The sequence below is a fragment of the Vulpes vulpes genome, chromosome 3 (genome assembly GCF_048418805.1).
Source record: "Vulpes vulpes isolate BD-2025 chromosome 3, VulVul3, whole genome shotgun sequence".
In the NCBI taxonomy this organism is placed as follows: Eukaryota; Metazoa; Chordata; class Mammalia; order Carnivora; family Canidae; genus Vulpes; species Vulpes vulpes.
The window spans coordinates 21,315,943-21,388,031 of NC_132782.1; the positions used below are offsets into that span (position 1 = coordinate 21,315,943).

General features: G+C 41.2%; 1 long non-coding RNA gene across 1 annotated transcript; it reads right to left on the reverse strand.

The window, feature by feature from the left end:
- Positions 1–14,054: 14,054 nt before the first annotated feature.
- LOC140598109 (uncharacterized) lies at positions 14,055–53,693 on the reverse strand. Its single transcript, XR_012000238.1, has 4 exons — positions 53,577–53,693; positions 21,190–21,285; positions 14,412–14,500; positions 14,055–14,295 (listed from the first exon to the last, which is right to left on the reverse strand). It is a non-coding gene; the product is annotated as an uncharacterized lncRNA (long non-coding RNA).
- Between the last annotated feature and the right edge of the window lie 18,396 nt (positions 53,694–72,089).

The window sequence follows — 72,089 nt, forward strand, 5'->3', positions numbered from 1 at the left end:
CAAATACGATGTCTATTTTGGAAAAAAACAGTGTGGTTTTATGGCATCAGCTCTTCATTATCTAGTTATGCCTATGTAATAGACTACAGGGCAAACTGCTTTAATTCTACATAATTTGCTTGTAGAGCCACATAGAGCAAAAAATACTGTTTTCCTTTCTTTTCTTCTTGTGAACAAGCAAAAGAAATAATTTTGTGTGAAAAATCCTAAGGATTAGATCAGTTGATGTAGTTCATTGAGCACAAAGAAGAAACTAGAGCTTTAATAATAATAATAATAATAATCTAGGAAACAGGTATAGTTATAGCAAAATTATGTTTTGTAACCCAAATATAAACATAAATGTTGGTTACAGGCCTCCAGAGTAGTTGATAGAAATGGGCTTAGTCCACGGTGTGTGGAAACCAGAGTTAATCCTAGAGACAACTGAAAGCCATTTGGTCTATGGATTTCATGAAAATGTGCAAAAGGTGGATTGGATTGATAGACATTCCAAACTCAATTATTTTCAAAAGAAGGTTTTCTTCTATTATGTCTATTCTTTATAAAAGAAACTGATATCACTATATTTTCCTGTGTTCTAAACGTAACCCTTTGCCAAAACCCTGCAATTTAAAATACTCAGCCTACTGCATGTCATATGCCTCTTTTTTAAATTTATTTTTTATTGGAGTTCAATTTGCCAACATATAGAACAACACCCAGTGCTCATCCCATCAAGTGCCCTCCTCAGTGTCATATGCCTCTTCTTAACCTAGACAAATATAGCTGCTTCAGATTCCGTAGAAAGATTTATTAATACGTATTTTTTTGTATTTTCATTTGCTCATCATAATTAGCCCGTGTGTGTTCCTAATTCAATAGTCTTCACTGAACAGGGAATTTTTAGTGATGAAGAACTTCATCAAAACATCAATTCCACCACCTATGCTCCTGGGAGAAAGGAAGACTTTGGAGCTATAAAAATATGCTCTGTTGATGTTTGTTAATATCGCTGGAACATTATTATAGACTATAACCAGGCCAATGAACAACCTCACTGATTTGGAGTTAGAACAGTCTTACTCTAGAGTGTGAATACAATAGAGTATAGTGAAATACAAGCCTGTGTTTTCACAGAATGGTAGCCAATCAGAGCCAAAGTAACATACCGATACCTAAAGAAAGCATCTTCCCAAATAAGGAAATATAAATTTCTTATTCCCCCGTATCTCAAGGATATTGGCACAATGTTGGAAAGAAACCAGTTTAACTTTTTTGGGGGCTGATTTAAGCTTCTCTGGCTCCTTGAAATAAGAGTAAATACTTTTCTACATTCTATCTAGAGATGAAACCTTTAAGTGAAGCCCAAGAAGAGAATCATGCAAAGCCATGGTTCTCAGACTCTGATACCACTGAAACTCTAGGAGTTTGGCTAAGGTGCTTCAGAATTTCAGTATTTCTGCTTCACCCAGAACAGGCCTGCTTTTACCTGAGCTCTACCTTGGACGTCCTTCTCAGCAACCACTTAAAGGAAGGCTTCCTTAGCAATAATAACAGTGACAACAATGACAATCATAGAAAAGTACCAGTATCACTGTAAAACTGTGATTTACTTTTTTAAAAAACTTTATTTACTTATTTGACAGAGAGAGAGAGAGCATATGCAGAAGCAGAGGGTACAGGAGAGGGAGAAGCAGGCTCCTTGCTAAGCAGGGAGCAGGACGAGGGGCTTGATCCCAGGGCCCCCGGGTCACGACCTGAGCCGAAGGCAGACACTTGACCGACTGAGCCACCCAGGTGCCCCAAGTAAAACTGTGATTTAAATAATGATTAAATTATGACCAGAATCTTAACTCTGCCATCGATGCCAGCATTTAAAGATGGTCTAATACTTTTACAGACTACATTTTGAAAGAAAGATTACAGTAGCCTTGTGTCTAGCACATAACAGGTGCTCAGTAAGTATTTACAGAATGAATGAATCAGTGGGTAAAAGAGAGAAGAGAATTACACCAGTGGTATAAAGACCTGAATTCAAATCCTGATTCCTTAAGAGATTCTGGCTTCCTCTCTGGGCCTGTTTCTCAAACTGATCAGCTTCCAGATTAGTTTTGAGATCCCATCCAACTCTGCCTGGAATTATGATCAGAAAAATGTGTGTTGTGTTGGAAAGGAAGTCGTAAAGGGAAAGAGCAAGTTTCAAATGCTAAAGGTCAGGCAGGCCAATAAAGATCAAGCCCCCAACAGCATCTACAATATCCAGCACAGCCTGCGTAGAAAGCCGAATATGACTTGCTGGTCACAAGCAATTGCACAAACATCCTAGGAATACCTTCAGCCCCATTTTAAAAATAAGAAAATGGAAGTTTGGCAAGGCAGGTGATTTTCTTTATATCACCCAAGTGGCAGAGCTGATTTTGGAAACTGAGTCTTTGGACACCATCACTCCGTGGACTCAAATATTTAAAAGGCTTTAACAACCTATTCACTCATGTAAGAGATCACCCATGTGGCAGAAGGATGCGACAGAATTGGGGTGGCCTAGCTCCCGTCTTCCAAGAAGGAGGCTCATAACCTAAATCTCATAATTCCTGATCCAGAGTTTCATGCATGAAACTTTATGGCCTCTTGAAAGGTGAATGAGTAGATTTGATTCATTGGAAGTCAGAACAGCTTTTTGAAACATTTGGGAATCAAGATAGGTAGTTAGTCTGACTTATACAATTTTCTTATGGATGTCACCATCAGAAAAATTTATCTAAGCTTAGTATACTGCAAAGCTTATTCAAATCCATCACATCTTCAGATGCAGCCATTGTTAGCTGAGGGTTTTAGCATTAATCCCAGCTGCATCTTATTCATGTGATCTCGGAAAATAGCAATTTGTTTCCCTATCACCAAATTTCATCCATTTAAAATAGGTCACCATGACATCACATTTTTATGAGGTTATTTTTACCATCTCTCTCTTTTTGGGCTGTGGTTTTGCAGGTTATTTTTCTTCTGTGTATTAATGAGAGGAGTTCAGAGTACTGAACTTTGTTTTTTGTTTGTTTATTGAAGTACTGTCATCTTCGAATCTCAGGTAAATAAAAAAATAAAAAATACAAAATGTGAAATAATGAAATACCTTTTCTTGTCAAGAAAAGATAAATTCTAATTTTATAATAGTAATCAGGAAAGTTTTAAAATGAAAAAAGTTCTTCATTTCCTATGTTTGTAAATTGGTATGATCTATACAGTAACTTAAAAGTCACTCAATTATTATTATTATTATTATACCTTAATAGTCCTTTTTATATGAGTGTATCTCTGTGTGTATAAATATGCATACATATACCACACATACTCTAGGATAAAAATGAATCATTGAGGGCTTTTTTTAAAAAAAAAAAAAGATCTTGTCCAATAACTGCACTGTCTACATGCATTACCAAGATAATTTTCTGCAAATTAAATATAATAAAGGGGTGGTGGGGATTAAGGAGGGCACCTGTTGTGATGAGCACTGTTGTATGCAAGTGATGAATCACTAAATTCTACTTCTGAAACTATATTAAACTATATGTTAGCAACTAAAATTTTTAAATAAAAATGCGAAATTTTTAAATAAAATAAATTTAAAAAGTAAACAGCAACTATATTCCCATTAACAAACTACTAATTGTAAATTCTAACTTGTTCTAATTATTTCTAATAATCTCTGTAGAGACTAATATCTCAAATAGTGTGTATGTGTTGATGATAGAAAGCAGGTTGAAAGTACTGATTTATTACAACCCTTCATTAAGGTTAAAAGCATTCCAGTGAGATGAAGACATCTGCCTTGTATTTTCACATTGCAGAAGAAAAGTTAAGGACAGGAAGAACAAAAAAGAAAAAGAACAATGTGTCAAGTTGAATTCAAGCCAGGTTTGAAGAAAACAATGCTATCTTCATATCTGTAAAAGTTTTTAAGAAAGAAACTTCCCATGCCCATGACTACCATTTATTATTGTGCTATCAAATTATGTTTAATACTGTATAGTAACAACACAAAATATGCCATATGTCCCTAAATTATGTTTCAAATTTTTATGCAGTTAATCAACATATGTATCTTTCAATGTCTTTTATTTAAAAAAAATTAACAAAGAAAGCTACTACCAGAAAGAATCAAGGTAGGGTAATTACACAGTGTACTGGAAAAAGATTTTTTAAATGGATTGTTTCTTTCCTCTTCTTTCAGAGGTGGGACTGGCTAAGGTTGGCAATTATAGGGTTTAGTGAATAGTCACTTGATATCTTGGAAATCAAAGGAAAGGGCCACTGGAGAGGGGCTGAACTTAGCTGTTGCAGGATTTTTATCTCTCTGAATGAGTGCTACTGACAGGAACCATATGTGTTACATAATATAGCTGAGGAAGAGAACATGGGTGGTTTTCCAAGAAGCTGTGACCTGCCTGTGTACTCATGTCTATCTGTGCGCACATGTGCAAATCTGATGTATTTATGATATTTAATAAACACTTAGAGCCTCATGTGAGCTTGGGGACTATGTGTTTGTCTCGTTTAAAAGATTATATGTGAGTATTCAGACTGATTTTGCCTTAGAATTAAAACTGATCTTTGCACTTTGTGGTGCTTGTCACTACACAAAAAACATTTGTTAAAGTGTGAGGCTTCCTTTGAAATGACAGAAGAAAACTTAATTGGTTCCTAACTAAGCTTGTATTTAGCCCACTTAAAAATAAAAAAGAGGCTTAAGCAGAGCTGATGATCACTCAAAACAATCTCACTGAGGTAATCAAATGAGTTTACTTCATATTGTCATGTCAGGGCTCTTGAATGGCAGATATTTTCCCAGGAAGAGCAAATGGAAGTGGTATCTTAATTCATGTTTTTGTGGCATATCCTTTTTCATTTATTATTTTACTTTTCTCATTTATTATTTATACGCACATATCCCTTTACTTTTAACCTACCTATATTACTATATATGAAGTGTGTTTCTTATAGAAAGCACCTAGTGGGGAGCGTGATTTTTTTAATCCATTCTGGTAATCTCTATTTTTTGATTGATGTGTGTAGACCATTTACATTTAATGTAATTATTGAGATGTTCAGATTTAGGTCTATCCTTTTATTTTTTTTTCTTTTGGATTACTTGGACTATTTTTGACTATTCCATCTTAATTTATTGTTTTTTGTTTTTGTTTTTTACTATATATCTTTGTATAAATTTTTAGTGGATGCTCTAAGGATTATAATGTATACACTTAACTTTTTATAATCTGTTTAGACTCAGTACTTTACCATTTCAAATAGAATGTAGAAATCTTACCACCATATCGATCCTCTTATATTCCCCACCCTTATGTTGTAGTTGCCACATATTACATCTACACACATTGAAAATCCTATCAGACAATGCTATAATCTTTCCTTTTCAAGCATCAGTTTTTAAGAACTCAAGAGGAGAACAGTTTATTACATGTACCCAGATATTCACCATTTCTATTGTATTTCTCTTGTTCCTGAGGTTCCAAGTTTCCTTCTAATATGATTTCCTTTCTTTCTGAAAAAGTTCTTTAGCAGCAAATTATCTTAGTTTTCCTTCATCTAATAATGTTTTGTTTCACTTCATTCCTAAAGGATATTTTCTCTAGATAGAGAATTCTGTGTTGATAATTCTCTCCTTTCCGTACTTGAACACTATTATGCCACCTTCCACTGGTCTCCATGGTTTCTGATGAGAAATCTACAGTCACTTGAATAAAGCACCTAATCTTTATAGATCCTATAGATAATATCCTGGTTTTCTTGGCTGCTTACAAAATTTTTTCTTCACCTTTAGTTTTCAACAGTTTGGTTATGATGTGTCAAGGCATGGATTTCTTTGAGTTTATCCCATTGAGGTTCACTGAGATTCTTGAATCTTTAGGTTTATGTCTTACTAAATTTGGGAAATTTACAGGCATTATCTCTTCAAAATTTTTTAAGCATCACCCCCTTTTGCTTCTTCTGGGACTGAATTGACATGAATATTAGGCCTTTCATTGTCCCATGATACCAGAGTCTCTGTTAATTTTTTCAATCTTGGTTTCTCTGTGGTGTTTAATATGCATAATTTCTACTGATCAGTCTTTACATCAGACTGTACGTTATCATCTCCATTCTGCAACTGAACACATCCAGTGAGTTTTTTACTTCAGCTATTGTATTTTTAGTGCTAAAATTTCCATTAGGTTCTTCTTTATATTTTCTGTTTTTCTGTTCACAGTTTTTTCTCTTTGATTTAAGAGAGTTTATCATTGCTTGTTGGAATATTTTTATAATACCTACTTTAAATTTTATCAGATAATTTGAATTTACATGTCATCTTAGCATTGATGTTTATTGATTGCCCTTTCCCATATGAGTTGAATTATCCTGGTTGTTCATATGCCAAGTAATTTTTTAAAAATATTTTAAAAATGTATTTATTCATGAGAGACAGAGAGAGAGGGGCAGAGGCATAAGCAGAGGGAGAAGCAGGCTCCCCATGGGGAGCCTGAAGCCGGATTCAATCTGAGGACCCTGGGATCATGCTGAAGGCAGACACTCAGCTACTGAGCCACCCAGGCATCCCTGCCAAGTAATTTTTTATTGGAGTCTGGAAATTGTGACTATTATACTATGAAACTGGATCTTATTTAAAACTTATGAAGAATATTGATATTTTCATTTCAGTAGGCAATTGATCTGATTATTTTCAAGCCATAAGTTCCAACTTGCTTTCTATGGAATGTGGTCCCAATGTAAATTCAGGTTTTAAAGCCCATTACTATTCAGATCTGTGCCATGAGTGTACCACCCATGGTAAGTCTGAGACCTGGTTGAAAGTCTATTCACTTTTCAAAGTCTTGTATATACTGGCTAGGATGAGATTCACTCATGTGCAAATCTTGGAATTTCAGAGTTAGTAAATGACTTTATGAGGTTGCTTTCATGAACCCTTCCCTTTCCATAATCTCCCTAGCACTTTCTGTTTTCCAAGGACTCTTCTTTTTTATTTTTTAAAGATTTTATTTATTTATTCATAAGAGACACAGAGAGAGAGAGAGAGAGAGAGAGAGAGGCAGAGACACAGGCAAAGGGAGAAACAGGCTCTATGCAGGGAGCCCAACGTGGGACCCGATCCCAGGTCTCCAGGATAGGTCCTGGGCTGAAGGCAGGCGCTAAGCCGCTGAGCCACCCAGGCTGCTCTCCAGGGACTCTTCTTTTGAGGCTTTCAGTCAGAAAGCTGGGATTGTGCCAGGCATTTCTACAGCTGTGCCTGCTTCTGGGGCCATGTGGCAGGGAAACAATCATGGTAAACTCACACCAGTTCAGTGGCACTTTGAATCTGGGTCCTCCCCTGCAATTTTCTATTTACTGCTTACTTTTCAGAGTCCTCAACTGCTCCATACATCCTGTCCAGGTTTTACACCTGTATTCAATGGAGATCAGAGAAGAATGTGCTTTTTCCATTTTACCCAGAATCTAAATCTTGGGAGTGACATTTTAAAATGACACATTTTGTTACAATAAACTTGTCAATTAAAGTTTCAGGGATAGTGTCCTCCATAATGGAGGACATTCAGTTTAAAAAGAAGTTTTCAGATATTTAAGTCTTAAATCCCTTAATATTGTAAAGAAAGGCATGCTTAGGTAATGAACCAGGAAATAGTTGTGACAAAATCAATACAGTGTCATATAAAAAGATAGTTGTGACAGTATAGATTTATTCATATTCCTGCATAAGATACGCATGCAGCGCTAAACTTTGCTCATGCTGATTCTTGTGTCTTATCTATATGGTGGCTCCATAATGTATCATAATATGGTATAATGTGAGATATTTTTAGCTCACAAATAATCCTTTTGTTTGTGTGTATACATGTGCGCATGTCCAGCCACACACAGAGCTTTGTTCTCAAAAATAATTTGTTTGGAACTAAATTTTCTGAAACAGTGGTTCTCAAACTTTTAATATGCTCTATCTCCAGAGTTTTGGACTCAGTACTTTTGGAATTGGGTCCAAGAATTTGCATTTATAACAAGACAATGCCAGATGATGCCATTGCTGCTGATTTCAGGGCCACAATTTGAGAACTGCTACCATAAAGAATGAATGGAGCACACCAGAATTTTATGTGGCCCATCAAAAGGCACAAATTAATGATTAAATGTAAACTTGTGACTTTCTATTAACTTTGTGAGATTTTCCAAGAACAAATTCATTCCATCCTTAAGTAAAATCACAATTGCTTTAAATTGATGCAAATTTAAATATTTTCAGTCAGTTCAAGTGCTGTTATAAACATGTATCCACAAACAAATGCTTATGCAAATATTCATAATACTAACATTATGAATATACTAATACTAATATTACAAGCTGAAATAAGAATAATTCAATCAAATCAATTATTTGGCCTCACTAGTATCAAAAAAATGTTTAATTAATGATCTCATTTGCTACTCACACAATTAGGTTTTATTCACTTTTAATGTATAGCAGGGATTGGCTTATGGGCCAAATCTGCCCCATGGCCTGTTTTTGTACAGCCAGTAAGCTAAGAATGGGTTTTACGTTTTTTAAACGTGGTCTTAAAAAATGCCACAGAAACTGTATTTGGATCACAAATTCTAGAATATTTACTATTTGGCTCTTAACAGAGAAACTTCACTGACTCTGATCAAGGGCATTGTCTGGTTGAGTTGAGGTAGTGCCTCAAGAGATGACATAGTAGAATAATTAAAGACATAGTTTTTGTTGTTGGATTGCCCTTGTTCAAATGTTACCTCTGCCAACCACTTTATGTAGCCTTGGAGAAATTAATGCAATCTTTCTGTGTATCAGTATCCACACCTACAAAATGCAGATGATGAAAGTATTTGACTCATAGGGCTATTACTGATTTAATTAGTTAACACAAGCAAAGCCTGTAGAATAGCATCTGGCACATAGCACAAGATAGATACTAGCTCCTACTATTCGACTTGATAATATACCATGTAAACACTAAAGGTGAGATTTATCCTGAACATTTACGAATATTAAATTTTTAAAAGTTAAGGTACAAAATGGCCTGCAACGATTTGTAGAATAAGCAAAACACAGAAACGATACCGTGGAAATAATACACACAGAGACACACACACACACAGAGGAAGGAAATATTCCAACTTGTTAGCTGTGGTCCCAACTTATCACTCAACTTATTAGCAATGGTGCTCTGGATGATTTTCTCCCTTCTAGTCTTTTACATTTTCCGAATTTTCTAAAATTCACGGAGTCTCAGCTTAATGGCTGTACCTCAGAAGTAGCTTATGCCTCTGCCAAGATTCTTATCCCCAAGATAGGATAAAAAGATGAGCTAAGGCTGCAGTGGTCACCATAATTCTGCCAGTATTTATTTTGGTCTCTGTAAGTCAGGCTGTTCACATTCTTTGTACATAGTTGTATTTAATTAGGACTTAGAGCTAGCCATAAAATGCACATTAATTGTCTTTTATTTCATAAATGATGGCCAAAATAACAACCTTTGATAGGAACAGTTTGGGGGTAAGTACTATTTGGTCTGTTCATCTTCCAAGGCTCCCTGCCCCAAGCAAGAGATTTCTACTTGTTATCTCCTTTATCCTGGAGAATTACTAATCCTGTACTACCATATTAAGTACCAATTAAGCAGAGATTTGTCATTCCTGCTCGAGAACATTGAGCTGGGCTGTGGCTGCATATTTCACAGACTTCTGACAGAAATTATTTTAATTAGACTGCTGCTAGCAGCATTTAAAATAGTCTGTACGGCCAGAGAGAGGAAGAATGGCTCCTCAGCCAGATAATTTACTTATTTTTCTTTTTCACTCACCATAAATCTCAGGATTGTGGTTATTAAGCCTTTGGAGGGGGAAGGGGATAGTCAGGGAAAGAAATCAGCTAAACTTTATCTTACTTTAAATACCAGAAAAGAAAGATCCCCCACAGCTTTACTGAAAAAGACACTTTTAAAAGAAAAATATGTTCAAGCAAAAACTGACACCAATAGGATATTTTTACATTATGAATATCTAACATGTTTTAAAAGGACTTTAATGCATGAATATCTAACATGTTTTAAAAAGGACTTTTATATAAAACTAACACAGTGGGAACCTTTCCTTTTCCTCTTTATCATGCACCCAAAATTGAAGTTCTTATTTGGTAATTGTTAAGTTAATCTGCCACTGAAAAGCAAACTAAATAAATAACAACTAATCTGACCTCCACATTTAGTAGATCTTGATTAACTAGACAAAAGTTTTGCACTTGCAAAAGGATACATTCTATTTTATGAACCCCATTTGCCAAGATGACAAATTGAGTGAGTACAATTTTTTCCTCTTTTAAAAAATTTTAAATAAGGATTTCTCCACCACATCCTGCCCAATCCTTATCAATACTCAGCTAATTAGAATATTAATTGGAGTGTCTTATTCCAAACATTCTAATTTATTTAATCAGACCAAATATACTTTTTGTACATATTTTAAAAATAGGCTATAATATTTAACCATCAAAATGCATATTTTTCCTTTGTGTTCTTCACCCACACATATGGTTCAATCTTCTATGAAGCAGCCACAACCCCATCACTTTACGTCTGTGGAATTTTAATGCTATGTGGTCACTTTGACGGGTTTCCCACATGAAACCCAATAAACTTCCAAAACACAGGATGAATCCAAAGACCATCAGCCCTTGAAGAACAAGCTATAAGACCGTCTATATGCCCACCACTTACCATTAAAAATGAAAAACATAAGAATCACACGATCAGATTTTAATGGGAAGATTCAAAGAATAGAGAGAGTTGCTTGGATGTAACACTACCAGAGAGCTGCCCGTGAACAACCAAAAAACTCAATAAATCATGAATGCACTTAGAGTCCCTCTTCAGCCTGGCTGGCTACTACACTATTATCATTAATCATTAAAAAAATATTTTTGGAAGAGAAGACATGAAGATATGGCTGCGTTTCTTAATGTAGAACTTTAGAAATGGCAGCCTTTTGGAGAGCCTGGATGGTTCAGTCGACTAAGCACCTGCCTTCGGCTTAGGTCCTGATCCCAGGGTTCCGGGATCGAGCCCCACATTGGCCTCTCTGCTTAGTGGGAAGTTTGTTTCTTCCCTTTTCTCTCCCTCTGCAGCTCCCCCTGCTTGTGCTCTCTCACACATGCTCTCTCTTTCAAGTAAATAATAAATAAATTCTTTTTTAAAAATTAAAAACAAAAAGAAATGTTAGCCTTTGTAACTCTATTAGAAAATTTGTATTTTTAAAAAATTAGGTTGGGGCACTTGGATGGCTCAGTCAGTTATGTGTCCAATCTTGGTTTCGGATCAGATCCTGATCTTAGGGTTGTGAGATGGAGCCCAGCATTGGCTCTGCACTGAGTGTAGAGCCTGCTTAAGATTCTCTCTCTCTCTCTCTCTCTCTCTCTCTCCTTCTGCCTCTGCCCCTGCCCCTCTGCCCCTCTCTCTTTCAAAAAAAAAAAAAAAAAAAAAAGGTTAGAACTGCTATGGAATTGTGGGAACCCAAAGACAACTAGAGGTGAATGGAAAGTGTTAGGAAAGAAGGGATTGTGGCCATACCCACCGGAGGATCAGAGATTGTTACTCATGTCACAGCTGTGTGATGGTTCCATGAGCTACATTTGCATACGGTGGTAGTGAGAAGATGGGCATGTGGCCAGGGAGAGATGGGGAAACAGTTCTTCCTTGAAACAGTTGTTGGCTAGGAATTAACAGTAATTGGTACAGTAATTAATTCACAGTCCTTCTCTGACTTTCAAACTCTCCAAAGTCAAATTGTTAAAGTCCAGTTCTCCCTCACATAATTTTAAATGGTTTTAATTTATAATTTGCATGGTTTTCTGTTTATAGCGCTTATCACAATTTTAATATTACAGACATAATAGATATGCACTGGCTAACATGGAAGTTCCAGATGAGTGCTCAAAAGTTCATTTGTTGGTTAAATCCGATGGAGGAAAGGTATGAACTTGCAATTCCAAAATGAATTTCTGAGATGCTTTTTACCCCACCAGTCCCTTTTCCTTGGTGATATATGTTTTGTCTGGTGTCTTCTACGACAGACTAGTCTATCTGTATTGAGACAAGTCACATTCCTTGATGATCTACCCAAGTGTAGATGAAACAACTTCGCAGCTGCATTATCTCACACTCCGTTCTAGCACTTACTTTCATCATGTGTAGATGTATATGGCCCTTGAAACTGAAGAACCAACCATATGTGGTAGACAAAAACATGTCCTTAGGTGCACTGTCACCATAAAGTCAGGTATAAGCCGTTAGGTTTCTCTTGAATGAACATCAGGTTAAAGCAGCAGCAGCATCAACTAGAAACATGGGAGAAGGGGCGCCTGGGTGGCTCAGTCAATTAAGCATCTGCTTTCAGCTCAGATCATGATCTCAAGGTCTTGGGACAGAGTTCCATCTCGGGCTCCCTGCTCATCAGGGAGCTTGCTTCTCCCTCTCCCTCTGCTGTTCCCCCTGATTGTGCTCTCTTGCTCTATCAAATAAATAAATAATAAAATCTTTTTTAAAAAAACAACACAGTAGAAATACAAATTCCTACCTTTGCCCCAAACCTGGTGAACCAGAAACTTTGGGGATTGGGCCCAGAAAACTGTAGTTTCATAAGCCATCCAGGTGATTCTGATGCTAAAACCTGAGCACCACCACTGGGGCCCACTTTGATTGCACAGTGGAATCCCACGGGGAGCTTTGAAAAGTCATGATGCCTGTGCTCACCACTAGAGGTGCTGATGTCATTGGTCTATGGTATGGTACCAGAAAGCATTTTCTAGAAGCTTGCTTGTTGATTCGAATGTACAGTGAGGGTTGATAATGACTGGATTCACCCAGACAAGAATGTCTCCTCTTTCATCAATCTCTTGGCAACAACTGTCGATCACTGAGGCACACACCTTTCCACAAGTTGGAAAACTTCTTTGTCTTTCTGCATTATTCTTACTGTCAAATTTCCATTCTATATTGATAAGCAAGGTTTGGTTTTCCTCAGCACATTTACTGTTTTAGACCTTTTGCTTTTATAAAAACATTTATTGTTTCCATCACAGTCATATACTTGGCATCTTTAGGATTCTCAGTGCTTTCGTAGTTATCAACTGTGAAGGGACTGACATGTTTCTCAAATGCCTCAAAATGAAGTACAGACACACCAGACAGGACTTTTCCTGCCCCCTATTGGTGGCAGGTATCTTGACTGGCTTCTGCTTTGGAGGATCATTTTATTCTCATCTCTAACTTTTTTCTACTGGGTAAGCTATTTTACATGACTTTTTTTTTTTTAATTATTTATTTTTGATAGTCATACAGAGAGAGAGAGAGAGGCAGAGACACAGGCAGAGGGAGAAGCAGGCTCCATGCACCGGGAGCCCGACGTGGGATTCGATCCTGGGTCTCCAGGATCGCGCCCTGGGCCAAAGGCAGGCGCCAAACCGCTGCGCCACCCAGGGATCCCTTTACATGACTTTTTAAAAAGATTTTATTTATTCATTCATGAGAGACACACAGAGAGAGGCAGAGACACAGGCAGAGGGAGAAGCAGGCTCCCAAATGGGGAGCCCAATGCAGGACTCGATCCCAGGATCCCGGGATCATGCCCTGGGCTGAAGGCAGATGTTCAACCACTGAGCCACCCAGGCACCCCTACATGATTTATTTCTACATTTCCATAGGGAATTAAATCTAGGCAGGGCTATCCTGTCTTTAGGCACATCTACACACGTAGAGCGATTCTCACCATAAGGCCCCTCCCCACAAATGCCATTGGTGCTTACACAAGCATCACACTCGCTGATTGATCTATTTACCAAACATTCTGAGAAAATATACACACTGAATGAAACGTTTAAGTGATAGGCCTGTATTACCCATGCCACGGACGGTAGCTTATCAAATCTTAGATAACAACTACCCATTAGAGGACAATCTGGTAGAAACTTCATCAGGGAAAAGTTGCCCACAGAGCCGCATTCTAGAACTCTTACACTGTAGCTGTGGTGGTAGGGGGTGTCGATCCCCGAGAGAGTGGCAGTGTATCAGGGCGCTACAAGGAAGTACCTACTTTCCGTCGCCACAAAATGGGGTGGTGGCTTAGCGTTCCACCCTCCAACATAGAGTCCCAACTACACTCATCAGATATTTATCGAACATCTACCAAACACCGATTACACATCTTTTCATGGAGAAGGCCGGGAACCATTTCCAAGTTGCCAAACTGTACAAAAGGAAAAAAAAAAAAAAAAAGCTGTCAGTGATGCTTTGCTACAGGCGGGCCTTGCTTGTCCCACGGAGGCCGGGCCTACAGCATTCCAGTTTCCCGGGCAGCCATACCTGCTTGACCACGCCTGGGTTATCCGGTGGTGGGGCGTCGCTGAGTGCCGTGTGAATAAATGCATTGTCTATTATATCCAGGTTTCACTCTGTGCGAAATAAAGAAATGGAGACATTTTTTTATGAAAGGAGTTATTCACTTGCTCACGGTCCAATGAGATTTGGGGAATGTCTGCTCTCTGACTCTCCTTTCTGGTGAAAAGTCAAGAAAATGCATGTGGGAAGATTACAGTCTGAATTAATACCGGGACTCACTTCAGTCCAACCCACTGGTTTCCCAGCCAAGTGGCGCTCCTTGGCCTCCTCTGGAGGTGAGGGTTCCCCCGGTGGTTCTGACCCACTTCTCAGCTCCCGGAAGTGACAGGTTGTCCCTAGCCCGAGGCACGGCTGAACGGGGGTAGCTGGGGAGGCAGGGGTGGAGGAGCAGAACTGTGGCCAGGAGGAAATAAGAGCAAATGCCTCCCCACCGGTCTGACAGGAAATGACAGAGTAGCGGCCTCACACGGCCCCACCGGGCCTGGGCTCGAGCGGGCAGGCCGGCCGGAGGCAGAAGGCCTTCCAATCACAGGGCCGTGCCAGAGCGCAGTAGGTGAGGATGATGAAATAATAAAGCATTTCCCGTGTGTGTTTTTCATTAGGCCTGTTTTGTTTTTCTTCCAAGTGCTGGGGAAACAGAACAGAAGCCCCGCTTCAGCCAGCACCACAGCGGCCGCCTCCCCTGGGAGCAGCAGCTGCGCAAATAGGAGGGGAGCCCTCTGTGGAATCGGTCCCAACACCTTCCTAATGGAAATAATGATTTGCAAAGCCCTCTTTATACCCTCTGCTACGTAATTAGTAGCCCAAAGAGCGAAAGATTAAAAACGCTGCTCCTGCTCCCCGCATTTTTGAAAATTTGGCAAAACATTAAATGTTCTGTTCTGAGGGCCAAACAGGTAGAGGGCTTGGTATGGACCCCGCCCGGGCAGGTGGGCGGCTCCTTGAATCACTCAACACTTATTACGTAGAAATTAACTGGCTCCATGTCAATTAGTGGGAATTTGTTAACAGACGTACCTGAAGGGACCCACCCCTCACCCAGTTTGGTAGTTTTTGTGGAAAGTATCTAGATGCCCGTCATCCAAGCTAACGTACACAGTGTTAAGTGCCACAAGTGTGTCAGCCTCCTCGATGGGGTGTGTGGGGGTGTGGGGGTGTGTGTGGGGGTGTGTGCTCACAAACATGTGTTCAGGGCCAGGGCTAACCATCAATTTTTACCCATCTCCAGAGAAGATAATTAAGAGGAAGCTCAAAAGAGGCTGGCTAGGAACATTCTCTCCAGCCCTGACAAATAACCAATCCAAAATGCCTGTTGTTAAATGGGTCATAAAAGCCCTGGGAAATCAGTTTGAGTTCGGTTTTGGGAGTGGCGGCTGCGGCCTGCGTGTTAGATCAACCTGTGATCATCACTGAGCCCCGAGACCCAAAGAATCCCTGCGATAACCCTGGACACTTTGAACCTGGAAATCTCCCTTGTGTATCTTTTTCGAAGTAACTGCCCCCTCCACACCATCCCCGTCCTGCGTAGCCCTTGCAAAATAAACTGCGTGATAAATAAAATAAGGATTCATTTTATTAAATATCTAGGAGAAGCGCTCGGGTGACCTGAAAATGTAATTAAACCTCCAAATAAGCAGATTACTGGCTGAAAAGCGAGATTGATAGATGAACCCCTTCAGCTACAAGGGATTGCTTAATGGACTGAACAACAATCTTGGACTCCTTCCACCTTGGAATCACAGGTCCAGAGCCAGGCAGGCTCCACTCCACCGTTTCCCTTCCTAAGATCAATGGAGACGAGGGCCCTGAGGTGAGACCCCAGGCCGCGGGCAGACACACAGGTGGGCGACCCTCTTTGCAAAGAGCCAAAGACGCCCAGTGTTTCCAGGGCTCCTCCCGACTCACTACTGAAAACACCAAAAGAACTTCCTAGTCTCCGAGGATGAAATTTAGTTCTGGCTTTTTAAAAGGAAGGTATTAATTGCAAAATGAAGAGCTGAAAATGAACTGAAAGCCTCAGGAGGACAAAAGAAGCTAAAATAATGAAAACTCAACCTGTTGGCATTGCTCTCACACCACCCCTCCCAAACAGCGGCCTGATGCTACCTTCCTCGGTGGCAAGTGTGACACACTCTCTGCCTCTGAGCATTCTGACCTCTTTTATTTTTTTCTTTTCAACGAAGTGGTCTTGGGGAAATTTTGGTAGTTTAAATTTTGGCCCCGGTTCTATGAAGTTGATATATTCCAGGTTTAAATATTTGGAACATTTCAGATTTATCATCTTGCTTTTCTGCTTTGTTTAATTTATAAAGTGAAATTAAAGGAGCTGTTCCCCGCAGCGCCGTGTGCCACCTCCAGAAATGGACAATGTCAAAACATAATGTCTTTGCTTTGCTACTGATAGGGGTTCAGTGACCCACCTGACCCACGCAATTTATCACGAGGTAGGACCCGCAGCTCAGCCTCCGCAGACTGACCAGTCGCAGCCACCCTCGTTGGCGGCTCTTGGTCAGCCAGGCCTCTGCCGTCAGGACGCAAGACCAGTCCTTGACCTAGCACATTCCCTCCCAGTATGAGGAGGTCCACAACACTGGACGCAACAAACCAAAGAACATAACCTAATGGATCCCCCCTGGACGAAAACCCAATCTTCCAATTTCCTTTGCAGAACAACGGCATCGCTGCCCCTCAAGCTACAAAAGGCTGAATTTTGTCCTCTTCTCACTGTTAGAAGAGAGCAAGGGTAGAGTCCTTATCTCCACCTAAAGCTGTGAAAGACACATGCTGGAGGTCATGACCCCTTTAGTGAGTGAATAAATTGTAGTTTACTTCTTGGGGATGACACGCGGTGTGAAAAAAATAGATCGAATACATACAGGCCATTGAGTCATGTACTCAACTTGGACTAGAGAAAGGGATTCCCTTGATGCTGAAGTCAGTTTAACCCTCCCGGAGCTCATCATCAGGAGGATGAGTATTTTCTGGAGCACCTCAACCTTTATGGATTGGAGTAACTCAGCCTTCATTTAGCTCCCCACGTACCCCTCTTATTCACCTTGGTTCTATGTTCTTTTGTTCTTAATCTTATTCCATTATGAACCATGGGGGAATGACCTGGGTCTGGAGTTAACTTAAGAATGATCAATTTCCAGAGTAGGTGCAAGAATCTGTGATCTTCAGTAAGAATTCCAGAACATGTACAGAATGTCCTAATGTCCCAATGTAGACCCAGCAAGGTTGGTGGTGAAGTTACCCTTAAAAATAAATGACTGAAGAAACCAAGAACTAGCCAAATAGAGTCTCTGGTTTCCTATGAATTAGTTGCAAGGCCACTCAAAATGGAGCCTTCAGAGTGAAGAGGCTCTGCATGCTGCATAGATCAGTTACAATATTCTTCCCTTACAACCACATTCATATAAGCCTAGTAAGTAGGCCAGAGACAAATGAAATTTGGAGAAAGAGTAATTCCTATGTTTTCTTGGGCTTATTTCCCAAAGTTTGGCAAATAATCAACATTTAATACTGTGAGCACACGAACAACTTGGCATTTGAGCACCTACAATTACATGCGACTCTCTTGAAGGGGTGTTCACCTGAGAGTACAGTAAGTGAAAGTGTGTACCACTGACTTGGAGTCTAGTCTAGATTTCTATTGTTCTTATGACATCAGGCTTATGCATCGACTACACTGATTTTTCAACAGCCTGAGAGGTGAGTATCATGGTCTGGCTCGTAGGCTCAGGAACCAGCCTGCGTGGACCTGAATCCCAGCTCTACTACTTGTTAACTGGTATCTCCTTGGAAAGTAATAGCCTTTCTGTGCCTCTGTTTTCTCATCTATAAAAGAAGATTAGGAAGATTAGGATCATAACTTAACCTCAGGAAGTCGTAAGGATTAAAAGATTAATGAAGATAAGCTTAGCTTGCTGTTGGGCACATAGGAAGCGTGCTTCTGAAAGCCTCAGCTATTACTGTTACTATCTCAAGACACCAGGTTCCATTCTCCACCGCCCAGGACGGAGTTCAAGAGAGGTCCTCTCAAGCAGCAGGCGCTGGAGCAGCGACTGTGGGTAGCATAAGTTGAGACTTCGGAAGGCTCCTCCTGACCTGCACTCTCTTGCACAGTCCCCTCCTCATGGTAACTGCCCAGTTCAGCTTCCAAAAAATTCTCTCTTCTTCCCTCTCTGACCAAGGTCCATTCACTTTCTTTCCACTCTCAGCTGTTTTGGTTTTCTTCGAACATCCTTGTGTTCACGCAGATGTAGAGCCAGTAAGGCTCTTTGCTTCTCCAAGTCTGCACCTCTCACCGTTACCCTGCCCTATCCATTATTCCTACTACAAAAAGATCCTCCTGGGAAGGCAGAAGGGGAAGAAAGACTGAATAATTATACTCTTAAAATTTTTACCTCTGTCAGAATAAATAACTTTCTAAAATAAGTGGAAATGATCCTATGAATCTTTCTAATCTGAAGACAATGCCTGGAGTCTCCTCATTGGCATATATTGCACTGGCAAATTTATTTTTTTAAATATACTACTTGCTGTCAAGCACACTGGCAGCATGATAGAATTATTACTTTATTATTATTTGTTGTTTTTAAATTACAATAGCAATCTACATTAAGAAACCTACCAAAGCCTGTATTTTTCTTTTTATTGAACCATCAGAATGGATTGAAATTAATTTCAAATCATTTCTTAAAAAGAACATTCAGTGTTTCCTTATTGTTCACCATTTGGCTGACAAAGACAAATTCTATTTTGAAATATTATGTGACATTACCTGATACTGTTTTCCTATAAATAAAAAAAATTACACCTATTTTTCTGTTTAATGAACTAAGATAACTGAAGGCTATGGCACTCGATACATCTTGTGGCTTTTATGCTATTGCCCAATTTTGCATGATTTATAATTTACAACCCAAATGGAGAAGGCAGGGGTGGGCATGAATGGAAATTGCAAACCTCTTGGGTAGTACTTTTGAGTGTAGAGGCTTGATAATAATTAAGATGAGAGGTTCCAAGTTCTTCTCCAGATGTGCATCAAACTGACAGCAAAGACAGATTTGCTCCACCTCCATCACTACTAAAGAGGAAAAGTCTACAAAATCATCTAAGGCTGGTAAAGTTGGCATTTGCTGCCCTGTCCCCACTGCTTCCTTTCAATTTCCATCCTTCTCTAAAGAGCATCCCAGATTCCTATCTCCTGTGTCTCCCCTGCACCCCCCTTCTCATAATGGTCGTGATGGCTAGCTGCCCACCAAAACTTTGTGCTCCCCTTCCCATAACGCTCTGGAAAATGGCTGCCCAGGGTCTGCAATTCCTAGCCCCCCATGCATCTGGGCAGGGCCACGGTCTAGTCCTCATCAATGGTCTGGGGGCACTGTGCTATGTCCATTCTTGGCCAAAGTGCTCATGAAGCCTTCTTCTTGTTCTCTCTTCCCATTTCTGCCACTGAAAGTAGAGGACTGGAGCCCTTAGGATTCTAGAAGCAAAATGTGGAAGGAGTGTGCATTTCTGATGTTCCATATGGAGCAAAGCTGTCCATCCACCAAGATGATTGTCTGGGATGTTACACGAAAAAGAAATAAGCAGCTGTTGTGTTAAACCACTGAAATGTTATGGTTTGTCTGGGCAGCAAGCATTACCCTAAATTAGATCATAAACTTTGGTTCCTGTTTCATTCTAATGCCCAGGGGTAAGTTAGGAGATTATAATTTCTCTTCCTCCAGCCAGAAGGATTTGTATTTTACTTGTGGGGAACTGTCCACCCGTCTCCCCTGCAGAGGACACTATGTGCATGGCTGTACACACTGAGGACATGGGTTTGACTCTGCCCCGTCAGCGTGACGAGCAGAAAATGGTGAAAGTTGGAGTCAGAGTTCCTGGGTCCGAGTTCTAACAACTTAATGTTTAGCTGGTCCTGAGCAGGTCACTCCCTGAACCAGGATTTTCTCATCAGAAAAATGAGAGGGGAGGGTATATTATCATTGTCATCTTTAAGACTTTGGAACCTCACAGTTCCTGGTTTGTGATCTACAAGATCTTGACAAACTCCTTACCCTGTTTAAGCTGTGGTTTTCTCATCAGCAAAATGCAGATAAGAGTATCTTTCCTGGGGCACCTGAGTAGCTCAGTGGTTGAGTGTCTGCCTTTGGCTCAGGGTGTGGTCCCAGGGTCCCAGGATCGAGTCCCATATCAGGCTTCCTGTAGGGAGCCTGCTTCTCCCTCTGCCTGTGTCTCTGCCTCTCTCTGTGTCTCTCATGAATAAATAAATAAAATAGTAAAAAAAAAAAAAGAATATCTTTCTCATAGGCTTGTTGTTGACTCACTCATTCTTATTCATTCATTCACTCATTCGTTCATTCATTCATCTGTTCATTCATTCATCTGTTCATTCATTCATTCAAAAAGTGTGTATTGAGATCCTAGGTTGTGCCAAGCAAATTTCTCAACGTGTTTACAGTGGATACAGCTGTGAACAAGACAAGGTCCTGCCCTTACAAAGCTTATATTTGAATATGGCAGGTAATAATTAATAGATCTGTACTCAGCTAGTGTGGTCAGGATGAAACAAGCTAGTATTTACAAATTGCTCACGCAGTGGCTAAGAAATGGAAGCTATTTCTAGTGCTAACTACAAATGTGAAAATGTGTAGAATAGTAAGTCCAACAGCATCCAATATGGCCCTTGTGAGGATTAGACGAAGCACGTGTTTGTAAATGGTTGTCTACTTACTTGATGATTAGGAAGCAAATACAAAGAATATGTTGAGGTCCCTTTCACCATTTCAGTGAGGTTGGGCTATTTTCTGGTGGTAGCAGTTGTTTACATCTGGAGAACAGAAAAACCACAATCACAATCTATGCCTGATCCTCCCGTGCCAATCTGAGTAATTATGCTGAAGAGCTGTGGAGGGAATATATCTGCCCTCAGGTAGAAATTATTTAGCTTTGGTTAAAATTGAATGAGAGAAACCAGACACCCTCAAATGGCCTTTATAGTCTGTCATTGGCACAAAGGAGAAGACAAGTCGCTGGGACCGGGATAGCAGATCTACCTGCTTTGCACCAGTGTTCACCTGCTGGAGAGCAGCCCTTAAACACCCCTGGCATGGAATAACTTTTTGCACTGGCCCTGGGTAAAAAATATATAAACAGGACTGAGAGTGTGCAAAGCATGCAGAACAAAATATGTGCAAGGCACACTCTCTTTTTGAAATTCTTACCATGTGATTTTCCTACAAATAGGTAAGCAGAGCATATTGTTAGCTAATGGTTTGAGTTGCATAAGCAGGATGACTATAAAATTTATCATCCAATCTGGGACACTTTTGAAAGGGAAAGGGGGCAGTACTAATAATTATATCAAGACAGCAGGAATAAATTGGGACCATCCCGGGGGCAAAACAGGACACATGTTCACACTGGGCACAGATTCTCAGGAATATAGTTTTTATTGATTTTTAATGTTCATGTTTCTGTTGGAGAAGGACAGGACTGTGTTTATAAAAATGTCTCAGCAGTAACAATATGTGAGTATTTCTTTGTAACCATAACAGCAATGTACTATATGGTTGGAATCCTCTCTGCATTATGTGAAAGCACTTGTCCTGGGTCTTATGGGGGCTATAGAGTTGTCCAAGGCATGACTCCAGGCCTCAAGGGACTTGTATTTTAGCAAAAGAGAGAAGCCATGTACAGTCAACCTCAAGGCAGAGTATGATGATACTGTGAGACAAGGGCAGGGGATTGTGGGGCTCAGAGCTGGCGTATGTTACTTCTACAAGGGAATCCAAGAAGGCTGCATGGAGGAAATGGCACTTGAGTTAGCCTTTCGGTTTGGGCAAGATGAAGCTGGTGCAGAACCAGGAGAATGATGGTCCACGTGATGGGAGCAATAGACAAAGGCTCATAGAACAAAAACCCTGGTTGAGGGATCCCTGGGTGGCTCAGCGGTTAAGTGCTTGCCTTCAGCCCAGGGCGTGATCCTGGAGACCCAGGATCAAATCCCACATCGGGCTCACTGCATGGAGCCTGCTTCTCCCTCTGCCTGTGTCTCTGCCTCTCTCTCTCTCTCTCTCTCTCTCTTTCACACATGAATAAATAAATAAAATCTTTAAAAAAAAAAAAAAAAAAAAAAAAAAACCCTGGTTGAGATAAGGGGGAAATGAGCAGTTGAGTTAGATAAAGGTGTTTGAGGATGAAAATGAACATGCAATGTGAGTCTGGCCCAGATGGTGGAGAGTCAAGAATGCAGGATCTTTGCTTGTAAAGGGCTGGGACTGCTTCTCATCCCTGGATTTCAGAGCAGAGGTGAGGAGGTCTATGCTACACAGCCCAAGGCCAGTCTTATGCCCAAGTAGACTATATGGCCAGGTTTTCAGGACAGTACCCATCCCAGTAGGACTAAGGACTAATTTTTAAACCCCAGACATGACATTAAAAGCAGATCCATTTTGTTCTAAATGGATTGGCTTTTACACAGGGATGCAAACATCTTGAGTGCAGGACAAAATACAAGAAAGCCTTTTGATCCTTTGGATCCTGCAAAGACTTAGTGCGGAGGAAGGGCAAGTTCCAATCTAAGAGGGGATTTAATGGTCACAGTTTCCAATTGCTAGTACATTATATTGGTAGAGAAGGGGTATGGACAGAATATTCTCAATAAGGTCGTCTGGAAAGTGGGTTGGAAGACACATAGGCCTCAAAGAGAGGCCTCAAAGAGAGGAACTAAAACAGCAATGAAGTGGCAATGTCCTGTAGCCCTGGGCATTTGCAGAATGGTGGCTACGGTGCCCTCTCTCTTATGGGACTGGGTGTGCATGGTCCTAACTTCGGGAGCGGCCAGGTATCCAAAATTGTTTGTCCTGAAAACAAACTCGGAGACGATGACTTGCAGGCAGGAAGTTCATTGGGGCACGTCCGTAGATGAACGGCCCAGCACAGCAGGATTGGGTAGAAGGAGGAGTTGAACAGTGATGTGGTCACAAAAAAGGCCTTTGTGGATCCCCTGAGGAGCTCTGGCCTGGGATGGCCCTCCACAGTGTCCCACATTGAAGAAAGGGTGTCAAGCCTTCAGGTCTCCTCTCCTTACCCCCATAGATCAGTCATGCATGCAGGGAGCCGCAGAGAGGAAGTGTGACCTTGGATGAGAGAACTCTCTTAGTGGACAGCAATACCAGGAGAGGGACTTAGCTGAGAGCTGGAAGCTTCCAAATCCCCAAGGTCCCAGGGAGTGAGCACTGAGGTCCCAAAGGGGGAATCTGGGCCAGCTACCATGGCATATACTATACCAGGGGTTCTCAAACTTTCATGCACACCAGCAGCATCTAGAGGGCTCATTAAAATGCAGACTCTGGGCTCCATCCCTAGTTTCTGACCCATTAAATCTGGTGTGGGGTGCAAGAATTTGTATTTCTAGTTAGTTCCCAGACAATGCTGGTCTGAAACATCACTTTAAAAAACCACTGCACTACATCAAGCATTCAGAGCCTCCTGCTCAGGCACAGATAGCTCATCATTGCTTGTAAAACATGTAGCTAACAGGCCCTCAAATGATTTCAAAGTTGAGTCAAGAAACTTTTATCATCTATAAGATCTTGGTTTTCTACTTCTTTACTGACAGTTTGGTGGCCAAAAAGAAGCAAGTCCTGTTGCAATGAGCCATTTCTTTGGAGGGCTCTAGGTCTCAGCGTCATAAATTATCTCCATTCCCCATAGGCCAGCAGCTGCTATTTGAAATTGTCATTAGCAATTAATTCTCCTACCTTAAGCATAGTCACCTAGAAAAAAGAAAGAATTTGACTGCCTCGTTTATGGTAATTCCTCTCACAACTGTGTCTATGCTATTCCTGCCCCCCGCACCAATTCTTCTGGGATCTACCTTTGCCCCTGCTTTCTCAGGTAGTCCAATTCGGAGGGAAAGCTCTCATGAAGCTCTGGCCACCGTAACTGGTTGATGGGTGGACATAGGACCCAAAATGAATCCATCTGAGTCCTCCCCCTTTTTCTCTTTGGAGTTAGAGTTAGGAGCCCCTTTCTCTCTGGGAATGAGGAAATTAGCCTGGAGGTGCAAGTGGCATGGCTTTTGAGTAGTGGAGAAGCCTAAGGGCAGTGGGGGAAACAAGACCTCTCTCCTGAGGAGGAGAGAGATGGAGGTGTGAGGCTGTCGTCCCTATCTACATCTCTGCCCTTCTTGGTTATGGGAGCGCACAAATCCCTCATTTCCTTAGCTAGCTCAAGTTAGGTTTCCACCATTTGCAATCAGATGAATCCCATCTAATGCTCCCTTTAAATGTTTACCATGGGAAACTGAGTACATGGACCCACTCTAGCAACTTCCAAGAAAAGAACAGAGGAACCGTATGAGAAGACTCTGGTTAGGTCTGGGTAGCACACTGCAGTAGGAATCCTTTGGAGCTTAGTTTGCTCTGAAAACACTGACAACTGGGATGGTAGTCAAGAAGGGAGACAAATACAGACACAAGTGAGCACTTACTATATAACAAGTGTCCTGCTACACATATAACCTGCTTCATTCCATTCCAGTCTGGCATGGTAGGTGACACAGAAAAGGAAAATGAGGTAAAGAGAGGTTAAGTGCATTTCTTAAAGTCATACAACCAGTAAGTGGCAAAGCCATGATTCAGACAAAACCTCTTTGCAACTGCAAGTCACACGTATTTAACATTATCCTATATATGACTTGTCCCAAAAGCAGAGGCCACCATAGAGAAGAAGGTACAGGTTATAGTATAGGTGCAAGGAGGCAAAATTTACCCATTTCACAGCTTTGCTGAGGATTATCCCACAGATTGAGATCAGGGACCCTTTCAGTGATCCAGGAGCAATTTTGAGGGGTCGGGCAGTCTCCTAAAAGCCACAAAATCCAAGAATCCGAGTACAGCACTCAAGAATATTAGAGTAAAGCATACTGCATTGAGGTCATATTTATATTGAAATTTACAGTTCTATTCTTTTGAATAGACTTCAACCCGAGATGAAATCATGGATTTCATCATTTTTTTGTTGATGCTACCAAGATGTCTCACACATCCACGGCCAAGATACCCCACAGAACTCTTTCAAACAAACATTAATTCATGCCCCACTAATCTGAACTCTTCTTATAACTTATACAATGTCTATGCTATACTATATTGCTATCTATCTATCTATCTATATATTGCTATACTTATTTAGCAAAACGTTTGAAATTTGTTATTTTATCAATTCCTGGATGTTCTTCTCAAGTAAACAGAATGCAATCTTATAAAAGTAAAGCTTTTTTTTTTTAAAGTAAAGCTTTTTCAAACAAGGACTCAGCAATTATGAATTTCCTCATGAGGCTTTCACCACTGTGTCCAGTAACCAAGTCTTGAGTATTACAAAAGTTTTATGTTTGGGCATTAATATGTAGGACAGGCCTGTTGTGAATAATAACTTTTTCATGAATGCTCCTTATTGAATTTATTAGTACTCATTTATGTCTCCATTTACAATATATACAATACCTAATAACACTGAAATCCAATTTCTTTGAAAAGCATTTTGTATTTGAGGCTTTTTTCCAAGTCTCAAAAGCCTTTTGAGCATCAGTGAATTTGTCAGGCATCACTCGATGTCACTATCCCAATGTCCTAAAATCAAGTGGATGGTTTGTAAATAAATCGTGTCTAAATTAGCTGGGACAAGTGTTTCCCTAACTTGCCTCATTATAAGATTGACCTCTGAGATTCTGATTCAACAGGTCTTGTTTAGAACTTGGAAAGCTGTGTTTTCAACAAGTGTCCTAGTGGATTCTAATATAGGCTGTCCATGGGCCATACTTTGAGGGGCACAAAATTAGATCATGCCAAAGTTCTGTACTTCCCTTTGCAATGACTCTGTAGTAGGTCCAAATAATATAGTGCTGATAAGAATGATGTATATTTACATCAACCCATATGTGAACATAAGTGTAGTTGACATGTATCATATACTATGATTAGAGGCTTAGAGAAAAATTCCTTTATAAAAAGTTACAATCCCTTCATACAGAGAGAATTTATGGTGATTTTTTTCATTGTTACTCATTTCTTTCAAGGTGAAATTTAATTTTCCATGACAATCATTTCATCAAGTGACACACACTCACAAACACATAATTTTCCTTTGAAAAATTCAATATACTGTTCACCTCCAGGGCCTTTTCTTTGCAGTGGGATGATTTGTATGATTTCACACCTTAGCAGCATTATTTGAATTCTTATTGATAATTGTGCATGATTTGTTATGAAGAAAAACACACATCAATAGGAGCATTGAGTGCTACAAATTATAAATGTAAACCAAATAAAACTGTTGTCTGTCTCTGCCAGCTTGTCTGGCAAACACATTTTATATACCACTTCTTTGACCTTGAAAATGAGACAAGAATTATTCAATCATTTTGAGACAGGTTTGAATATGGCCTTTGTTCAATTTATTAATTTTGAAACTATAATATTCCAATTAAATAAATATTATAAAAGACCACTGTGTCTTGCCCTCTACTTTTCAAAGTATACAATTGCTACAGTAGGAAGTTATTAATTTCTTTTTGCTAATTCACTGACTCATTTTTTTCCTAACAGCCAATAAGCTCTTGGTTTGTTGCAAAGGTTTAATGAACAAATTTGGGAGCACTGGCGTGTTCTAAGATGAAAGGTTTACAAAACACACCACAAGTCATTTACTAGTAGGCAATATGTATTATCATTAGTAATTAAAACTACATTACCCTTGTCAAAATGAATGAAAAAGTGAGTCTTCTGGTGTGGTACTCTTGTATTTTATCATGTTTGTTTCTCATCTGCCTATTGAGGTGCTTTGTGAGATCTCCCATTGCAGTTTCTGTGTAGTCTCGGAGCAATATTAGAGAACAATGTGAAAGAGTATGATAAATTCATCCCTTGTCTATGCACAAGGGACCCACTATGCAAAATCTTATAATCTGAATTGGGTCTCCCCATTGTCATTAGTGAATAAGCAAAGTTCTGCTTTCCTGATCACTTTAGAAAAATATTCTAATTTCTACTCTTTGCTTTCCCCTTCAACTCCTGATACACATATGCCTTCATGGCTCATGAATTTTTTTCCCCCTAAAAGAGATGGTGATGAAATAAAAGCAAAGAGTACAGTAACCAGTCTTGCTTTTTTTTATAATCATGGTGCCTTTTTGTTCAACCAACACTTATTCAGTACCTACCCATGTGCCAAACAATAGGGAGAAAAGATTAAATCAATGACAGGTCCTGCCCTCTAAGATTTCACATTCTATTTGGAGAGACCAATGCGTGAACTAAGTAACTGGAATAGAATGTGGCAAATGCAATGATATATACACATGGTCTGCACACAGGACACACAAGTAATGCACACACATGGCAGTGCTGAAAGAGCATGTGGAGAGCATCTACTGAGAGGATGTCCATCCATAAGCTTTCATAGTGCAACAACCATTGAGTTGGGACTTGAGCACAAGCAGAAAACAAAGAGCAGAGTACATTGCAACAGGAGGGGATTTTAAGGAGCAAGGCTTGTGGGATTGGGGTGCAGTAGGTCCAGTGAGTGAACGTAAAGAGAATGGGGAAGACAGAGATTGTGTTGAAGAATGGGACAAGCTGCATGTTGTGGACTGACTTGTGTTCCCTCAAATTTCGTATGTTGAAACCCCAAACCCCAAAGTATCTATATTTGGATATAGGGCTTTTATATAGGTAATTAAGGTTAAATGAGATCATAAAGATGGGGCCCTACAAGAGGGCTTATGTCCTTATAAAAAGAAGAGACACCAGAGTTCTCTCTCTCTTTGAGCATTCAAAGAGGTCATGTGAACACATAGTGAGACTCCTACCACACACTTGCCAAGGAACAAGACTTCAAAATAAAGCCTACTTTGCTGTCACCTTAAGCTTTAACTTCCCAACCACCAGCACTGCGAGAAAATTTCTGTAGCTTAAGCCACTCGGCCCACGGTATTTTGTAATAGCAGCCCAAGCAGTCTAAGGCACTCCACAAGGCAGGATTAAAAGGGCTTTGTATGCAGTGCTAAGGAGTTTGGACTAGAAGTGATAGATGACTACTTAGCAGAGCAGTGTCACAATCAGATTTGGGACTTTTGGAAGACTTCTGGGTCAGCAGTGGGAGGGCAACAGGGAGGAAAGATAGACTGAAGGCATGAAACATGCAAAGGACAAAAGCAGAAAGACAATCAAAGTGCACTGTCCCAGGAGTTAGGAGGGCCTGTATTTTGGTTCAGCTCCTCCACTACCAGGTCCTTGGCCGGGGGCAGTCACTTCACCTTTCTGGGCCCCTACTTCCACTCCTAGGAAATGAGAAGAGTTGACTCAAGGGTGGTCACTACGGCCTCCTGATAGAAATCTTTCTTTGTAAACTTTCTTTGTCCCTTCCCTGTATTATGTATGGACCTCATGACTCTCAGAGGCTAGAGCTGATTAGCTCAAAGTGATCACCTGACTCAGACTCTATCTGGCTCCTTCTTCAAAACTTTAGGAACCAAGCCACATGGATAGCAAGATAAGGTTTTTGAACTCCTACTCTCGTATCACACAAACAGCCCCTCTTCTCCCTCATTCTGAGACCAATCTTTGCTTGGTTCTCCTCGAGTTCTCACATCTATATGCTTAGAGTAATTTTTTTCCCCTTTAGGCTAGCTTTAGTTTCTGTTACCTACAACCAAAAAGGTATCATCCAACCTACCTACTTTCTGATCTAACACTTGCTTAGTCTGAGACAAGGGCATGTCACACACTTATAGGGAGTCTCAGGCCAGCCATGTCCACTCCAGAATGCAGTTCAATCCAGGAGCGGTAGTGGGGTACTATATGATCATGATTCCTCCTCTAAGATTTCTCTACTCATTTGCTGGCATGTCTGAAATTTCCACTCTAGCAGTTATGCGTATGGATAAGAATGTCTCCTCGGAGTTACTATCAAAAACAGTCTTGGATGATCAGATTCACTAGTTATTCATCTGCAGGTACCTATAGATACTTTGGAAGTGGGAAGATTCTGAGGATGGAGAGAGTTAGAAAATATCTGGATTAAAAAAGCCAACAGGGCAGAAATGAGATTCTGGGGCTGCGGGTGATAGTCACGGAGTCCAAATGACCTTTGAGGAAGGCTAAGCCTGGACCTCCAGCCAAACCACCCAGTGCACACTTCACCATTTTATTGGAGGTCAACCTTGGGCCTGTAAGAAATTCTGTAAATCTAGCTTGGGTTTTATCCATGTTCTTCATGTCCTTTCCCAGTCACATGAGTAGGGGACCCCTCAGAGAGCCTACTGAGCAGGTTCTGGGCTGAGTCTTGGGAAGAGCATGTGCTTTAGGCGAGAGGTTTGAAACCCGGAGCTGGCTCTGTCACTTACTAACCCCCCCGGGGCGCTATCCAAGGCACTTAACCTCCTGAACTTCAGTTCCATTTCTCACAGTGTGGTTGTGAGCAGAAGTTAGGTGCCAGAGAGAGATGTTTAGTAAATGTTCACATTGGAAGAAAAGAAAAATATCTACAGCTATCAAACGGAGCTCTTTTTCACAGGCAAAAGCTTTCATCAAGATGCTGTTAAATGAATACAAAATGAGAAGGAGTTTGCATAGCACGGATTTGTTAGATTTTATGTTTTGTTACAAACTGTAATTGTAAGAATTCACCTAGGAATAGGCATGATTTCTCAGAAAACCTTTTGTGCTGCTACAGGATCATTTTTGCCTACTGACATTTTATTGGTTATTTAAGGAAGCTGGCTCTGGCTGGAGCCCCAGAGCATGTGTCAGAACTCATCACCTGCTGGGTACTCTGAAACAGATGGTCGGCCTCTCTGTGCTCTAGCTTCTTCTTCATGTCTGAAAACAAACTCAAGGCCACTGCCCCATCTTACGCATTGTCCATGGGAAATAATAAAGGTGATAACTAACTACTTTCCTGTCAATCGAGTGCTAAGTAATTCAGGCATATATACATGTTAACTGTAGATGATATGCATGTATTCACTGTATAGTATTTTTAACTAACCTGAGAAATTCACGCTCCCTCCTCAGGCCCAAGCTAATTAAGAAGGTATGCATGCCAACAGAAGAGAAAAGCATACTGATTCTGTTCCTTTCACCCATTAACTAGGTTCCCCAAGCAAGAGAGTGGACAGTTTGCAAGCTTCTGTAAGTTTATTTGAACGGCCAAGGGGCTTATCTTCATTTCAAGATAGTCTCTGGGCCATGGATAACCTTAAAATCATGTTCAGCTTGGTGTCTTTGACTTACAATTTTGGTATAATTTTTAAGTGTTGAAGGAATCGTTTATTTGTCAAGTGTGGTTGCAGGCTGGTGATAACAAGCCCCTCCCCCACCCCCCAGCCAGGTTCTCTCAGGTGGACACAGGCACATCCATCTAGAACCTTCAAGGCTCTGCCTGGCACTGGGTTGGTCAGAAACACTAAGGGCAACCACCGTCCAGTCTCTCCAGGGCTGCTGAGCCGGCTGGTGGGCCTGCACCGGTTCTTACCTGGACACAGCTGGGCGTCCGTGTGCACGTCCAAAGAAGTGAGTGTCAACACTTTGTGGATCCTCCTTGGAAGAAAGACACAGCCCTGAGTAGCTCATGCCGCGTCCGGATGGAGAAGCAGAGTAATGAGTCAGTGATTCTGTGTCTCTCCTGATCCAGTAAAGGTTTCAGAGTTCGGCGGAAGAACTAGGACTCTCTTCTCAAATGGACCTGAGTACGAATCCTAACTCTGTCACTAGCTCCACCACGACACCCTGTGATCATGAGCAAATTGTCTAATCTTTCGGAGCCTGTGCTTCCTTACCAGTAAGATAGATATTTAGGAACAGAGTTGCATGAAATAAAATGCCTGGATCAGATTAAGCGACTCTGTAAATGTTTGTTTTCTCTTTCATTATAAAGCCATTGGATTTATTCGGGATTAGGTACAGTTGCTTAAGTTAGTGTTTTCCACGAAACAAGTGACATTAACCACAGCAAGACATTCTCCCTTAGTGACTGGACAGAGATTCACTGACAGAGACAATGAAAGCATATTTGGGCGATGATCCTTGCCAAGTCCGCTTTGATGTTTTTGTTAGACAAGAGCAAAACCAGATGGGAGTGATGAGATGCCTAAGCTGGGTGCAAAACCATGAGACAGAGGTATGGTTTCCACTAGTGTCTGCCCACCGCAATATTCTGCGCCCTCCCCAAGTTACAGAAGAATCGGGTGCTTCTCTTCAAATCCCACAGATCACAGAGCTCCTATCCAGACCCCATAAGTCCTTTAGCAAAAGCTGACTCAGAGTTAAAAGTGGAACCGGGTCCTGAGCATCTGCTTTGGAGGCCTCAGATAACACTCTGGCTTATCAAGTCTTGATCAGAGGGAATGCCAGAAACACATGGGAAGGTCTTGCCCCTCTGACCTTCCCATCATAATATTTGGAAGCGAGAGGACCGGGGGCGCTTTAGGGGGGCCTGGAAGAGAGGTTAGTGTGCCTCAGTTCAGTTCCACACACATTTATCAAACCCATCCCTAACGCCAGACGTGCCGGGAGCCAGGGTGGAATTAGGAACATCACAGAAACCAGGAGGCATTCAGTCTCTGGAGCCAGGTTGCTCCAGAGCCCCAGCATCTTCGTAAATTCACCTTCACACATACGGTTTGCACATTCTGTCCTCTGTACGGGTTATAAACTGACCCAGCAGAACACAGGCATCGTGATTTTGGGTTGTTTAACATGCATGAGCTCACGGCGTCCCAGACATTGTACAGAACTTGATAGCAATAGTTTAAAATTCAGTTTTGCATCAGATCTGAGACCCCCATGTGCCCAATTTAAAGATAGGTCCAAGGAATATGGTAAATTATGCTGGGGGAGGATGACGTGTGGTAGAAACTCATAATAATCTGAATCGAGGAACTGACATGAGGATCCAATGGGAGGATTCATGAAAAGCACCTAATTCAGTGCCTGGCTCCTTGTCATTCCCTTAATTCCAAATAAGCATCATCAAGATTTGTATCAAATCAGTGAAAAGTTGCTCCAAATAGGCCAGCAAGACCAGGAATTCAGTTAGGCAGTAACTGATAAAATTATGGAATCCCTGGGTTAAAAGAGACTGTGAAAGTTCATCTAACTCCTCCTATTGCTAGCCTAGATCTGTCTCTCTTACTGCTAAGCCCAGTTTTCTTACCCTGTCTAAGCAGATTCAGGTTGGAGTCAACTTTTGATTTTACTCTTAATGAGTGCCTATAATCAGAATTCCATCCAGCATTTTTTTTTTTAAACAAGCAGCATGTGCTAGCCAGGGAAAGATGTTTTTCCTCTAACTTCACAGCCAAACTTCAAACAGAAAGCGTCCTCATTGAAAGACTGGCCAGATGCAGGTATATATCTCTGGGAGTTGTCCTGGTTTCTTTTTAAATTAGGCAATGAATATACTTCTTGACATGCACACACAAGATTTGTGGCAAAAACACCTTTCTTTCATGTAACTGATTTTCCTTTAATCCCAACCTTAATGTATATCATTCTTGATGCATAATCTCAAATGGGCTTTGAACTAGCGAATGCTAACTTTGAATAATGAAGAAAGAGATGACAGTTTATTTTATAGCTGGGCTCAGGATACGGGAGGTTGAGGGGCCATAGAGGTGTAACTGCTCACCTTTCACCTTGGCATCAGCAGGTAAAGTCCTAGCGGGAAGTGATTAGTAAGAGGTGGCAGCAAGTTAAAACCCCCAGGCTGAGCGCTCCCGACACATTTGCATTCCTTGGTTTGGAAGGCAGTGTTTAAAATAAAAAACCATCACCAAGACAGAAAAACTGCTATAGTTATATCACAGCACACTGAGTTGCAAACCTTTTAATGAAAGCCATAATTCTTCGGTTGTCTCCATCATACTATATTCTCATGCAAAACACTTTAATGCCCGGTGTAAATTACTTTAGACTTTCTTAGCATGTATTGCATTTTTTAATCATGGGTGTTCAGTTCTATTTTCCATTTGGAATCTGGGAGAGCAATATTGAAATGAAGCCAGATGAGTTCCACACCTGCAGCCTCCCCTTCTCTGGTCTCACTCTCTCCCCTATCCCTTCTCCTTCCCCACAACGTCAGTTCCTCGTGCATCCTCAGTTAGAAGCTCTTGTCCATGGGATCCCTGGGTGGCGCAGCGGTTTGGCGCCTGCCTTTGGCCCAGGGCGCGATCCTGGAGACCGGGGATTGAATCCCACATCGGGCTCCCGGTGCATGGGGCCTGCTTCTCCCTCCGCCTGTGTCTCTGCCTCTCTCTCTCTCTCTCTCTGTGACTATCATAAAAAAAAAAAAAAAAAAAAAAAAAGAAGCTCTTGTCCAGACAAGGGAACAACTGCAGCCTGTGCCTGAACAGGATGTTATGCAGGGGTCATCAGAAATGCTCCAGCCCACCGTGCACCGGGTCCATCTACACAGAGGTGAGGTGCGCCCCACAGAGCCCTAGCCTCCTCACTGCGGTCTAGGTTAGAATGGCCACACAGAATCTTTCCATACTCATCTGCCCTCGGAGACAGACTCCACTGAAGAACATTTTAAATCATCATGTAATATGCGAGGGCCCAGAGTCAATGCACAGAGGGTTGGTGTTGCCTGCAGCAGCCTCCGCACCATCGGGGAGGCCATCTCACTGAAACACCAGTTGGACTGAACCTTTCTTGGCACATGCTCCCATCTTCTACTTCTCTCTCAAAGGCAGAATTAATCATTCCTGAGCACTTCCTTAACCTTGCCCATCCGCCTTCATTACGGCAAGCGACACGGTGGCCTAGCGACGGTGCGCGATGTCTTCCTTGGTGAGCTGTAAGCACATCTGGGGTGCAGATTCTTTCAGCTAAGCATCGCAGGGCACAGCACAGGGCTGGTCTGTCATAATAGGTGCTCAGTCAAAGTTTGCTGAATAAATATATGTCTTGTAGAGAAGGATGTCAGATTTATACACTGCTATTTAAATCAAGTGTATTTTCATTTCACAGCCTCCAAATTGTGTAATGAAAGTAGGAAATACTCCGTGCTGGTGATAGAATTCTGTATTCTGTAGTCTGGAAAATATGTAATGATAGTAAAACATTGACTGTGTTTATCCATTTTTAATTCAGGAGGTTGGCATCATGGCTGTATTTGAGAGTTTTTTTGGGGGGAGCAGGGAGTGAAAATGTAATATATCCTCTGCAGGATTCCTCCATTTTTCCCTGATGGAAAAAAAAAATGCAGCTTTCACTTATTTATCTATAAGTTTTGCAAGGTTCTATTTTTTCAGCTGGTTCTTCCTATCCAGGTTCAGGGTCTAAATAGGGGGTTGGTCCAAGGTTAGCTAAAACACTGGATAAAATAAGTGTTGGCATCTGTCCCTGTGACTATTGATTCTGGGGCTATGCCAGGTCCCAGGAGATTGGAAAGATTCCCTATCTGAGGCTACTTGGCTACAAAAACCCTTCCTCCAGCCCTTGCCAACTAAAACACAGTAGGAGCAAATGTTGTGTGGCAACTGGGTATAAACACAACAGTTGGAATGCTTCAGAAAGAAGTCTGAATTTCCTGGTTAAGTGTATTCAATGTTAAAACAACAATAACAGTGTTAAAAACACATTTGGGGATTGTTAGAATGCCTTACCCACTGATTCTCATTATTACTCACTGGATACACTGATGTCTCCGAGAAGTATTTCCTTGGGGGATCATCTTGGAAGCTATGTCTGCAGAGATTAGGTAAGGTAAAATGGATTCAAATAGGCCCCCAAAGGAGGCAAATGCAACGTTGGTTAAACCAACATCTTACCCGTGAGAGTGGAACAGTGAAAGGCAGCATAGAAGCATGGGTCCTACTCGTGGCGACAGTTCCTACAAGCTCTTGAGATCTCAGGTAAAGCCTGTCTCTGGGTCTCCAGTGTGCTCATCTGTAAAGTGGGTAGGTGGCTAATGGAAACTTCTGAAATGCCTTCTAGCATTGAAGCTCAGTGAGCACTGCGGCTCTCCGAACTTGACCAAACATCCTTAGCCCAGCAAGCTTCGTGTCTGAGTAGAGGCCAAAGGCCCTTCGTTTTTAAATCATGACTCTGGTGTTGGCACAAGAACCGAGAGCCTCATGAATTGTTTACCCAAGGGCTACCTAGTGGGGAAGGACCACTGTTATGGGTTGTGTGGCGTCCCTTCAAGAAAGATGTGTTGAAGTTCTAAAACCATGTTCTGAGGAATATCACCTTATTTGGAAACAAGGTCTTTGCAGATTTAAGCAGATTAGGATGAGATCGTCAGGGGCACACTACCTGGATATAACTGGTGTCCTTAAAAATGGTGAAATTGGACACCAATTTAGAAGGAAGATATGTAAAGAGACCCCAGAACAACTGGAGACAGAGGCAGAGATTATGTTGCCACAAGCCATGGAATGTCCAGGGCTACCAGAAGCTGTGAGAAGCAAGGGAAGACGCTTCCCCTGTAGATTTCTGAGGGGGCGTGGCCCTGCCAACACTTGAACCCCAGACTTCTAGCCTCTAGATCTGGGAGACACTGCCTTGCAGCAGCCGTGGAAACCAGTGCAGAGCCCCTCAAATCTCCCGAGTCCTTGTCTATCTGGCTTCTTCACAGGAGGGAATGGGTATTTTGCCCAGAGTGCGTGTGATTTGACATTTTCCAGATGACCTAGTGGACAAGAGACAAGAAGGGGAGAAAGGGGGAAAGAAAGAAATTGGAAGGATAACTTGTTAAGGAAACAGAGAAGTCTGGGACCAGGGCTGGTATTTCACTCGTACGCCTGGAACGGCCTAACACCTAAAGGATTTCTGCCCCGATCCCTTGGAGTGCTCCATTGCCAAGTCCGCTGCCTCTGTTACCGGGTTGCTCTGTCCCCTCCTGGGGGCCCTCCAGGATTCCCCCCACCACCCCTGAGTCCAGCCAATGGAGGGTTGACTCCTGTCCCCGCAAGCGTTCTCTGGATTCTGCCCCAGGGCTCCCCCTGCCATAGTCCCTTCGGATGGCTCAGTACTCATTGTTCATAACATCATTTCTAATGGGGAACCTTGTGCATTGGGATTGCGGTATTGGACTCCGTGATGATGGGAAAACATGCAGGGGAAGGAGGTCAAACCACAGGTTACTGCGGGGAGTTGAGGACAAACAGGCATATGAGAGATCAGAGCAGCAGGAGGGAAGACAGCCAGGAAGCAGGGGCTCTCTGCAGCTACTACTGTACAGTTGGGATATTGCTTCCCCTAAAACTGCCTCTGGCCTTCTGACCCTTTTCCTGGCAACCCACCACTGATCCATGAGTAGCAGAGAGGGGTGGAAAGAAGAAGGAGGAGTAAGGCAAGTAAGGGCCAGTTGCTCACAACTTGGACCTGCCTTCCAACTTGCCCACTGGGCCAGAGCAGGTGTCGGGGCAGGTGACCACCTGGTGATGCTAAGCATGGAGGCTCAGGTGAGCTGACAAAGCTTGCTCACAGGAAACTTCTGTGTCAGTCAGTCTGGCAGGCCGTAGAATGGATAGAGACATCACTTCTAACAGCAGCCACCCTCTCATTTCTGCATCCTCACCTGCTTAATTCTCACAAGACCTCTAATATTTAGGCATTAAGACTAATTCTCATTTTGCAGGCCAGGAATCTTAAATGCAACAAACTTAAGTGATTTACCTAAAGGCCAATGGCCAGTAAAGAATGGAGCCAAGATTCAAACTCATGTGTACTTGCTTCCAATTTCTGCACTCTTCACTACTAGTCCTTCAGTCATCTGTAGAGAGGTTATCTGGCCATGTGTGGCTCAGAGGCCACTCTGATCTAAGAGTGTGTCATGTGTGCTTTCACCAATCCCAACCAAGCAAAATCATTTGACCAAGCCAAAGGGATTTATGTAGCGATAAAACCTTATACACTTGGATGTGAGTGATACCTAGTTGTACACATGGAACAGGGTAAGCTTAGGGTCCTCTCAGTCTGCCATCTTCCCAAGCTTCTCTCCTTGAGATAAAATCTTACTACAGTGAATGTAAATTCCCACATGGTCAGAGACTTCTGTCCAAGTGACATCATTTAATACTTATTGAATGACAATTGTGAGTTGAGCATAGGATGCACTATTGTCACACACTGGCATTTCTCAAGATTTCTGTATTAAAAACAAAATGGGGACTATTCTCCATGGTCAAGAAGTGATCTTGAGAGATTAGATACTATTCTCATTCTAACCCTAGCTACACACCAATTGGATATAAAGGAGCATTTCCCAGATATAATTCAGATTTATGGGTGACATAAATCAATTATTCTTAAATAAGATTTGCCTTTATCATCCAGCCAACTCTGGAGGATTCTTAACTCTTTATCTGTGTTTACCCCATCAACTCCATTTGGTAAACACCACCCAAGCATGCTCTCAAACACACCACCCTTTAGAAATCAATGTAAATGTAATTCTACCAACCTCAACAAAACTAATAAGATCTGAAAGGTCATTATGGTACCAGACATGCTATGAATAATAGCTATGAATGCAGCTCAGTGATTGATTCAACCAATGGCAATGAAGGTTCTAGGAAAAATGAGCTATTTAATTTTCTCCAATGCCCTAGTATGTTCTAAAGCCCCTTAAATTTGGGTTTTGTTCTCAGGCTCGCCATGTTATCATTACATCATTATTGGAGCCTGCACAAAGAAAAAAATGTAAAAGTAGAGAAACTCGATTTCATTGTGGGCCCAGTATGGTCTCACTCTTGTCATAGAAAGATCTTAAATCATCAAAGTGCATGTTTGATCTATACCCCTCAGACACATCCATATTACTTTCACAAGATTGCCATAACAAATTTCTGCAAACTAGGAAGCAGAAAGCGAGAAAAAGATGCTGTCCTGGAGACCAGAAGTCCAAATTCAAGGTGTTAGTTGGATTGCTTCCTTCTGAGGACTTTAAGAAAGAATCTGTTCTATGCTTTTCTCCTAGCATCTGGTAACTCCAGCCATTCCTTGGCTTGTAAATGCATCACTCAGACCCTCCTATCTCTGTCTTCACAAGGCCATCTTCTTATAAGAACATGAATCATGTTGGATTAGGGGCCTCCATTTCTCTAGTATGACTTCACCTTAACTTGTTACATCTAAAATGGCCCTCTTTCCAAAGAAGGTCACCTTCTGAGCTATAGGAGGTTAGGACTTCAAAATATCTTTTTGGAGGAGTACGGTTCAATCCATTGCAACATCCAAAAAGAAAACCGAGTTCACAGCACTATAGTTATTAGGTTACAAATCAGACAAATTATTTACCCAAACAAGAATACAGAACATGAAAAAAAAATTAAAAAAAAAAGAATACAGAACATGGAAATTTTAGTTATAAGTAAATAGTTTAACTTGATTATATTTTTATTTTTTAAATTATAAAATAATTATAAAATATGCAAAAAAGAATACCTATAATGTATGTATATTATAGAAAAGGCAATAAAATGAATATTGGTGTACCTGTCAGATTAAGAAACAGGACATCGTGAATAAGATGAAAGCCTCCATATGTCTCTACCTAATCTTATTCCACTTCTTTCTTGGTGAGCAAGAGAGACTAGGTCCCTGCCCTCATGAAACTTACATTTCAGTTGAAGGAGACAGACACAAAATAGACACAAAAATGAGAAACAAAATAGGAAAGGAAAGTGCTTCCTACAGCATTAAAATAGGGTGATGTGATAAAAAAATAACTGGATGGCTACTTTGGACTGGAAGTTTAGAGAGGTTTCTTTGAGGTGGTGACATTTAAGCTGTGATCTGACTGAAAAGAAGCAGTCAGTCTTCTTCCTGTGAAAACAAGGAAGAAAAGCATCTAGGACCAGGCAGGAGAAAGTACAAAGGCTATAAGGCAAGACAAGCTTGGCAAATAAAAGGCCAGGTAGCTGGGACTTAGCAAGTGAGGATAAGATAAACTCATAGTTCAGAATGTGCCATAAAAACCAGAATAAAGAATTTAGATTTTGTTGCAAGAACGATGAGATACTATCAAAGTTTTAAGCAAGGACATAATATGATCTGATTTATGTCTCAGAAGCTGTGGTTGCTATATGGCAGGGGCAGAGGAGAAAAACAGGAAACTCAAAACTAGACTAATAATGGTGGAGTTGGACCACATACAGATTTGGGATGTGCTCTAGAGATAGAGCCTACAGGGCTACTGCACTGAATGTGGGGAATAAGGGAAAGAAAATGATGTTGGATGCAGCTGAATGGACTGAGGTGCATTTTAATGAGATGGGAAAGCTTTGTGGAGGAGCAAATTTGGGGAGGTGTAAGTTACAAGTTTACTTTTGAAAAATGCCTGTAAAATAATCTTGCAAAGATTTTATAAGGCAGTTTACCATATAAGTCCTTGAATCTTTGTTTAAAACTAATCTCCTTCCTCATGAAACACAGTCAACTCTACATTAGTCAAGACATAGTGTCTCTGGTCAATTTCCTCAGCCATTTTCTTGTGGCCTTCTTCCCCTTTGCTTCTTGCTTTTTAACTACTCAGTCATTCACCAAATGTTTTCTAGTACTTGTTATGTGGATGAGCACAATGCTCATCATTCAGTAGACATTAAGTGGCTCTCTTTGAATATTTGTAGAATAATTGAATGAATGAGTGAATGAATGAGTGAATGGGTCAATTAATATATTGCTCAGGTTGTCTTGAAGCTTAAGCTTTCAAGGGTTGAATAGTCTAGTATAGGAAATAACACAGGTACATTAAAAACCAAAATACAAAGTAAAGGGGTGCCTGGGTGGCTTAGTCAGCTAAGCATCTGCCTTTGGCTCAGATCATGATCCCGGGGTGCTGAGATGGAACCCCGCATGGCAGGGAGCCTATGTTTCCCCTCTCCTTCCCATTTGTGCTCTCTCTCACAAATAAACAAATAAATAAAAATCTTCAAAAAATACAAATAAAGGGGATCCCTGGGTGGCGCAGCGGTTTAGCGCCTGCCTTTGGCCCAGGGCGCGATCCTGGAGACCCGGGATCGAGTCCTACGTCTGGCTCCCTGCATGGAGCCTATTTCTCCCTCTGCCTGTGTCTCTGCCTCTCTCTCTCTGTGTGTGTGTGTGTGACTACCATAAATAAATAAAATTAAAAAAAAATACAAGTAAAGAGGTGCCTGGGTGGCTCAGTGGTTGAGTGTCTGCCTTCAGTTCAGGTCACGATCCTGGGGTCCTGGGATCAAGTCCTGCATCGGGCTCCCCACAGGGAGCTTGCTTCTCCCTTTATGTCTCTACCTCTCTCCGTGTCTCTCATGAATAAATAAATAAAAAATGTTTTTTAAAAAGTGAAAAGTAAAAAAAAAAAAAAGTGAAAAGTAAAGAGTTGAATAGGAAAGTTACTAATAAAAGATTGTGGGCTTTTAGAAGAAGATATGCAATTCAGAAAATGTGGTATATTCACATGATGGAATACCATTCAGTATTGAGAATGAAGAAACAAAAACTATATGCAACATGAAGGAATTCCACATAGTGTTGAGCAACATAAACAATACAAAACCCAATTAAAACCACACACTGTATGATTTCATTTATATCAAGTTCAAGAAAGACAAAACTAAGCTATCGTGTGAGAAATCTGGATAGTGGTTGGTTACCTTGTGTAGGGGGGTTGTGACTGGTAGGAAACGTGAAAGGAATCCTGGGATTCTAGTTATATTCTGTTTGGGGGGGTTTGCTTATATGCATTAACTTCATTAAAATTCACCTATTCTTACTCTTAGGATTTGTGTACCTTTTCAAAGTATCATATGTCAAGAAGTGTAAACTGTCCGAGACTTACTCTACTTGCAATACTGCCACAGTTTTATACATGCTGGCAGATGACACGATACCCCTGGGTCAGAGACAGAGGAGTGGATTACTCAGAGTACAGCAAGCAGCATGAGCTGAACATTTGCTCTCATGGCCCCTGCTCCCACTCCTCAGAATTGCACGGGGGAGGCTCAGATGCATGCTGTGTATGCAATGCTCTGTGTCAACTGAGGAACCCCAAGCTTAGAAAACCCAAACCTCTCGTAACAGGATACAGGCAAATTGGCCCCACCTCCATGGATGGACACCATATTTTTGTTATACTAGACAGTGATCAAACCTGTCCTCTGCTTAGGAGGGAGACACTACCTTCCAAGGCTGTTCTCTATATAATCATTCTTGAAAAGACAGTCTGAACAAAAGCTATCAGTGTTTCTCTGCTCACAAGGCATGCAGAAACGTGAGCGACCCCTGGAGGATTATCTCCCAACACGTTGTACTTCAATAAAAAGTTTATATTTAAAGGTCTTATTTGGGCATGATCCAGATTAAGGGAAAATGACTTTAATGCAAGGAACAGTGCGTGGATGAGCTTTAGTCGAACATAGTGTTTTCCAGACCTAAAAGGTCTTCCACCATGGGAAGATGAGGAAAATGAAACTCAAATGGCCAATTTGACTGTCTTTTTTATTGCTCAGATAAAGGTTTGTGGAAGGAAAGAAAATCATATTAAACAATGAAACCAGACTTTAAGGGATCATCTGTGTATTTCATTTATCTTTTTCCCTACTCCCCCAACTGTGCAAGAGTTTGGATTATTTAGCGTTCAGAGAGTTTGAAAATATTTCCATCATAATATGTGCACAGTTCAGATTTTATTTTGAAAATAAAATAAGAAATACAGAAAATAATAAACTCAAATGCCTTTAAAAGTTTTTTATTCCCGTAATTGAAAATTTTAAACCAAAATTATATTGGTCCTAATTAACTTTACTTTGAAAGACAAATCTCTAAATTCCTCGTCTTATTTACAATAAATCTAGATGACTCAATAGCATTTAAGCAGAAATGTGATATACTTAACGCTTAACATTTTCTTAACATTTTCTCTCAGAAACATCCATTTTTATGCTACCTAGGTAAGAGTGTGGAAGTGAATATTAAAACCCCATAACCATATTTTGGTGCTGATGCTGCATTTTCACGTTTTATGATCTATCTTGAGCTGTTTGACTGAATGGCAGTCTGCTGTTTAATCAAGAGCCATGTGTTATTCTATATAAGTGTACTGTATTATAAAAGTGAATGTAAAATTAATTTCAGGATATATATGTTTAATTACATAGTCTCATGTTACATATCTGAATCAAATTGTGCATTGCCTCTTAATAGCTTGAAAAAGTTTGGAATTAATTTAAGCAATGAAGCTTGAGATCTTTTAAAGGAGGCTTTTCTTAGATCATAACTCAGTTCTCAAAGTTGAATCCTTTGTGTTTTTTTCCAATTTAGCCCCTTGGGTGCAGAAGTAAAGAATATGACATTTATTGAATGCTTGTTTTGTACCAGGCGATGGAATATATGGCTTACATACACCACCTTGTTTCAAAGTCTAACAAAATTCCATAAGATGACTGTAATTCTTCCCATTTTACGCATGAACAAAAAAATCAAGAGTAAACTACTTGAGGTCACAACATTAGTAAGTGGTGGAATCAGGATTTGAATACAAAGCTGTAGGCCTCCATGGTAAAATCACTTTTTAGAATATTACTTGCATATGAGAAGGAAAAAAAGAAGGGTGAACATATACCACTATGTTTAGCCGTGGTGGGATTAAAGTTAATTTTTAATTCTTCATTTCATCATTCTGTATTGTCTGAATTTCTGATAATGTTTGTCTGTTTGTTTGTTTATTTATTTATTTATTTAAATATAGTATAGGATTTGAAATGACCTTGAGAAGTCATTCAGGTTGAAACGGTTAACTGTTAAGGGCTCCAGAGGCTATATTTGTATAGTGTTTCTTGACATGAGAGGTTTGAATCAGGCAGGCTTCTGAACGCCCGAGTGTCTGGGGACCGGATAATCATGGGGTCATAGTGTGTTTCCCAGAGACCTCGAAGGTCAAGCATAATCTGAAGGATAATCAATTCAGAGCTCTACTCCAAGCCAGAAAGATTCATGAGAACCTTGGATGGCTTGATTATTACTAGGTCAGGTAAGCAAGAACTACTCCTGCCTACTTACCACTACCACTTTAAGAAAAATTTCTCTAATAGCTATTGAGATTCATGGAATCATTTCACCCACTCCTCTAATAAAAGTGTGGACTTACTATTTATTTACCAAATAACCCTTTACTCTATATGTATCCTTGTAACAGTTGGGATCAAGATTCAAGTGATTATCCACCACCATCCCTTAAATGTATCATTCCTTCTCATATTTCTGAAGCTAATTATTTATATGAAGGTATGGAGATAAAAGTCAGCTGGTTGAGTATAATAATAATGCTTTGGTGTGCCACCCAGATTCCTCCTTTTGGACCAAGGTCCAAAAAGGTCAAAGTCATTCCCCCTCCGGCTTCCAGAAGTATCGTTTTGCTGGCAGCTCACGGTTGAGACCCTCCTCAGAAATTGCCCTTGAAAAAAAAAAATTGCCCTTGACCAAAGGAAGCTGCCTTGCCCAAGCTTAGCTGCTTCCTCAGGGGTAGCCCACATCTAATGCCTAGACTATAAGTGGGCACAAAGCCCAGCACCCTTACTCCAATTTGGGGGCATCTCTGAAAGGCCATCCCAGCTCCAGACCTCCCTGTAAAATCGCCTGAGGCTCCTGTCTCAACCTCATCACAGTGTAACTTGCCCTTCTTCCCAATCCTCCTTCTCTCAATCCTTTATAGGCATCTCTCCTAGGAGTACTCACCAGTGAGCATCCTCCATGTGATTTTCTGTCTGAGTCTCTTTTCCCAGGAACAGGACTTAAGACTCACCTACCACCATTTCCTATGCCCTTGGGGCCACCATTCTTTCCCAGGTGAGCTCTGGCAAGAGTAGCATCCATTGTGAGTATCACATTACCTGTACCAGGCAGATCCCTTCTTAGAGGAACTGAGTAAGGAGTTAATCACATAAACTCACATAGCAAGTCTGCTCAGAAAGGGTCTCTACACCCTGCTCTCCAAGCCCTGGGGTCAAGAGTTGTGCTGCTGGTTAGCTTCTCACTGCAAATCGTCTCTATGGGGTCTCAATAAAGTGAGCACTGGTGTCAAACCAAACTCTGAGATTGTCTGCGGTCCTGGACTTCAGAGGCCATGGGTGCACTGAGAGATCAGAGCCGAGAGTTTTCTGTAGTAGCAGCCAACTACAGTAGCAGTGGTAAAACAAAGCTCTCCAGTCTGGCATGGAGCAAGGACACCACCTCATAGGTGACCTTCGGGGATCCAACACCTGTCTCTTGGGCTGAGTTTCACCATTAATCACATACAAGGAACCGTGGTATTGAAACAGACCCTGTCTTCTCTGGGTTTGGTGCCTGGGTAACTTGGCATCCTCCTGGATTTGTGAACATACCATGATACCCACAAAAGCCAGCAAAGTTAGAAAGAGAAGATGGCTTCAAAGGACACCACAGAGAAATGTGTCAACTCTTTGGAGCAACTCTTTTTATAAAAAATATACTGGAATAGATTGCAGCAGGACACCCTGGTCAATAAAGACTTCAGAATATAACTCACGTAGGGGAACGTTTTCCTTAACATCAGAGTGAGGTATTTTCCTCAGTACTGCAATGATTGTTACACATTTTGTAGACTCCCGCAGAACTCTCTCTAGATGGGATCTGCTAACTACCATCCACACTGATGCAAACAATTGACTCCAGGAGAAAAATATTTAAAAATCATTGTGAATGGTGGGTCTCTATCCTGCTAAACTTGTTTCTCTACTTCTCAGATATAATTTCCTCACTTCGGCATTCAAAAAGAATTTACAATATGAAATAATTTCATTCAACTGGTAAATTAATTTATTTTTATGGAGATAAACTTTGTAGAGAATTCCTCTGGTTAGGCAGGATCAAGTGCTGCTTGAAATCAGACTATCAAAATAATTTTTTTAATGATCTAAATAGTCAACCAGTAACTTGTTTTAGCATTATTTTTGTCAAAACTGAAACGAAGCTATAAAACTTTTCAGGTTGTCCTCTTGCTTTGACTACTAGGAAACTCAGAGCCAAATTTAATGTCTAATACCAATAACAATTCTTAGCTTAGATTTTCTGATATAATCCCTCTTCTTTTCCCACCCCAACTTCATTCTATCCCCTCCAATACATGACTACATAATTTGAAAAATTATTTCTGAAAGTTTACCCTGGTAAAAGAAAAAACAAGAAGATCAAGAAACACTCTTGAAATTATAAATATTTCTGTCTTGTTGGTCCAATATTTTAAAGCTGATCTAGGGAAAGCAGGTAAATCATAAGCAATTAATAAGTGGACAACAAGGAGAAGATGTTCAAGTTCAATGTCTTTCCAAAGACCGGGAATTTGATATGAGTAGCTGAATATGGATTATACATCCACCAGGGGTGGGAAAGCAGTCTCTTCAATATGGAATTCATTCTCCAAAACTGAATAGATCTGTGTCTCAAACAGTTCCATTGGACAAATTGTGCCTTAAATCTTCTTTGAACTGCTGAGCCTAAATTAGATTTGGATATAAAAGGTTTCATTTTGCATAACCAACATTTAAAGCTTCTATTGAGTCTTCAAAATGATTTGCTGCAATGCTTGTGTTTTTGGTGGGAGTCCAACTTTTTAACTTGTCTGAGTTTCGGTGATAAAAGTTCACATTAACTAAGATAACATGCCAGCACTGAATGCTCTCAGGCTAGTTATGTGTTCTCCATGTCTTCAGTGTATTCAGATAAGATGAACTGAATCTTTAAAAAAACTGACATTAATTGGCAGGATTCCCTATATCAATGCTTCAATCAATTTTAAAATATCTTTCCATATTCTTTGTGTATTGGAATCTGAGATAATGGAGTGTATATGTCAAGATAGCATGGGCCCTGATGTAATAAAAATATAACCCTAGAGTCCCAGTTACTTAGCACAATAAAGGCTTCTTTCTTTTTTTTTTTTTTTAAGGCTTATTTCTTATTCATGCGAAGTCCCAATGTGAGTCAGCTAACTCTTCAGAGTAGTTGTTCTCCATGCTATGACACAGAGATGCAAGATCTTTGTACCTTACAGCCCGACCATCTCAGTGCATGCTCTTCTTTGTATCATGGCAGGAGAAAAGAGAGTCAGAGGGTTGCACATTGACTTTTGAATGATTCAATCCAGGAGTGACTCTTGTTCATGGCCCATTAGGCACATGGGAGCACATGGATTTTCAGTGACCAGCACATGCCTCTGATTCAGGAAGTGTATAGCATTCTGAGGGAGTGTGCAGATTTCTCGCATCTCTTTCTGTGAAAATGTAGGTTCGATCAATGTCACTGTTTTTAAATAAGGTCTTGTGTAATGGGGCATATTTGAGTGAATACAAAATATCCATGCTTATAATTATACACATAAAAACAGAATATAACTTTGTTCCATCAAATAACTCCTCTTTTGTTTTTTATAAGTGATTCTTGTGTGGATAGTAAGATATTTTTTGATAAAGGCATTGTTTTATTGTTTGAGTGATAAGGGTCAAAGACCCACGTAGGCAGGAAGTAGGGTTTCACTGAAATAAGAGGCTATTCATGGTGCCAGCCACCAGGATCCTAACAATCTTCTGAGAAAAAAAAAAAATCAAATCTCTTTTCTCCAAAGGGAAACCAGGATTGAGGGGCATTGCTCAGAAAGGCAGCAGAGTGGTAATGCTCTTCTCAAAGTTGTTCTTCTCAGAAAGGCAGCGGAGTGGTAATGCTACTTCTCAAAAGAGACCATTTGCTGTGTTGGGAGGAGGCATGAGAATAAGTGGACTAAGGGCTGGGTGATAAGGTTCCTAGGCAAGGCAGTATGTCCTGACCTTTTAGAATAAGAACATAAGAGTGAGTGAGAAGACTGGCCTAGGCCCTGGGACCTTGCTCACTAGCTCAGGACTTGGAGAAATCAGTTTAAGAATTCTTGGGGGGAACCAACAGCTTGGTTTATCCTTTGGACCAACTTTGAAAAAGGAAGAAAAGCAGAAAAATTTGTTAATCTATATGGAGATTGAAATGAAGGAAGTAAGAAGTCTGCAGTGGAAGGCTACACTCAGAGACAAAGGCAGGATTCAAAATGTTGAGCATGGCTGTATGATGTTTGACACCCCGGGGAGGAGGGGAGGAAAGATGAGGCTGTGGAAATGGATGGTGGCCGAATCATAGATTCACTTCTGGAGTCAATATTGAGTCACTGTGGGATTCAGAATCATGACAACATATGATATATTTTCATCGGTTAAGCCTCAGCTGGGAGGCTATGGTTGTCTGGAGACAATGATTTGGGGAATTACGGTGGTGATGAGGATACAGCTCCAATATTTGGCATTGGGCTCTGCGGGACTTGCTATTAATGGTGGAGTGGGAGAGTTATAAGGGAATCACAAGGACTTCCAGGTTGCAGGCCTAGGAAACTGGGTAAGGATAGAGTCAGATTTGCCGAGAGACAGTGGAAGCTGGCTGAGTATGGAGAAGGTAATGGGATGGTTCTGTGTGTGGTGAATTTGAGCTATTTGTGGCACAGAACAGATACTCAGTAACTATTCTTTGAATATGTGAATTCCTTACTCCCTCAGAAAGAAAAGTAATGACTATTTCCCAATATCTGAACTCCAACCCAGAAAGAGCGTAGAGATCATTTGATTAGTGTCATGTGTCTATTAGAAATTGAGATTATTAATAAAGACTCAACTTTTATTCATGTTGTCCTCCACTAAGAGATGGAGGCTCTCCTTATGACTCAGATCTTGATACAGTGTTCTGCCCATTGGGTTAGACCTCCTGGTTCTGACTGCTTCGATCAAAGCTGAGTTCCCCAGATCTTCTGAACTCTGTGCCTCTACCAGCATGAACAAGCTGGCACTAGCACTTACCCAGTAAGGAGCTCTCTCACCTGCCCCCAGCCAGCCTCTCATCTGCCCTACCCAAGATCTTGCAGCCCTGCCACTCTTCTGACTGGCATCCTACAGCAATGATAGATACTGACTCTGGTTGTAGGCAATCACAGGCAATCACCGTGTGGTTGCCGATCTCTTGTTTACCAACCACATTAGGACTATCAAAATATACTATAGTTCTCCTACCTCAAATTTCAATGAGACATCTTATTCCTGCTTGATCCATGAAAAGTATTGAATCAATGTTCGTTGAATGAATGAATGGGAGATAAATAAATTAAATGGGAGGCCATTAGGAAAATAAACCTCTTACTGCTCTATTGGTACACCTTGTGCTCACACACATGTGATTTTGCAATAGCCCCCATGCCAGGGATATATACGCCTATCAGAGATTAAGTGGTGAAGACAATTTTCACTGATAGCCAACTGGAAATGGGCCAAACTCATCATATATGGAGCTTGAGGTCCACACACACATGTCAGGAGAGGAGTAGACAGGTCAACAGCCTTTGTGACCCAACTTCCCTGAAGTATGGCAAAGCATCTTTTTTTGCAGCAAAAAAAGGATAACACATTGTTTAATTGGAGAGATTTGGATTTACTCTTAATTTAATTCAGCTGCCCAGCAGCCATAATTAGATTTGCATCATGATATATCTTCAATACTATCTATTTTCATAAATGCAAACTTTCTTGAACATGTTTCTGATGGAGCCTGACATTTTAAAATATGTCCTATTGTCCTTTTCTGTGCAATAGACCAAGCTTAGAGTGTTCACTCCTATATCACTGTCACTATACTATCATACCAGATGGCTACTTCATCACAGAATCAAGAATTAGGGATAATTTATGCTGTTCCTTGCTCTAGAATGTGAAAAGAGAAAGCGTTTGCTGCACACGTGCTCATGACAAGCAGCTCGAGCCAGCAGTGGCCACCTCGTCAGAGGGCAGTCGGTGCTAGGGCTGCCTTGCCTTCAGGAATGAGATGCCATTCCATGGAGCCCTAAGCTCTCAGGTCACAGAGAAAATCGTCACAGCACGTGAGCTGACACTTCATCCAGTAACCAAATTAAGCCTGGAGTGCCTCTTTGTTAAGGAAAACAAGTTGCAATAAAACAGTTCTAAAATGGGAAAGATAATATCTGAATCTTCCATTGTTTCATATTCAAGGATTTCTCCTCTTCAAGGAAAAAAATATGCATGTTGGCTTAATATTCAGAGCAGTTGTTTTTGTGTCTGTGACCATTAAATGTTAGAAACGGAAGAGCTATTTATCCTCAGCCTGCTGAAGAGAACAGTGGAAATTTCTTTTTATTGGTCTATAAATAAGCAAAGTCTGAACACACCCTTTATTGGGAGAAGAGCCACGGCGACTCATTACACATACCAACAGGCTCGTCAGGATTCCTTCTTTGAAGTTGCCATGAGCATGCAGACAGACATAGACAAAAGACTGTCCTCTCAAACTATCAAACCTATTTAACCTGAGGACCAACTAATATTCCCGAGGTAAAAGAAAAATGTCTATAAAATCAAACATTTCTGGTTAACAGGTGTTATTGTGTAGGAAAACCTAGGCAAGTCAGTGAACTATCATTTAACACAAGCTTGGGAGTGACAAATCAAATGGCCCTTGGTTCCTTTGTTGTATAATCACGTACCATCAACAAAGAAACGTAGGGCTTTGGGGTTTTATCTCCATTGTACAAGAAGCAATTGGTCACAAAAAGACTCCCCCAAACGTCAGGTAAGATCCCTATTCGAATGCTACAGACCAAAGATCAGGTTGCCTTAATTTTTGTATATGGCAATTATTTGTGGTTGTGAACATGCAGAAGAGCCACTGAAAATGTCCCAATTATATGGGTAATATAATACGTCCCTTTTATTTGAATCTGTTTCATTTGTTCATGTGTATTAACTTTTTCAGATTAGCTCTCCTGCGAAAACAGACAGCTGCACTGGGGGAATTCAGTTGTGTAGGCAAAATTAAAAGGCTATCAGCATAAAAAGTGAGAGCACAGTGAACAGAAAGCTTAACAATTTGGAAAGAACAACAGACAGCTAGCAATAATCGCGCCCGCCCTTCCAGGGAAGGAACTGCATGTGCCTGTTCTCCGTACATGATTTGAGGCTTCTACTCATGTGAATGATGATACCTCTTCCATCAAGATCTTGGATTATTACCAGTGCCTGGGAGAAATTTTATTGGCTGTTGCAGTTCATTGAGAATTAATTGATATGACACACTCACTCTACATGAACTTGGAAAAAAGTCCATCGAGTGAGTGATTTAACTCATTTTATGTTAATTATAAATTATGCCAGGAAACACGGTTATGGCTGGACTCGTTTCCAGCTCTGGGACGGCACACGTGAGCGGTGTGGACTTCCCACACTCTGGACGCCCTGACCCTGGCTGCCTTACCACCCCCTTCCAAGGCATTGACTTGGCACCCCCACCACCAGGGGGGTTTTTTCACCGTGGCGGGTTCTTAAATCCGAAGGCCCACCTATCTCTCCTCGTGATTTCCCCGATCTCAGGAAAGACAACCTCCGAATTGGATAATTAACATTTTTTACTCACACTCTGTATATTTTAAATAATCTCCGAAGTGTTTCATAAAACCCAAAAGGAAGAGGGAGGGGACAACTGCTGCCAAATCAAACAGAAAATGAAAGATGACTTTAGAAAGAGAATGTGAGAATGACTGGCTGCATGTGAAGAACTCTTTTATTTTCATTTCCTGCTCAGTACTGCTGATGAGCAGATTCCTCTGAGTCGCCCTCTCGGGGAGCGCACACTAGTGCAGTTATTAAAAGGAGCCCGGGGATCGCAGTCGTTGTTATGCAGGAGCGGTAGCTCACGTAATGGGGGATGGCATTTCTCTCCACTCCGTGCTGCTCCGCTGGTTCTAATAGCAACCTGGAGCTCAATTTCCTCCTCAAGAACATTGCATTTCATGTGGAATGTCAATTATTAAAATGCAGTGTCCCGTGTCTTACTTCTCACTAGATGAATTCATTTGCAAAACTTGCTAATTTATGCAAATGATTCTTAACCTGTAACTGCCTGGAATCTATTTTGCCCTCTCTGGCTTTTGGGAAGCTGGGAGCCTAGATGCAGGAAGGAAATCCGTTAATGCAGAATTTGTCAGTTCTGTCATCGTTAGATTGGTGATTGAGCTGTTAAAACAAAAACAAAAAACAAAACAAACAAAAAACCCCGCACACTTCCTACCCTCCGCCCTGCCGTGACCACCAGATAAAAATATGTTATTAAGTAGAAGCCAAGACAACAGTTGGAGCTGAAAAAAATTTAGAGATTAAATTAAAGATAAACCAGAATGAGAGGATCTGGTACCTGCAAGTCCTGACAACCTGAGTGATGTTAGAAGCTAATGACCTCTTTTCTGGGAGAAACTAACTGGTTAATAACCCAAGGAAGGTCTATCAACTCTATCAACTACCCACTAAGACAGATACAGATAGTGGTCAGATAACACATTTCTTCCCAAGAATGAAAACCCAACTGGCCTGGATTCCAGTCAATACAAAGCACAAAAGGAACTGTGTACAATTTTTAATTTTGGCCATGGTTACATGTAAGACAAGGCAGGAAAAAGGGATATTTTTCGAGAGAAGGAGCGTTGTGTGTGCATGTGTTCAAATATAGGGTGTACAAGAGGGCTTGCCTGATATTTCTGGTTGTGAATGTGTGTTCCCACAGGTACCCTCAGCTCCTCAGGGCTTCCTCCAAATGACTTGCGTTACACCTTCTCACATCACTGGCACCATGTTTTAATCACCTCTTCTAAAAAAGACCCTGCAATTTTTGCCCCCACCGCCCTGACTGTTACACAGATCTTTTTATGAACAGTGTTACTTATAAAAGAGCTTTCTGGAAAGAGCTACTTTTCTTTTTCCATTTCTTTTTCTGAGGTCAGAGGGAGAATTCTGACTCCTGGCTTCTGAATCCACAGGAAATGCATACATCACATTGTTTTTATTCAGTGCTCTTCACTCTGACAATTCCTGAAGGCCACTGAGCAATTGAACAACCTGGATTGGATTAGCCAGGGAGACTCGACCAGGGAGGCAGCTGGTCACAGTGTGTGTGTGTGTGTGTGTGTGTGTGTGTGTGTGTATGAGACAGAGAGAGATGCACAGCGGAGCTCTCGTCTGGACACCCACCCTGAGCCACTGCTGTAGACTCTATGCGCGAGCAGCCCCTCCAGCCTGCTACCCATACAGACCACCCTCCACTGTCCTTGTTTCTCTAATTTGATCTCCTTCTGGCTTTTCTGCCTCTGTGCTACACATACACGTACATGGTCACACGCTGTCCTTGTGACCTGCTCTTCTGACTGCTGGGTTGCATTTTCCTTTGCTAAGTGCACCAATAGTTGCAAACGAGGTAGGGGGCATTTGTTGTGGATATTGGAATGGATTCTTTCAAGTCCACAGTAGGTTCCAATTAAAGAGAGGGAAAAAAAAAAGAATTTGCCCTTGGTAAAACGGACAGTCACCACTTCAAGGGACTTGTCCAAACTCCAGAAGAATAATAGAAGAGTACATATTTAATCACTCACTTTGCTCCCCTTTCTTTCAGAACCATGTCTCTTTAAATCTTCTGGCCCACAGGATGCCAAAATGACTTGATGATTTATTTATGCAGCACTTGGCAGCCCATAGTCCAGATTGTGGCTGAGGCTGAATCTTATGAGCCTTCCCCTCATGAGTATATTTTTAAATCATATGAAAAATATATTTTTTGAAAACCTCGATTGTGTTTGGCCCAGCCTCGGGCCCTGAGAAAAACAGTGATGTAAGAAATTAAAATTGCTAAGGACCTAGCTAGTGAAATTTTTATCATGAGAGATGAGAAAAATGTTGAGTTTTCATTGGAAGAAGGAAAAAAACAGTATTTAGACCCAAATGCTTTAGTGATATTAAATGTGACCTCTATTTATAGCAATTCATCTGGTCATTCAACAATTTGTCGGGCTTTTCCTAGGTTCCAGAAAGTACAGTAGGCCCAGAAGACTGTGATGAAGGAGACAAGCCCTGCCCCTTCTCTTCTGGAACAGACATATCAGAGGAGACGGATGATACAGAGGTAAATAAACACTGTAGGTGAACAGAAAGGTTTCAAATCACACCAATAATAATTCCCAAGTAATAAAGAGAGACATTGAGTTGAGACTCACCTGAGGTGCAGTGAGTTTCCATGTTCACCTCGGAAGACAGCTTCTCTAACATCAAATCAGAAAACAGAGCATCTGGGAAAACGATTTCCTGGACAATTTCACCTCTGTAAATTCCTGGCCAAAAACAAAAAGATATGGTTAAACTCAAAGGAAAAGGTTTAAACCAAGAGCAGGGTGTTAAAGGGTGCACGGTAATCGGACAGAATGGTTCTAGAAATGGCTTTGTAGTTTGGCACCGTGAATTAAAACTTTATGTGATCAGTGATTAAGTGTTTTGAGGAGGCCCAAGTTTACAAGGTCTGAAGTAAGGCCAGAGGGGCAGGGTTTTAAGCAATGGGTAATAAAAAGTGGCATGGCAAGGATAAGAACTTAAAATCCTGGCCAGTCTTTACTGAGAATTATTAACAGTAATACCTCATACTTGCATACCACCTTAAGGTTTTTTAGAGTACAAGTCACACTTTTTATGTCTTTTGATTTCCACAACAATCCCATTAGGTGAAGAAACTAAGTCACAGAAAAGTAAAAAATGGTGACGCTGTTCTCTCTACCATGGCTAGCCATTTCTCTCATAAAGGCAGATCCTTCACAATTTTATTTTATTATTATTATTTTTTTTAGATCCTTCACAATTTTAAAGGGAGCATTCTCTGTAATTACGTTACACACTGCCACCGTGGCAAGTTGAAAATGAAAACTCTGGTAAAGTCCATTATTTTGTTCCTAGTTTTATCCATCTTTACGTGGATTTTTTTAAACTGAAGGTATGTCTTCAAAGTGCAAAAACAATCCCTTCAATAAGCAAATTGGTAGGGAAAATGCTCAAATTGGTACATTCCACCAAACAAGCTGTTTGAAGCCATGGTTTGCTGTGGAGTCACGTAGACTAGAAGTCAAGTTCAAAGACTTAGTCTGTCTTTTATTGCTGACACAGTAGAGCTAGATTTCACTTCACTTAAATTAGTACTGAAAAAGTGTACGTCAAACAGAAGCCTGGGATTGTATCTAAGTCTAGGCCAGGAGATATCAAGGACCTTGTTGTTACTTTTTTTTTTTTTAAAGATTTTATTTATTCACAAGAGACAGAGAGAGAAAGAGAGGCAGAGACACAGGCTGAGGGAGAAGCAGGCTCCATGCAGGGAGCCTGATGCGGGACTTGATCCTAGGTCTCCAGGGTCATGTCCTGGGCTGAAGGCGGCACTAAACTTCTGAGCCACCTGGGCTGCCCACTTGTTGTTACCCTTAAAAACCATAGCCAAGAACAATCATGAAAGCTGAGACTCACACATGAGCAATTACAACCTAGACCTTTACTTAAGAACTGCTGGCCAAGGAATGACAAATTAATAATTCAAATGCAACTTACTGAAATCATATTAATATCTTTTTGGTAAACAAAGATCTTTTCTCAAAACATAAAGTTTCAGGCGATTTATCACTTACAAAGGAATAGATGTAATTATTACCATGTAACATTAATTGAGTGTCAAAAGCATTTTAATTAATTTATTGGGTACTAAAAATTACAAGGATATTGTATAGAACATGAAATCAGACACTTTCCTACCTATTGAGTGCCCAGACATAATTCAACAGATAAGACACAACTCAACACTCTTAAGCTGCAGTAAATCTATCATCAGGAAGCACTAGTAACCATCTTTTAAAAAATGATTTTTATTTTGCAACTTCTCCCCAGTTTAGTCCTCAGATGGCCAGGCCTGAAAAATGATTGATTTAAGAGAGAATTACGTGTATGTTACCGGGGATTTCATTGAAGGTACTCAAGCATAAATTTGAGTCAGGATTGCGGTAATTTTGTTGTCAAAAAGTATCAAAGGGGAGAAGGCTTGACTTAAGAGATGTCTGATCACCTTGTACACAACTTCGTGCTATGTTGATCTGATGGTTTGGGAAAACTTAAGTATCGTCAGACCTCATCTTATTAAGAATGTGGAAGAGTCCTGCTGTATTTCAATCAGGATCATGGTGCTCCTTCAGGTGATCATAGGTAGATTCTGGACTCCACTTATGCCATTACTCATACTCCGAAGCAATCTCAGACAGGCAGATTCATGAACAGGAGAGCTCCTCAACTGGTTGAACATCTGGATCTCCTAGGACTTTTATAAAAAAGATGTTCTCATAATGCATGGCCATATGCTCTGGTTCCTTTTCTACTCTTTGGACACTATACTGAATTAGTCTCATTCCTCTTCTACATAATGGTTGCCTTCTTTGGTTATTGGAGAAGTTTCTATGTCAAAGCTCCAGTGGGGCTAAGGGTCTAAAGCAGGTGATACCACAGTATTGATAGGTCTAGCTTTGGAATCAGCTGGACATGGATCTGAATCTCAGCCTATCCCTCCCGTGTGAATTTGGGCACTTATTTTATTTATGAAATAAAATGAAATAAATATTATTTATATCATGACTCTTTGGGCTTCCTTATTTGTAAAATGGGAATGATTGTATCCCCTTGATAGGATATTGTGAGGATTCAATGACAAAAAAAGCCCAGAATGAAGTCATTTCTAGAAAGTGCTAGAAACTCCAAGTTCCAAGGACCTTGGCTTATAAATACATATACTTCAATCCCATACATCAGTTCAGGTTACAGACACACCCAGTGGATTTTATGCAGCATATTTCATCTGAAATTTCCAAGTGCTTCACTGGCATAGTCACGTCTTCCTTTAATGTCATCCTTAGATTTCTTGCTCTACAGCCACTGTAGAAATGGAAATGTGTAGAACAATATTAACTTTCCTCAAGCGGGGTTTAAGTTGAACTCACTCAACTTACCACATAGCATAAGGCACACTAGGAAAAGGAGCCACCCTGTATGACCCTTGAAGGTGATATTAAATTCCATTTTGGTCCTGCCAAAGTCAAAGTTTAAAAAAAAATTGAACTAACAATTGCTGAGTTTTGTTATTAATATCAAGGAAGGTAATCAAATGGATTTAATTAATCCATTGTTTTCCCATCAAAGACAGCCTGGTCACTTTCACAGGGACAGGGATTTGGTTCCATTTAATTAACATGACTGCTTGGAGGCAAGATTCTGGATAGACTCTGACTCTTATAGCACAGTCTATTTTCCTAACAGCTATCTAGACAGGATCAGTGTTGTGACTTCAAGAGTTATACAATGGAATAGGGGGGAGTTATAGGTAATCCCTTCTTCTGAACTAGCTCGAAATAAAAATTAAATGGGCCTTGAGCGTTTGTGAATTGCAGTGTTTCATTGGGGCCATGGAACACTAAGTGAGGCTCAGAAACAGGGTGTTAATTCAAGCCTAATCATTTAATTCCACTCTGTTATGTGCCGTATTTATCGCCCTCCTGGATCTGTTTTCTATGGCCTGATAAAGAGACAGTGATGCTCTGAAGCTCAATCAGGGACCATTTTATTTATATCGTTAGTTAGTCCAATAAAAGCACTGGCTTCAGATTCCTGCTGTTATTTTCTGTTTTGTAGCCCTGCCAGTAACTAAGAAAATGCCAAGGGGATTTAATCCCCTGGGCCGTGGTTGCTTTGCAGTTGAAGGGGGGGCTTGCAGGAAGAAGGGATGGTCAGGACCAGATTGAGGGCAGAAAAGTCAGGTTTGGTATAACCAGACATAACTGACAGGGAGTCAGCTCAAGGTTCAGCAGCAAACATAAACTTTCCTTTGTTAAGTGTGTTGGCATTGTGAAAACTTGGTCAAGATTGTTTTAGGGTAAACTTAGACCCTTTTAAGCTGTGATTGTGTTTGTGAACCAGAATCACAAAAAAAATTTTTTTAACCAAAAACTTGCTGTAATTCTCTCCAAAGTGAAAACAGTCTGGATTCCACACAAAAGGAAATACAGTACGACTCTACAGTTATTTGTATATGTCACACAGGCAGAAGTGATGAAAAACAAAAACTGCAATAGGATCACACTTCAGATTATCTTTTTTATAAATAGTTTTAATTGCACAGCTTAATTGATTGTTTTCCTAACAGTCTGTAAAGTGTTATAAAGAGGCCCAGGGTGAGAAAATGATGGCAGGAAACAGATTTATAGAGGTCGCTTGAATTAATGATATGGCAACCAGAAGATAACACAGGTGCATTAACGTAACATACTGTGTAATTACCAGTGTTTCCAATGGAGTTAATGTGTAGTTACCCATGTAATAACAGACATTATTCCATAGTAGATATGCAATTAGCTCATGTCATTGGTGTGTAGTGCACAAATGAAGCAAATCATTATTGTTGTTTTAACACTAAAAGATGAGGACGTTTTGAGGACCAGTGGGCCTCTTTACCAGACAGATCATCTTTTTAAATTTGTCTAACACATACAGTCAGCAAGTAAATTTGAAACATATTAACAGCCTGAGGCTTCCATACCTATGCGGGTATTTAGATGTTTGGAGCAATTAGCACTACAGAAAGTTGTATTTGAGGAATATGACTGAAATCATCTGAACAAATTTGGAAGCATGAGCATCATTGCCAAAAGTTATCACACTCTCATTGAAAGATAACGAATGAATATTTACTCATTTTGCACCAAAGATTTGTGGATCACTCTCTGTGGGAGACAGACAGCTAAAGATTTGGGTCACACCTCTAAGTACTGGATAGAGTCTGAAGATCCCAGAAGTCTTGCCAATTATAATATGGCAGAAGGTGGCAGCCAAAATTTCCACAACCCAAAGAGCCATCTGACGTGAATAAAATAAACAATCTGTCTAATCCTCCTAAACACGGAGAGATATATCCTTGAATTGTGGAACATTGTCATTAGAATATTTGCAAAGTCCTGATCTGCTCCACCCTAATAGTGTTTTTAGCACTGGGGATATGGGGTGGAGAAGACAGGAGCATGGTGTTGTGTGTGGGGACATCTGAAAAACAGGAACAACACTTAGTACTTTAGAATTTATTAATCATTTTCTTATACATTATCACATTTGATGTTCAAATCCAATTTGTGGGGTGAGTAGACCAGTTGTCCCTATTTTACAGATATGGTAACTGAGTCTCAAAGGGCTCATGGGGCTGGCCCAAGGCCACCTCCTGAGAAAATGGCAGCATCAGGTCTTGTCACCCTTAATCCAGTACAATTTCACTACATAAAGATTGAGAGAAGTTGTATAAAGGAATAACAAATGGCTCTACTCCCTGCCAGTTTTAACTTTTTATCATTCTGTGACAAGTGTCAAATTGTGGATTCTAGAGAGAAAAGGAGCTAAGATAATCAAAGAAAGATGTCTGTCAAAGATGATGTGGGGAGGGATGCCTGGGTGGCTCAGTGGGTTAAGTGTCTGCCTTCAGCTCAGGTCATGATCCTGGGGTCCTAGGATCGACTCCCACGGCCAGCACCCTGCTCAGTGGGGAGCCTGCTTCTCTCTCTCCCTCTGCTGCTCCCCATGCTTGTGCTCTCTGTCTCTCGCTCACTCAAATAAGTAAATAAAATCATGAAAAAAAAGAAAAAGAAAAAGAAAATGATGTGCAGAGTGTGTGGGAGGAGTTCTAGAGAGAATGGTAGAGACCCAGCAGGCTGTGGGATGGCGAAGGGCAGGATGTGGGGCTGATGGAGGATGCAGCATCCGGGATCAGATGTGTGCCAGGTGCAGAGGGAAGCATGAGGAAGCAATGGGAAATATGTGCTGTTGGTAGACAGTACCCAGATGGTGGGGGCCTTCAATGCGAGCTGGGGAGTTTGTTTTGGAAGAAAGTGAAGAACACTGAAAGTTTTGAGTAGGAGAATGATGTCATAAAAATGACTTTTTGTGAGGATTAGTTTCGTAGTGTGCAAGAAAAAAGTAGCTATTGTTGGCAAAGACACAGTTATGAGACCACAGCAATTGTCCCAACATGAGGGAGAAACTAATACTGCTTCAGAGAATATACAACCGCGAGGATTTAATAATTCTCTGGTGAATTAGAAAAATGATTTTCAAATGTTCTAAAGTATTTAAATAAATCAGTCACAGCTGCTCCCCCTTCTTGAGAAATAGCTCCAAATTAAACTTGGCTTTGAGCAGACGTGAAAAGCAAAATTAGGCAATCATCTAAAATCCAGGGCAATGCCCTATATTTAATAGGTGCTCAATAAATTCTCCTCATAATTTTGATGAAAATATTATCCAATTCAATCAAGAAAAATCATATTCCTCTAGACAAGCAGCTTTTTCAGATATCAATACTTTTGTTAAAATATGATTTATTAGGCTGCCTTAACTCTTGTATGTATTTTAAATGTATATAGTAAATGAATGCTAAATTTGGAGGCAAATGGATTTTTTTCTTCATAAGCTAAGTGACATTGAGTAGGAGAGTAGTAGGAATAAAGGAATAAATTCAGTGTCTTGAGTCTAGAATCTTTATTGTAGAGAAATCCATAAAACTTTGGTATTTGCCAAGGGTCACAGTTTCCATTGGCTGAACCAGATGGCCTTAACTTAAGTAAGCTTTGTGATTCCCAGAGAACCATGGGCTAAATTATGAACCAAGATAAATGAGTTTTTAGAGATACTGGATCCACCAGTGTAAATTGTCAGTGGCTGGGTGCACCTGACCAGCAGACTCCTTAACATCTCTGGGCCTCAGTTTTCTCATCTGGGAAGTGGAGGTGGTAATAGCAGCCCTGCCCTCACGAATACATTTTTCAAATATTAGTCACTCTTGAGACCCATTCCCTCATTCCCTGAGCGAAGCTCCCCGCACCCTGAGGTGCCTGGTGCCTCTGTGTGGTCTTCTGGGCAGCATTCATTCTCCCCTTGCCACTAGCAAAAGTTACCTGCCCTAAGCTCCCCCTCATCGTACTCAGCGCCCTAATTTGGGCCTGATGACCTGCTGCATGCCAACATGTCAATGGATGCTGATATGTCCACTTCCCAACTTTTCTGGACACCTTGTTTGCATTTGAACAGCGCTGAAGGGCCTTAGGCCGAACAGTGAAAATGGTATTGACCTTGGGGTCTTCAACTGGCTGGTAAGGAAAATTCCAGAAAGAGGGAAGGAGGGTTGACCTAAGTCACACCTCCAGGAACAAGGCCGGCCCTGGGCCGAGTCTGACTTCCCGGCAGTCCCACAGGGGCCGCACAACCAACGCCCGACTGCGTGGTGGCTGCTACCACCTAGCCAGGCCCTGCCACACCTGGAGCAGCTGTCCCGTTTATAAAATGTGCCACCATCCCCCGGGCCTTCAGCAAACGGGGAAGACGCCCTCCCTGGGCTCGGTATGCGAGCTTCCCCCAGGTTCCCCGGCCACGGGCTCGGTTTCCAGGCTTCCCTTGGGCTCCTCCAGCTCGGCCCAGGCCCGCGGGCCCCCCTCCTGCACCTGCCGCCCGCCCCGCACCCCCGCGCCACGGGCTCCCTCCGCTCGGAGCAGTCGAGCCACTTGTTCCCAGGCCGGGCGCCTACCTGCAGCTGTGCTCACTGAAGTGCGGCTGTAATTTGCTCCAGCATGCCAGAGTATTAATAGACAATTATTTATTGCAAATCTGAACCATTTATACTGTTTACTGGCTGACACAATGTACAATTTTGATCCAAATGTTAATGTGTCCATGACATTGCATAATTCTGTTCCATGCCACGGTTTTTTCTCTTCTAAATGAATCGAATGCGCCGTACGAGGAAGTGGCATTTTTAATGGATGAATGATTTACAGCTTCCAACTTATAAGGCTATTATTTGTGTAACTAAGGGAAGATTGACTAATTGCAATAACACAGCAAATTAGACAAATTTAGGATTGTATTGGGAATAAATTTGTAGGGAGAAAGCGAGAATAACTTGGTGAGTTTTTAAAGGGTAACTGATAAATCTCACTTTAGCTTTACAGGTCAGTTGTATTTTGGGGGGAGATCAGGTACCGTTGAGGCCAAACAGACTTATAAATATTCAATTGAGTAGAACATAGATAAAAATTACCTCTTCATAAAGAACCATATGTGTAGGAGACAGTACTTCCAATTCTCCAAATGTTTACTGAAATTGCCTACGCAAATGTTTTCAGCAGTTGGGTGAAAACAAAGAGCTTTATAGTTATGTGGTTTCCACGAAAAAGACACCAATTTTAGCATATTTGCCTTCTATTTGTTGAGCACGCAACACAATGCCAGGGAAGAATGATTTCCTAATGGAGATCTTCATGATTTTTCAAAATAAAAAATGTGTATCAGCAAAAATCATATTTCTTTTCTTTCCGAGGTATTCCTCTTAGGTTGTTTACATCGATTCCTGTTCTTCTGTTACTTCTGCCTGCAGAGAGATTGTTAAAGATAAAAAGTGCCTCAAGGCAGCTCTAATTAAATCTCCGAGAAGGGAGCTGGGATATCTGAACACAAGGACATCCGAAGGGAAGATTCCTTTAATACCTTAGTCCGGGTGGCTCCCACAAATTCATGAGGAAAGAAAATGGTTTTGTGGGGAGGGGGTGCTCCAAGAGTCATCATAAAATATTTGTGGGTCTCCCACGTAGACAGGAAACGGCCTTTTCTTCTCCAGAAGGCCAGCCCCTCCCGCCTCCGGCTTGGTTTTCCGTCCTGCCTGCTGCCGAAGCACTGGGCTCCAGCGTATTCTCCGCACGGTCCTACCCCGGGCTGCGGGCGTGCGGGGCTTCTCCGCTGCCGGAGCTGCTCCTCTGGATGGTCAAACTCCTGGGCTGGGGTGCTCAGGACTCAGGCCCCTGCACCACCGTCCTGCTGTCCCCTTCTGGCTGCCCCCCTCCACCCGCCCACCGCATCCCAGGCCTCCTTTGGCTCAGCAGCCCTTTGACACTGACCGTGAACCAGATGCTCCAGCTCCAGGGCACTGGTAATCCTTGGAGCAGCCCACGTGCGTAGAGCTCACCTTTGCACAGCGCTACTCCCTCGGGTGCCCTCCTCCCTCTGCGGGGTGGGGGGTGGGCTGCCCTGCTTCCCCTGTCACAGCACTTCCACACCCAGCTGGAGCCTCGGCTCTTTAAACCACCTGCACTGGGCTGGAAGCTTCTGGAGGGCACGCCTTGTCTTCTTTACTGGACTTGGCCACAGATGAAACACTTGGTAAATGAATGAGGAATAAAGGAGATCCTCCTTGAATATCCGCTTTGTCTCTGGCACCACACCAGGCCACGGGAGGAGCACAAAAGCGGTTTGCAAAAAAATAAATAAATATATAAATAAAATAAAATAAATTAAAAAACAAAACAAAAGCGGTTTGCACAAGCTCTCTTCTCGCAACTACAACAGCTTACGATTAAGGAGTGACAAGAGAAACCCAGAAATGGCAGAGCAGAATGCGCTGAAAGGCCACAAGAGAGGCGAGACCTGCCAGAGGGTTTCAAAAAATTGAAATTCATTCTTTAAAACTCATTATCTCCTGTTTCTTGTTCCTTACTCTGAAATCAAGCGGACCTGCAGTTCAATCTTCATTCAACCATTTTTAACGATGTGACCTTAGACAATTTGCTTCACCTAAGCCTCAGTTTCCTCATTTGTTGAATGAAGATAATAATACTGACTTTACAGGAAGCCATGAGGATTAAGCGAGATTGTGCAAAGGGTCAAATGCAGAGAAACAACTCTGCAGATGGTGCTGGGAATATTGTTTCAAGAAGATGCGCTGCTTGTTATCTCAAGCATGCTCCCCTACACCTCAGCCCTTCCTATTCACCATCTTCTATGTCACCCGTTGGGAAGGTATCTTAGAGTAGGAGCCTTATCTGCATGTGGCCCACAGCTTATTTTCAAATTAGGACATAATATATTCCATTCCTCTCAATATTAATTGTAAATTAATACTTGGAAAGGCCTCAGTACTATTAGGCCTTAATTTGGGTCTTTTCAAAATATTAAGGACTCAAGGACAGAAACCATAGCTTATGCTCTGCAGGTACTCAGCGACTTTTTGTTGAATTTTAATCAGCGAACTTAAAAAATCTGATTTATTTGTCCAGCACATATTTGTTGTGTTCTTGCCTAGACATTTTGCTATATCCATCCTTCCTTCCACGGACCTCTGTCTAGAATGGAGAAATGTCAGGGGAAAATGGAAAGCAGTAACCAACTGCAGCAATGTAGACCATAGTGATGTCATCGCTGGTTGAAATTGGTTCAGACTTTAGTATTAATTGCACTTTCTGTGTCAGAGTAAAGGACCAAACACCACTGCTGTAACTTACATGATAAATGAAGCCAAGACTACTGCCCACCATATTAATTATGGGCCCACGGGTGTATCACAGTCAAAAATTTGGATTGTGAAATTAGACAGACCTATACGGCTGTGTGATTTCATACAAATTACTCAAGTCTTTTTATTTTTTTATTTTTGTTTTATTTATTTATTTTTTTACTCAAGTCTTTTTAAAGTTCAGATTCTTCAGCCATTTCATGGGGATCATAAGCCCTACTTTGGGAGACTGCTTTGTGGGTCAATTAAGATAATGTGTACAAAACTCTTAACCCAGTAAGAACTCAAAAGATGGATAATTTTGTTATCATTTTGAAGGAAAATCACGGAATGTGTAGCATTTTAATATCCACTAAGCACACCTGTTTGAGAGAGAAATTTTTACATCATTCTGACTCAGTTGAATGCCTAAGCCTGTAATCACTGGCAAGTGCAACCATGTCCTCCTCTAAGACTACTAAAAACTGGGGCAGGTATTAAATACACATGCAAGAAACAAGATCAGTAGATGCCAAGGTCCTAACTTCCCCAATGAAAAGAGAAATTTCACATTACTTATAAATAACCAGCCACACCCTCAGTACTTGTGATATTACTTAGTCTAGTTTTCTTTGCTATCAAGTAAAATTAGAATGTGAGAATATTAAGGTTTTTTTTTTTAAAAAAGGAAAGACAATTTTTTTTAAGGCTTTAAGAGACCCATCTGGCTCAGGCCTCTGCATTCAGGAAGAGCCACAAATGGGGATCCTTGGGTGGCTCAGCGGTTTGGCGCCTGCCTTTGGCCCAGGGCACTATTCCTGGAGTCCAGGGATCGAGTCCCATGTCAGGCTCCCGGCGTGGAGCCTGCTTCTCCCTCCTCCTGTGTCTCTGCCTCTCTCTCTCTCTCTCACTCTCTCTCTCTAAGTCTATCATAAATCAATCAATCAATCAATCAATCTTAAAAAAAAAAAAAGGAAGAGCCACAAATTAGTTTTTGAGCATTTTCTCCAATCTATAACAAAGAAGACATCCTGATAGAGTTGGAACCCACATCAGATAAATTTCAAGCTGGGTCCCTGTACTGGAGACTGGAGCACACCGTGAAGAAGTATTATTTGTACATCACTTCAATATCTTTGGAATAACAGAATTATCTTGTCTGAAATATTTCATGTTAAAGACATGAAATTTGTTCATTTTATTAATTGAAATTATGGCCCAAGTTCTGTAGCCCTATTAAGATGCTTCTTCTATTTTTAATACTCAGAACCTCTAAAAATAGAAGGAGCCTGGGCCACCGTCTTGATATACAAGGGATCACACCCTTTTTGAACTCACTCATGTGGTTAATGCCTGATTTTGATCAGCAGAGGGAAACTACCCCCTTTTCACATTAAAAAGTGAATACATTAAAATGTATTTATTTTATTTTCATATCCCATTCAAGAAGAGAAGCCATAAGCAGGAATATATTAAGAGCCAGTTTTTAATTGTGTCCAATAGAAGAATTCCTTGGGAGGTGCCCAGGGCTGTATCACTGATATACATCAAGAGAAATTCAGATTTTATATTATTTGTTCTAAACCAGAACATTTTACTTATTATTCATAATACATGTTGAAAGCAGACACCAAAATGGCTCATTTGGAGCCTTTTTGTGCTCGCCCGCTAATGCACATTAATGCCAGTACACATTCTGTATTACAGATCCATAAAATGCATTTGCATAATATTGAAATTATAATCCCAAATGTGTAGTAAAAACCTTTATGAAAAATTGTTACTGCTCAGCTACTATACAGTGGCTAATTTTTAATCTTCAGCCTCTCAGCTGCGAGTAAAGATAGGGTCTTCTTTAAATAAAAATCTCAGGAGTAGGAGCCTGGAATTGAACTCTCCTCTCTTTTAAGTAGGGTATTTTTAGTTAGGGGAATATAATATCTAAGTGGCTACGCAGACGCCTTCATGGTCATTCTGGCCTTTTGTGAGCTGATGTCTTGACTTTGTAAATTGGGTTGAAAAATATCTCTAATTTACCTGCCTTGTATCAGCAGAGGGATGAAGGCCTTTCTCATGACCCCACTAGGATCTCTTCCGAGTCAGTGAAGAGCCTTCTGGAAAGGAATCCAAGTGTCTGGGGTAACAAACATTTTAGCAGACAATACTATTGCCCACTATTTCTTGGGTGCCATCTCTGTTGGGTGGTGTGGTGGAGTCTTGATTAAATTATAACAAAGCCGCATCATAATTCAATGCCAAAAGACACGTGTCCCTTATCATGAAAGTCTATAGAATGTAGGCACTTGCCACATCTGTTAGCTCCCATGTCTCAACTGCCACGTCCAACAATAGTGTTAAATACAAATGTTTGATACTTCAAACAATTGCACAACTGTGCTTTCAAATAATTTTCAGAGAGTTCTAGATGAGACTTTCCTAGATTAATGTCACTGAGTTGTCAGCTAGGCTTTTAATAAGGGGGAACCTCCCTAATGGTTGGGCTGAATGCTCATCTTGTGCCCTGTAGGGCCCTGAGAATGGCCCTGCATTTCCTCTGTGCAGGTGGTCATCTTTCGGCCATTGACCCCTCTTGCTATCTCACATAAATCTGGGCAGAGGTTCATCCTCTATGCAACCCTAGGAAGTTCCACACAATTTACATTTATGCCATGACCAAACTGTGAAACAAGGACACGTTCTCTAAGACTCCTTCACCAGGCCGTACCTCCTTCTTCCTCGTTCTCTCTTTGAAATTTACAGCTAGAGGAAGGAGAAGAGGAAACCAGAGTCAAGCAAGCACAGCTCCACTAGCCAGTCACCTTGTACTGGTGGCTTCCTGACAAGGACCAAGGGAGAACTGGACATCAGACTGAATGAATCCTCTCCTTTATTTGCAGGATTGCAGTGTGAAAAAAAGGTTTCTTCTTTTCCTACTCACTTATCCTATTTAATTTTAATAGATATTACATGCAAATTCAGAAGGTCTAATCATTCACAAGTTACCTTTTGTGCTATGGGAAGCATATTTTCTACTTCTTAACACAAGCAGTAGCATATTATACATGATATTCTCCACCTTGTTTTTTTTTTTTCATTTCATTAGAAATTTAGAAATCCCTTTTCCAGAGCTGCCTCTTTATTGTAATACATAGGTGCCTTAACTCATTTAATCAGTCTTCTTTTGATGGATATTGAAGTTGTTTCCAATGATTTGCTATTACAAACACTGCTGCAATAAATCAGTAATTCATAGGTCATTTCAAAATGTGTAAAGAGATGTGTTAGATAAAGTCCTGGAGATGTAACCACAGGGACACAGGAATGTGTCCTTTTAATTTTGGTAGATTTTGAAAAATTGTCCACCATAGGGCGTGTCCCAATTTACACTCTCCTCGCCCCCACCTCATCCCACTCCCTCTCCACCAGCAAGGCAGGTGCTCTCCTGGCTTAACCTTTTCAGTAGGGGGTTTCTGGGCAGCAATGACTGGGACTTGAGAGAAGACAGATTCAGAGGCAGGCGGGGCAGAGGCCCGGCTCCACAGAGGGCAGCCCGAATGCCAGCCTGTTTCCCAGGTATGTGACATAACGAGAAAAACCGAGAAACTCTTGATGAGCCCATTCTGATTCATTTCAAACTATTCTGAAATAAACTCAAACATATGGGTCTCCTGTCTGCTGCGAAAAGTCTCCAGGAGGTAAATTCCACAGCCTTTTTGGGTAAACTATTTGGACTTCTCACAACTCTTCTGAAAGTCAGGACATTTTTCCTTATGTCTAATATAAATCTTTCTCACATACATCCACTTGTGAAAAACGTGTGCTAACATTACCCCAAAGCCATGCAAGTTCAGCTGGGTAGACAACATGATGCTATAATTTCATGGCTAAAGTATGTATCCTCCTTCTTTAAAAAAAATAACACACATCCCCTAAATCATTTGAAAAACTTTTAATGCATATGCAAGGGATAGCATGAGTTCTTTTATCTTATTCCACATTTAACTTACTGTGTGTGTGTGTGTGTGTGTGTGTGTATACTTGAAAATTTTGCCACACTCTCTTCTTTTATTCTTCTCATGTATAATAATCCTAGAATTATGATACACTCTTGTTAGATGCTGATTAACACAGAGCTTTCCTAACAACACTTCTAAAATCACTTCTGCTGAACAAGACAATGTCGCTGTGACGGAGAGGCTTGCAGGTTATTTCTGAGGGTATCTTTCTTCTTCTGTCTAGATACAATAACTATTTTAGGAACATTTGGCATCCAAAAAATCCTAGCATTGTGCAAATTAAAACATCTGCTTATACTTTGACACCCTCATTCTTCAAAGGTTAGTTGGATTTGCGGTTGCTTTGTTCAACAAGACTGCTGCTCTTAGAGCCCAAGGATGCACATTTAATTATTGGGAAGATATGTTTGACAGAGCTGTGGGGGAAAAAAATTACCCTTCATATTCAGACCAGCATTAACATTTTTATAGAACGAGATTGCCCGAGAGTCAAAGAAGGGGGAGACTCCAGGAAAATAAATATGAATCTATTTGGTCACTGGTCTTCTTTTACTGATTTACAAGACACCAGCCAATGACTCTTTGCTCTGTTGCCTAGAACTCATCAGTTTGCTCTCAAACTGGCATTTCTGATTTCTGCTGAGGTTCAAGACAGCAAAGTAAACTCTGCTTCCAACAATAAATAACAGAGGGAGTTATTCTTTTCATTCAAACAGGCTTTAGATCACCACAGACAGCTACAACCAGGTGCATTTAGCTACATTTGTCATTGCCACGAATGCAAAACATGTAAAGAATGTGCCGCACACCACACGGAAGAGTCTCCAGCCAGCCTATTTCCCCCTTAAACATTCTCCATTCCTAATGGTGTTTGAGCCCTTGTCAACCAGCAGCAGAAAGAGGGAAGGGCTGAGGTGCCTATAGCTATGGCACCATCTCCTGATTGGTTTGTTTGTTTACACAGGTCACTGGTGCCAGGTAGCAGATTGTACACTGGAAGTCTTTCTGTATCTCAGGCCAAGGACTGGTAATCTCCCCAGGCAACGCCGAGATAACACATGTCAAGAGGCAGCAGTGGCTGGTAAGCCAACTCATCACTCACCTCGTTCCACCACCCCTCCTGGCCCCCTCCTGGTGCAGCCTTTTCGTTGCCATTCCAGAAGCCACAGACCTTCGCTGTTGGACAGGGGAGGGAAGGGAGAGGAGATGGGGAATGCATAACATATGCAGCAAGAGGGATTTGGTGAGGCAGGAGCCAGCAGGTGAACAATGACTCATTTGGAAATGTGCAGCTGGGTGTGCGTTATTTGCATATCAGGGACCCTTTGTTAAAGTGGCTTGCCCAGCTGTGTGGGCGCATCGGTGGGGGGCCAGTCTGAGGCGGGAGATGAATTCTCACAGAGAGCAGAGTCACTTCCTATCTAATTTGTGCACAAGTTGAGAGAAGGCGCTCTCATCGGGGACCTGCTGCCGAAAAGCTGCGTGGTTCTGAGATTTATTTTCCTTCTGCCAAGTATATTATTTCCAAACTCGCCTTTTCAAGATCTTGCAAATTCCCTTGAAAAATGATTTAACAATTTAATGAAAACAACAGTGAAACAAAAGCCGTGTTGATGAGGGACAGAGGTAAGGTTGGGCTTGCAATGAGTGACGAACCTCGTAATGAGGTGTGCAGCTTTGTATATTAAGCGATTTCTCTGCGGTACTTTTCCAGATGTGATGGAATACATTTATTTTTGTGCTCATCTGAACTGAAATAATACAAATGAGATACTAAAAAGATATCATTACGTGCAGAAGTAGGCTAAGAATTTAGAATCCCAATTCTATAAGTTAACAGCTGTGCGCAAAGCAATTCGAAACTGCTTCGAGTCTGCAGGTTGCCCGGGAACCTCTGTCAAGCTCGTATGGACCAGTGATGATCTACGTGTGAATCCTGCATGTTGATAGTTCAAGTCTACTTTATTTCAGGCAAAAATAAATAGCTGGTAGTAAGAAGTCTGTCTCCACCGAAAGCCCGCACTACAGCTGAATACAGCCGCTGTGGTAGTGCCATAAAATGGGATGAGTTTTAAACTACCAGATGGTACCCTGTACAGTGCCTGAAATAAAATGGAGAATTAGGGTGCCCTAAGGTGTGCACAGGAAAGGCAATTACATGAAATAAATGGGCCTCAGGCCTACAGGATGCTCAAGTATGCTACACAGGAGACAAATAGTACATCTGGTGAACAGATTTTATCACACACTGGAAAGCCATAAAGCACACCGTTGAATATCGGATCCCCATCTCACAATGACATTTTACCTGTGTTGGTATTCAGTGCTGTTTATTTTAAAAGGTGCTGTAATCTCAATGATGTGTTTTAAAAGCCTCCTTAACACTGTGTTCTACTACATGCGATTTTTGAGGGGACAGATTGATAAACAACGCAATGAGATTTTGTGGACAAATAGCCACTCTGGTGGGACGGGATCATGTTTTTATTTCATTTATCTCATTGCTGAAGTGATTTTAGTAATAGGATTATACTTGTCAGCACTCCCTGTTTGGGAAAATGCCAGCATATTTTTAATACTAGTTCCCACATCTCCATTTCATTGTCTGTAACCTCACTAGAGTTTCCCCTCCCTGTCCGCCCTCCTTTTTCTTAATGTTCAAAGAAAAAACGATTGTAGGTGGTGAGGGTCTAAAAGGAGAATTTTTTGGCACAGGGCCTTTTCTCATTTCTTCTTCCACGAACATAAATCTGCTTTCTGTTTGAATATTGTGTGTTCCTTTTCTATTGTTAAAAAAAAAAAAAAAAAAGGACCAAGGAGCACGTAACATTCATTATTGTTTTAAGAGTTGCTGTAATAAAATCCTCTCAGTACTTAAAGATAGTTTTAGTGTCCCTCCTAGGATTCATTCTAGCTTTCATAATTGGGTAATTGCATCCCCTCCCCCACCAATAAATATTTTCACCCAATTAAGTTTAAAACTATAATAAATTTTAAAGAATTATAGTCTAAAAATTCATACCCTAGAACCAGTATTAAGTATGAATATTTATCCTAGGCCACTGAGCAGTGCTGCCTGTTTAAACAGCTTCTGTGCGGTGTCCCAGCTCCCAGAGTGTCCGAGAGCTGCCATTGGCAGTGTGGCTCCCCTGATGGCAGGCAGCGCTGCAGGAACTGGGGTGTGGTTTTACAGACCAGCAATCCTTTGCTGCCTTCCAGGCCTTTGTTTCCAGGCAGCATTATGCAACCACTCACTCATTTATTCACTCAGCCATTCACTTACTCATTTGCTCGTTCATTCATTCATCCATTCCTCTGAGCACAGAGCGGGACCCAGGATGGACCAGGTGGCATTGGCATGGAGCTTTCTGCTCCCTGCCATTTGTACCTCCCCCCCCCCTCCCCCCCAAAAAAACCCAATGTGTCCAGATCAGCTTCCAGGGCTGGCGTACAAGGCAAGCCCTCTGTGGCACAGGAGCACATGCTGTCAATGCTAGAGGGCAACTTGGTGACACAGGCCCCTGACCCCATGGTTCAAATGTGGAGTGAACGCACAGGAGTTCACAGTACAAGAGTCACATTTCAAGCTCCAGCCCACTAGAGACACACAAAGCTCTGTTCCTTCCTTGATGAAATAGGAATTCAATCACAACCTCCAAAGCCAGTAGCTTTCGGCCACAGTAATGCCCAGGGCCCTGGAGCCAGCAGCCTGGACGAAAGGGTGCCATTGGCATGGCTGATGGTGAGACTCAGTGCAGCCACAGCAGGAGCGAGAGGCAGGGAGCAATCACTAGGGGAAGAAAGAGAACCAAAAGGAGGAGCCCAGTAGGCCCAGCCAAGTTGAGGAGAGGAAGGACCCTGAGCTCTGGGAAAAAGCTACTCCTCAGGGCCTTGTTGGGAGTTCACCTCACGGCTCACCTCCACCTCCTTTCCTCAGACCAGCTATTTCCTTTCATCCCCCAAAGCCATCTGGTTCAATCATGCTGCCCTCAAATGCCCAGATGGACTCTTCCCTGGTCACTCCCTTCGCCTCCACCATCAAGGCTTAGCCTCCTCTGTCCCTCCCCACCTAGGCACGTGGTGATATGGGACACCCAGGTAGCTGGACATCCAATGAGAGAATAACACCTTGAAAACATACGGCAGTGGTGTTAAATCCCCAGGTAGTAGCATTTTAGGGACCGAATTCTCGTAAGGAAGACTATGCCAATGATGGTATCAAGTTGGTGGGAAAACGCTAAGACATTCAGAAAAACTCTAGCTTCTAAAGTTCTATCGAAATCTCAAGAACTTCTGAGAACATTGAGAGGAAAGTTGGTTTAAAAAATTGCAGATTGACACCTGAAAAA